Below are 72,089 nucleotides of genomic sequence, written 5' to 3'. Positions count from 1 at the left end.
TTTAATTGCAGCTTAGAATACTTGCAACTTCCTACTGGCCCAGGATCTGGGTGATCTGATGGCTGTCTAAAATTTAAAACGTGGTATTTTTTTTTTCCCGAATTTCATTTTTGCCTTTTAATAGGCAAAAATTTGCTGCTGCCTTAAAGAAAGAGACAGCTCTAGAATCAAAATTGTTTGTAAAAATGCAATCAGATACTCTGTTTTTACCTACAGTTAGGTAGAATATGTGGTCTCTGCTGGTATCAGTCCTTTGCTAGAGGACGGGAGATTCCTCATGCGTGGTACGCCCTTTATCCCAGAGGAAGGCAACTACACATCAACATGTCACATCTTTATCCCTCCATTTCAGAGAATTGCAAAGTACACTTATGACACATCAGATACACACTTCTCTTTTGGGTTCATTCTTTTGGAATCAGCTTTTCCTTTTCCCTTGAGTTTTATAGTTTCTACTGTTTGCCTGCACTGCCTCTCTTAAGTGTAATTAAAATTATTTTCTCTTGAGCTGTTCCTTTCATATATCAGCCAATTCATCCACACTGGATGAATTTCCTATTCCCTGGAAAAGGAATGAGTTTATTGACATAAAATAATCCTTGGCTGAAGTGACTGAGAGTGGACAGGCAAGCTGGGAATCTGGACAGAGATCCTGCTCTGAGATGTTGGATCACACTGTAGTTCTGAGTCCAGTATTTTCTCATGTCTCCTCTGCCAAACTATATTCCTTTGTGCTGGAAAAATCCCCTGCTATCAGCAAGGGTTCACATCTTCCTTACTTGGAGCAGGCCTCACTGACGTATTGCCTTATTTATGCTTATAACGTAAACTCTGTAGAGAGTTCTGTACAAAGGTGATAGGAGACCTTTAGAGTTATGGACGCATTTTGTCTCTCATCTGCCAGCAGTGTTTTTACTGATGTCCTGTTCTCAGCCAGTCTCTTTCCATAATTTTCAAGTTTTTCTGTCATTCTTACTAGTATTCTTGCATGTTATTATTTATTACGTATCTTTTTTTGGTAGTTTATTATTGCTTTTTTCTTTTTGTACTGCTGATCAGCTTCTGTGAAGATAGTCACAAACACAATTTTTTAGGTATTTTCTTGTTTTTCAAATGCTTATCTCAATAATGCTGGCCAAATTAAGTTGTATTCCCCTGAGTTTATTACTCCGTTTAAATTTGAATCTGAAAGTGCTGGAGTTTGAAACCTCACATAGACTGAAAGTTGTACTGAAATGCCTTTAAGAGCACTGAGTCTTACATGGAGTAGACCTATGGCAATGCAGTGACTCCATTACCTTGAATAGACATGACAGTAGGCTCTACTCCTTGATTCTCATTTAAGTTGCCCAAGCTCTTTCCATCCACCAGCTGGCCCTTGCACTACACTGAAGCACTGTTCTCACCTACAGCCCTTGCCTTAGGACAGACGGCCTGGGTCCAAACAGTCACCACGATAGCTTTCTAGCCATCTGGTAGCTACAAGCTTGAAGGCTGCAAAAGAAAAGTGGTATTTTTGATCTCTTTCTCTTGTGGCCCTACAGCTTGTCTGGCTCACAGAAGGAGACTGATCAGTGAGTTATTTCAAAACACACACGTAAGTGGAGAGGAACTGGGGATGGGAAATGAGGGGAAAAGGATGGCAGGGAGGTAAAAGTCAAGAAGCATTTAGGTTTGATGTGGAAAGATCTAGTGTGCTGTGGCCTGCCTTACAAGGAAAGGAGTGTGCCTGGAAGGCTGGTGAGCGACAGGCTAACAGGAAACCACTGCAATAACCGTGCCTCTCCCCTGCACTCGGTCTACCTGCAGGCACCAAAATTCCTCTCTCTGGGGAAGTGCTTGGTGATCCATTTGCTTCAGTGACTGCCAGGGAGAGCAAGGAGCTGCTGAGACAGGAGGAGCTAGGTTACCAAAGGCCTCTCCTACACAAACTGCTCCTGACTGTGCACATGAGGGAGGAAGGGAGAGAGACAGGTGTGTGTTTTCTTGCGTGGGGATCAATCACACAAAAAAACAAACAAACCTACAACCAGGAGGGAATTTTATTCCTGGCTTGAGTACATCAGCCATAGGCTTTGCAAGGAAGTTCACTAGATTTACAGTTCTCAGTGAGCAGCAGCTGCTGCTGAAAACAACTCACTCGTGCACTTCTGTCCTTTGAGCCTGTGTTTTCAAAGCTTCCTCTGTTTTCCTGTCTCTTACTCATATCATCATGGGCTGGGACTGGAAAAATGCATGCAGGTCAGTGCCTGCTTCTAAGTCTTCCAGGTACTGCCGAGCTTGAGCAATAAGGTATAGCATTAATTTGGCTGCTTCCATTTTTTTTTTTTTCCCAATGATAGTAAGAAGTTGAATTTGTTTTTAAGTACCTTACATTTCAGACCAGATTTTTAATTTTCTTTAAACTCCATCCCCATCACCTCTTGCTTTTAGTGGGAGTTTCTAACCATTTCAAAAGCAGGCAGCTAGGAAAACAGATATCCATGTGCTATCTCAGAGTGATGGGTTTGGCCGAACAAATTGGCATCTCCTGACTGTTCTGATATCAAAAGAGTTCCTTTGTCTGTTTCTGTGTTTTCTGGCAGCTTTGAGAGGTTCTTCACTTGATGATTCATCAAATCATAAGGATTTTGCTTTGCAAGAGCTTCCACTGCTTCCAGCATATCCTTTTGCCTTATAGTCATGGATCTGACCACAGAATGCCCTCCTGATGTGGCTGTGGTCTCTGCTGAGCACACATAAGAGCTGGGCTTGGCCAGCTGCAGGGTTGGGTGAGCAGTATGTCACAGGGTGACATGTGGGCCCAAATTCTGGGCCTTTTCTTTTTAAAGCCAGGGAGTGAGAGTGTCTTCCCGGACATGACGAGCCCTTCAGTCCATACAGGAGCTGTACAGCACAGAGCCACTGGCAGAGCCCTGCTGCAGGTGGGTCCCAGGACACAGCTGTGCCACAGGCAAAGGTCTACCTGTGGATCATTGCCTGCTCTGGCTCCCCCAGGCAAGGGGGCTTACTTGTCCCTGGAAGGTGAGGAGGACAGGATACCGGTGTAAACCTTGGCATGCTGTGAGATGGCAATATGTACACATGCTGAGAGCAGTGGGGGCACAAATGTCTCAACGCAGGAGGACTTGAACACCTAACAACTAGGAGAAACCAAGGAAACCAAGCACTCAAGAGTTTTCAAGTGGCAGCTGAGGTGAGGTTGACATTTTTCCTTCAACCCATGAGCAGCGTCAGACAGACGTGAGTCAGCCTCAAATATTGTCCTTTCTCTGGTTTACAACAGACACATACTTTAAAGCTCTGCCACATCATCTTCGTCATGAAATCTCTTGATTCAGAGACTTCTCTAAACCACTCAAGATTTTTGTGCGAGCTCTCCCTCCCCAATTACTTGGAGCCCTGAAAACCACAGCCTTTGCTGGCAGACAATAAAGATACGACCTAAAGTATTCAACCAGAAAAAAAAAAAAAAAAGAAAAGGAGAAAAAAAAGAAAGGCTGCTGGGGAGGCTTAGAACATGTCCCAACATTTTCTGCAGGTTTTTTCCTTTCTTGAGGCAATCAGAGCAATGCCTAAGTTTTGCACCTGCCATGGGCAAGTGCCTCTGTCTTTTAGTGAAATAACTTTATGCATTTTTAGTGCAAGCCCTGGCCTGCTTCGTATCCTGCTTTACCTGAATGATTATATCTTCTTTACTTCGTTAACTTTTCAATAGGCTATGAAAACAAAAAGCTGTCACTCTGATACCTATTTGATATTCAGCAGTGCCTTCAGTACAAAAAGAGCCCCTCCATCTCCCAGCCCCCACCTCTAAGCACCACTTGGCATGATCCTGCTTGTATCAATCCTATACAATATGTAAAACCTTCCCTTGTCAGTGTTTCTTTCAGCAACAACCCTATCCTACATCTTCAAGTGGAAGCTTTGCCATGGTGATAAAAGTGAGTTTGATAGAGAAATCAAAATTACTTTCCAGTGAAATATCAGTTGACTATGGTTGTTAGGGCATCTTAGGGAAGTACTCATCTGGGCAGACATAAGGCCCAAGACAACTTCTCTGTGAACACACACAAACTAAAATGTTAAAATTTGGTATGGTTGGGCTTAGGAACTCTGGGAATTCCCAGAACAATGTTACAGATTCGCAGAGATCATAAAAATTAGTTCTGCGGTTAGCTCATGTTCTGTGGCAAGAAAAGAAACCTTCTAAAGTCTGTTTTTCTAAGATATCTAGGCTTTATTTGCCTATATATCTTAATTATTACTTTGAAAGCCTGTACATCTATTCATATTAATAAAGGAATCCCTCTGGACTTTTGTAGTCCAAAGAAAAGCTCTTGGCTCTTCATAAGGCCACCTCTCAGAAGACAAATTGGGGGCTTAGGGTGGGTGGGCTATATCATCCTCATTTATTCAAATAACCTTCACTTGAGAGATCCCTTAGATGAGGAATATCTGCCTGGAAAACACAGAGACCACATAATAGAGCAGTGTACAGCTCAACAGGCAGGAGGGTAGGTAAAAGTAAACAAAAGGATGTGTGTTTTGGGGAGGAATATTTTTTTGGATGGATTCAAGCTGGAGGTGTAAGGGTACACAGAAAAGCCACAAATTGCTGAGGACAGAGCAGTTTGCAGATCAAACGAATATAATACTGCTTTGGGATGTGAAGGCCCTGATGATGTGATTTTCCAGCAACTTCTCTTGAGAAGAGATGGCAGAAAAACTCTGGAAGTGTTTCTGGTGGCTTCAGCTCTGATGATTCAGGGAGCAGCTTTTTCAGCCGCTGACTTGTTTTTACTTAATATTCATACCTGGGTGCAGAGACTAGGGAAATTAAAGTCTGGGTTTTCAAATGAAATGTATATTTCTGGGTGTCCCAGTTTAGAGTGAGCAGCTCTAATTCTAGACATTAGGAGGGCTAGGGTTTGGGGCAGTGTTGAGCCTATGTCAGAGGATATGAGTCTTTTTATGTCCTCTCAGACTGGGCTTTACAACAGAAGGTTTTGGTAACCTGTCTTCTGGTGCCAAGGTAAGACAGTTAAGGAAATGTAAATCAAATTTTTTAATGTATCAAATTTCCAGTGATATGAATGGGAACTAAGAGGACCTTGGGTTCTCAACACTTACCAAAATCAGAATATTTCTACTTACCACTTCAACCATGTGTCTTATCTTTCAACATTCCTGCTTCTCTGTTTCACATCCTTTCTAAAATCCATTTTTCTTCCATCTGTCAAAGAAGGTTGCAGACATACTAACAGCAAACTTTGCCTTAAAACAGAGTATGGCCAAACTCATTATTTTAATGAAAGAAATACTTATATATTGCTTCCTTTCTCAGGGAGTTGAAGAGTGTTTCTGGAGAAATTTGACTTTTCTCATGATATTCAGTACTACCAGAAGCCCATGAGAATCTTAAGGATAAGTGTCAGTACACCTCTGTACAAATCAAGCACTACTGTAAGATTGGGAATAGTGATTTCATGTGATTTTAGGAAGCAGCTTTTACAACTGCAAGCTCTAGGAGAGATGAACTCTGAAACTGGACTTCACAAAGCTTATGTTTGTTTCTTGCAAAAATATCTCTTAAAATACTAAAATTCTTGTCCATCTTATTTCACTGGTGTTAGCACATTGTAAATTGTTCCAATATGAATCAAACATCTCCCTTTCCTTTGGCTTTGAAAATCTTTTCCTGAGATTTGACTGGGTCTGTATAACAAGTGCCATTTATTCCCAGTATAGGTTTATGTAGTGCATTTTGTGTAAAGAACCTGACAGTTTGACAGTAAATAATATTTCAGGTGAAGAAATATGCTCTCAATTATTTCATGATCTCAGTGTCTTTAGGGAAGGCATTGAGCAGGCTCTACAGCAAGGAAATAAAATGTTTCTTAAATCCCCCCCCCCCCAAACATCACTCTGAATTAATTTCTGTGGTCTAGATAGATAACAGCTACTCTATTCTTTAAGGTGTCAAACCTGTGCTCCTTTGGCCAGCTCTGAAACTTAAGCCCACAAAGTAATCCAAAGAAATCCTTAATTTTCTAGAATAGAAATATTTCTTGTTAAAATGGGGAAAATAAAGCATATTTCAGGGGCTTCCACTTTGGAAGACCAGCTTGTGGCACTTTTTTAAAAGTATGACTCTAACATTTCAGGGAATGTAATTCCAGTTTTCAAGATCCACTGTTAGAACCTGTTGCAAGCTGGTGGTAAAACTCCTCTTTTGGCCTCCCAAATAGTGGCCCTACCTACAGTACAAAACATTCCTAGTTCTATCATCTTGGCATTAATTATCCTAATCTCTTTTCTAATGTTCAAGCTGTTAATTTAGCCACGTTGTCTAAACTTGCATTGGAAATAGGGCTGGATTTGTTGCCTTGCGTGTGCAGACAGAAAAGCTGAAGGTAGCTTATCAAAGTAAGTATAAGATAACAGAATTCTGGGTTGGTGGAAAAAAAAATTGAAAGGAAAATTAAATTAGATATTTTTTAGCTTTTTTTTCCCCCCCTCAAATTGCAGAATTCTGGTTTATCTGAAACTGGTTTCAAAAACAGGAAGAGCTGCAAGAAATCCACCTTCCTGAATATTTTCTCTAATAAAGGCAAGGGTAAGTTCCTAGCTCCATCTGTGGGGAATTAAGCACTGAGCTGTGAGCAGGAGTTATGAATGTCAGATTTGCACATTTTATTGTACCTTTCAGGGATCATGCAAATTGCTCCTGTTCATATTGAATTTTCATACAAATCTCAGTTTGCTCACAGAAGTTTTGTAAACGTCAGTGAGTTATCTCCCAACTGACCAGGTACGATCTCCACAGCAATGCAGACAGAGTTTGTTAATCTACAAGAAACTAGTAAAACTCCACAAAAATCCTGGTGGTTGTCAAAAGATTCATTACAAGAAATCTTGTGGGCCAGGCCACCTCAGCAGAGATAGCAGTGACTGTGTGGGGTGTCGAGTGACCTGTCCCATCCTTTCAGAAGGTAACGTTACCTCAGATACAACTGTCTTCCAAGTACATAAGTGACTTCAGTTTTTAATGCTTACGATTCAACTCCTTGCCCAAACATTAATCTAGAAGCCTGTTGGCTTCTGGGGACTTGGACTTCTGAGTTATAACTGGCACAGCTGAGGAAATCAGTGTGTGAGAGTGCAAGAGATCAAGCTGGATGGGTTTGAGGGTCTGTTCTGGACTCAGAAGGTGTAACCTGGATGGAGAATGTGGCCTCGCCTCTACTTGTTTAACAATAAAACAGTATGTACCTTATAGTACCATATAAATAATAGCTGGTTCTAAGAACTGTACACAAAATATATGAAATGTGCACCTATACTACTATGTAAATAATGGCTTGTATCAGTAGCTATATTTAAATATCAGTTCCCATGGAACTGCCTTTTATTGTATGTTATACAGAATATATTTTCTGCCAGAAACATTGAGCAAAAATACATGAGGATAGGAAGGAGCTTTTAATCTTAAAAAACCCCTGTGTCATTCCATTCTTTACCCTTCCTCTGCCTGAGAAAAGGGTTCAGGATCTGCTGTAACAGTCCATGTCCAAGCCGGGCTTTTTGAATATGAGTTTTTTGCTCCTTCTTTGCACTCTTCACTTGGCTGCCTTTCCATCTGACTCCAAAAGAAGCGAGTACAAATTAAAGAAAGAATGCAGCCCTAACGCCTACACCCAGAAGCTTTCAAAACAGAAGGCTGCTACACCTGTGGGGATAGAACAAGTGTATCAGTGTCCTGGGCTCTGCCCTGGCTCGTCTGCCTTTGTTAGCTGGAATGTGCCGATGAAACAATCAGGTGCAGTAGGCGCGTGGCAGCCTGCTTAAAAAACGATTCTTTGGAGACAGGGAGTGGGCTGTGAATCATGCATCCACATAATCTGATGATAACAATTTTAAATGTGGTGATTAGTGTATAATGGAAAGTATTGTGCTCTTTGGTATGATTTGTCTGCCACTGCACTACCCAGTATTTGAAAGTTCCCATCTTCTATGCAAGACCTGATTCATTCTAGTAGCAAAAGCATAAGGTAACTTTGAGAGTGTTTAGTTACTTATATCTTTCCCACTAACACAGCACGTATACACTCGATTGCCTTTTGGCTCACTGTAACAGCCTGAAATCATGGATGCAGTCCTGGACAGCACAGAAAGCAGGATAGCTCACTGTGGAGCTTACAGGCTCAATTATGAACTTTAAGTGTGGGCAAACCCAGACTCCTAGAGTTATGTGAGCATCTAGCAGAACAGAAGTGCTGTTAAAAATACCAGCCCAGAAATTAAGATGCATTTAGCTGTTCAACTTAAAAAACGTGGCCAGCAAGATTCAACTTTCTGACTGGTCCTTCATTCCAGATACCTCTGCAAGGCTACACCTTCAAGTATACATCTGCCCCCTTTGAATGCCAGGATAGCATGAATAATTATCTGTGCAACTGAGGGACATTGGTGTTAAAAACACTAAGTAGAGTGGGAATCTCTGGGGTTTGGTAGGAAAAGGGTGAGGAAGCAAGGCTGTGTTTCAGTTGTGCTAGTGATTGAAATCTACAATGAAATTTTCTCACTTTGAGACTAGATATGTGTCATGTTTGCTTTTGGCAAGATTCATTTTGGTGGTGTCTTGTAGCATTGACTTTCCATTTCAGGTCTTAACTCACTGGGCATTTATAGTCCAAATAGATATTCAGGGCAAATATCAGTTGACAGGGAAGAAAAACAAAGAAAGCAAACAAGAATAGAGAAGAAAAGGCATGGCAAAGCCAGGTGCCCTCGTGAAGTCCTCTGACAAGATGGATCATGATTTGGGAGACTTAATAACTGTAGACAGCATTGGTAAGTTTTTCCTTTTCTTAATCACTGAACCTGCATGTGTCCTTCCCCACGAATACATAACAGATACAAGGAGGAAGTGAATTAATAGAACACTTGCTTCTATTTACTCACATAAAGGAGTTCAAAAAGAAGGGCTATTTTTTCACAAAGCTTTAGTGCCAGAAATAGTTCTTGCCTTGTCCAAATTATCTGTTGTGTATGAATGATATGCATAGAAAACCTGAAAGTGAAATTATTTTTGTTATAATGAAAAGATGCATAAAATACATGAATGTACTTTTTGCTTATAAGTTTCATCTCAGTTTTAACCCTGAACAGTGCCTGCTCGGGTGGAAGATCCCCATCCAGAATTGGCATCCTGCTTCTATTTGACTGATGTGGCTAGAAAGATGTCTCTCTAGTGAAGCTTTAGATAGCCCACTGAACTGGCTGACTGAGTACTCATATGAATTTGATTAAAACTGTAATCAGGTTTGAAATGCCAATGGCCAACTCTTATACAAGTCACTTGGATTGTTGACAGAAGTGTTATTTGGAAGCATTTGCAATGAAGCAAATCTTCAGTGGATACACACACACCACATACAAAAAAAAAAAAAAAAAGAAGGGGGGAAGTGAGAGGCTGTACAAAAAGGGTAGCTGCTGTTGAAAATGTAAAAGCCTCCTAGGCTCCACCTGCCTTGCTCGTGCCAGTATCTCTAAGTACCACCTCTCCTGACATGCTGAATTCACATTACTGTCAAACCTGAGTATTAGGTGGATAGATGTGCAAGCCCACACTAGCAGCCAGAACATTTAGGGGAAGTGTCAACAATTTTCTGCAAACATTGTATGTGGTATCTTGCTGGGAGTTTGCTCAGGAGCACATGCACAGTGTGAAGTAATGTGCTTGTATTTTACAAGCTGCACGTTGTGCACCAGTCAGCTGCCCTGCCCAGCAATGGAAAAAGTGATACAGATGGGGGATCTCTGACAGCTAAGGATCAGACTGCAGAGCCTGATGCCAAACAATAATAAATGTACATGTTGGGAAATCTCCCTGGGTAACTGAGGTTACACTCTGGCCTAAATGATAGAAAATTAAGAGAATAAATTCTTCTGCACACTAATCTCTAAATCCCCAAGCCTCACTGCACTATAATAAACCTGACCTGGTATTACCAACATTGCTTGAGATCCTGTTACCTACTGAACATGAGGCTGCAGTTGCACAAGCATTTCAAGAAGTGGAAATCAGCTCTGCTGCTGGAAGAAGTAAAACCTGCAACACCTGGGCAGCATCCTAGAGCAGGGTCTAGGGCATGACATCCCTGTTTTGGAGGAGCCCTGCAGCCAATAGCCAGAACTGTTAAACAGAGCTCAGTCCTGCTTTGTTCATTGGGCTGTGAGCTGCAGGCCTGGGGGAGTGAAGGTGGAGTGTCAGGAGGTGCATTTGATTCGAAACTTTGCTGGTGAGGGCTTGTGAGTGGGACAGAGCACAAAGGAGAGTGTTGTGAAGTGAGGTGGGAGTTAACCTCTATTTGGGACCCAGCAGGAGAGGTAAGGTGGGGCAAAATTGTGGTGGGCTTTGAAGATAAGGCCAAAAATTTTTTGCTGCATATGGTGAAAAAGGGGAAGGGCTTACACTAAGGTAGCACATAGCCATGAGTAGGAAAGAAAAGTTTAGCAGCAGCATTTTGGATTATCTCGAGAGGGACCCTTTTATGGCTGTTGATAGCAGAGCAGAGCAGATTACAAAAATCTGACGTAAGTTGTCCAAGGCTTGGACAAGAGCTCTGCCCTTAGAGTTGGGTCTGGAAATCCTTGTCAGTTATGCTTAGCAGGCATTGTAAACATGCAAGGATAGACTTGTTTCTTAGCCTGGGGAGCTTAAACAGATACACAAAAACCCTAACAGCTTTTAAGTGTGGCTCTCCTGTTTGTACTAATCACTGCAGCCCACTCTCACTGTTTCAAACCTAATAAAATGAGGAAATGAAAATGAAAACTAACTCTGGTCTATGACTATCTTATCTCCTTGTCGACTACAAGGGTAATCTGGCATTTTAAAACAATGGTTACTTGCTTACAAAGCCCCTTTTAATTAATGGAATTGGAGAATCTTTCTCAGAACACAGATGTTAACCCCTTCAAAGTAACATGAGTAAATTCAGCCGCTTGTGATGATGCACAGCACTCCCAGTTGTACAGAACCATACATGCTGAATTCCAGTGTTCAGTTAAACTCATAGTATGGAAATAAATCTACATATGTTTGAAACTCCTCTCCCACTCTTCTTCTTTGTTGCACTCCAGGGTAGAAATTTGCCCACAGAATAGTGGCAATTTTTTTTCACTTATTAACAGTTGCAATACTACTCCTACTGTGCTGCTGCTGCTGCTACTTCCCTTCTGCTCTATAAAATTGCTATTACAAGGGAAATCAAGATGATACGGGTTTTCCATTTGGAAGCAATGGATTTTAATTCCATTAAAAGAACTAAGAAAATCACAGTGTTCTCCCTACAGATATTCCAGTGAAAACAAGGTAGGATACATTATACTGCAGTCTTAATGCATTCTTTTGAAGAAGCCACAGAAATGCCACTAGCAACCTATGTAAAAAGCTTGCATACACCTTTTGCATGAAATTTTCTCAGAGATAGGAATTATCTAACATTTGTAGCAGTATATGGGGAAAAAATTAATAAATTAACAATGTCTACTATGATTTAGAAAAGCATATTGATATTGACTCATCTTTTTTTTTATGGTAAAATCTCCACTAAATTTTGTACTGCTACCAAACCCTGCCAACTACCACCAACCGGTATGTAAACTAAGATGCGAGAATGAATTCTTTGTTTGTGGACCATCACAGTTTGTGCTGGAGTAACTGGAATGGAGAGATCATGTTGAGAAATACTGTAATAAACGAGCTTGAATTAGAGGCATTGCAGTTGAGTACAGCAAGAAAATTCTCAATAAAGCCAGACCTTAGGGAAATTTTGAATAAGCCAAACTCTGCTAGCTCTGTGGTGATGGGATGAGAATGACGAAAGTGTCTGCACATTATAGAATATATTGCCTATTTTGTACAAGACTGGCCCCTAATAAAACATGCCCCCCCCCAAGTTAGTTGCTGAGGCTTCAGAAGTAACGCAGATACTTGGTAGGCAGATCAGTATTGTCCATGTCAGGATCAAAGAAACCACCTGGGTGAACAGGGCTCCTGATTATATCCCCTGTTTTCTAGATTTACTTACAGATCTACCTACTGCGAGAGATCAACCTTTCTGAAGATGGCTGCAGTACAGAGATGATCCTCTTTCCCTGATCTCTCTCTTAGCCACGGCATCAGGTCCATGGTGCGGTGGTGGCTGAGGTACACACAGAGGCAGCTGCAGACCCACAGCCCTGCCCTCTCTGGGGTAGGCAGAGGAAAAGTGGCAGCTCAAATTTGAGGGACCTAGGGCTGGGGGACCTCAGGGCGCCTCTTGAACCACCTGCTGGCAAACATGGTTCCTCACATCAGAAATAAAATAAATTGAATGTCTTTACTGTCTTTTGATTACAAGCTTTTTTTTTTTTTTTTTTTTTTTTTTTTTTTTTTTTTTTTTTTTTTTTTTTTTTTTTTTTTTTTTTTTTTTTTTTTTTTTTTTTTTTTTTTTTTTTTTTTTTTTTTTTACCCATAAAATATAAGAAAATTACTGGTGTTGTTTTTTTAAAAATAGTTTAGTTGCCTCTACAGAAATATTATTTACAGGTGTCTGTGCAACCCAAGGCCCCACGGAGGAACTACAGTATTGCACATGTGTAACTGAAGACAGACTTATGGCCCACTGAAAAGGAATAGAAAACTGAAATTCTCCTCTTCACTCATGCCAGTCCATTGTTACAGCAGTGTGACAGTAACAGTCAGGAGGGGCACTCTTGAATCACTTAATGCTGGTATATGACTACACTGTATGGTATTTCTTTTGTTGGGCATGCTGTGTTTGAGTGCCATATTTTCCCCTCCAAATGCTTTTATGATTTTTTTTTTCTCTTTTTGTTTTGATTATTTTCCTCTGGTTTTTTTGTGCCCATCCTTTCCACCCAAAAAGCAGGAAATAAAGAAAAATACAAATCCCAGCAGGCTGCAAATACTGCAAACACTAAATGTAAAATTTCATCACAAGCAGAGCCCTTTGCTTTGCTTATCTTTACTTTCATTTCATATATGTATTGTCTGGAGTTGTGATCTCCTTCACACAAAGCCATTTGATCAAAGAAATAAGTAGTTCAGTGTATTGTGTTCTAGCTAGAGCTGTTTAATTTTGGGTTTGCCACTTTGCTGATTTAGTGCCCTTAGGAAGTATGATACATATCCATTCATGCATCATCTGTAAAAACTTGTGGATGTACATCCTAGCCTTTCATTAATGTTAATGGTGCCCAACCCCTGAATGTACACTATGTCTCAGCACTACACAAGTTAACTGAGTTCATGCCATAAACATCTCGTTCTCATTTCTGTAGCACAGGCTGGCTTTCTTAGTGGACAGAAGTGGAGCACAGAAGTTGAGATCTGCAATCTGACTGTGCACCTGAAAAGTTGTTTACAGCTCTTCAAGCTGAACAGTTTTCAGTGGAAGCAGGCAGGCATCTGCTGTTCTGTGAAGAAAAATGCAATATTGTTTGCTCCCATTCCAATTATCTCCTTGCAATCATGGTTATTTAGCTGGTAGTAATTGTATTAGGTGTGTTATTTTATTTCCATTATTGAAGTAATGAGATGAACATTTAGTATCTTCTGCAGAATGATGCTTGTACAAGGGCAGGGTTACATTTCCAACTGAAATAGTATATTTAAATTATATGTGGAGAATGCACTATGAAATATTTGGAGCTGATGAAACCTTGAGAAGTTTTGAGCTGAACGATATGTTTAGAGAGTTGAATGTGAAGATATCTTGGGCCTTTTTTCCCCCTTAAATCCCCTCTAACCTATCAAACTGTTATCAAGCTTATAGAATATTCCCTGGAATTCAGCCAAAAAGTGACTATAGAGGCAGATTAGTGCAGATGTAACCAGCTGCAGTATCCCGTACTATAGTAGGGAAGAATCTGATGTGACTGTGCCACTGAAAGCTTATTTGGCACAGTGCTTGGTTGCATAATTCAGAACTTTAGCACAGGGTTTCTTTAATAAAATATTAATTCTACAGGGGCAAGATAACTTCCCTCAGCTTGGTTAACATTGGCCTGATGAGAAACTGGAATACATTTTTCCTAATCCTTCCTCATCTCTGCAGAACTCACTTTTTGACTGAGGTCAAACTTTAGCTTTGGCAAGTCACAGAGGCCCTCACTAGGCTCTGATTGCATGCATATGATTGTCCAAAATGCACAGTAGGCAAAGGGTCAAGGATACAAAAGCTGCTGCTGTTTTTTCTTCTTTTCCCCAATGCACCCAGCATATTGAAAATATTTATCAACCTTTGGTCTGTGTCACTGAAGTTTCACTCTTGGTGAACTTTTTTAGTGTTCCCCAAGGAATCCAGTTAAACTTGGACCCACTCATCCATGTGACTACTATTATTTTTGAAATGAAATGAGTGGCAAGATGACAGTGACTCAGAAAAGTTAAATCTCTTCATAGTCCAGTGTGTTTATGTTACGGGGTAACCACAGCACACTTAAATATCTGAAATACATTTAATTGTGGCAAATAGAGATGCTCTTTAGATGAGGAATCTTGATACTGAGAAGTGGTGTTGACAGTCCCAGCAGGTGTTTTGGGATTGAAGCCTGCGTACATGAGGGTAAGGAAAGAAAACAAAACTCTGTGTTAGTACGTGGGTCTATGGCATCCACTTTGTTACAAGAACAACAATTGTTGTAACTCACTAAATATGTGACAAAGGCGCAGATGAAACTGTAAAAGCCACCTAGGTGTGTTTGGCTTGGCCTGGCCTGGTCCCATGAGCTACTGGGAGGAGAAGGAGCTTCCATATGGGAAGAAACAATTGAGATATTCCTCTGAGAAATTTAAAACTCTACAGCTACACATACATGCTGTGCAAGTTGTTCACGTCAATAGGTTAAGAAATACAATCCTCACCTGTCGCTACCTAGGGCTGAGCAAAGAGCTACATTTTAACTTTTTCAAACAAGCCTATTTGTTACCAGATAAGCTTCAACTGTTTAAATGAGCTCTGTTCATTTTCGACATGGTACCGCTTCTCTTCACACTATTTTTAGCTTCTATCTTTTTGAGGAAAGGAAAACCAGTGCTCTGGAGAACTGACAAACTCAATACAGTGGATAGCTGGTGGGGAAAAAAAGCCCTGCTAGGAACCAGTGATAAAACAAATAAATTACAGCAACCTTGCTTTGCTTTTGGGGAACTTTTTTGGGCATTGTATCAAAAGGAGAGGCAAACTTTTTATGAACATAAATATAAGTATTTCACACTGAACAGAACTTTCAAAGCACTTTTTTTTGGTCTGTGTTCTCCTTACAGTTTGTGAAAATTGTGTTTTAAGAAGATGTCTCCAAAGGGAAATCTAAACCACAGTTTTTCCATAAAGGAAATAACTATCCCATCTGGCTATCCTGTCACAGCTGCCATTTTTCTTTTTCTTTCCTCTGTCTTTTCTTTCTTTTTCCTTTCTTTTCCTTCTTTTAAAAAATATTCTAAATAGAATAGGTTTTTATTTTATCTTTAAAACTCAATATATTGTCAACAAAAATATGTATACTTTCCTGACTTAGAAGGAAATGTTAGCTTCTATTTTTTGTATGAATTCGTGTCGCACTCTTATACCTGTGTGCTCAAACTGTTTTTGAAACTTTTGCAGCTTCTCTGTTCCTTTATTCAAGTTGAAGACTCCAGTAGCAACTCATTGATAGTGTAATCCATGTGTTGTTGTACTATACATTGTATACTTTCTATAATTACACATTCTATAATTTCAAGGGAAAATACAACCCTGTAGATTTTTTCAACATTTCTTTCCATAAAGTCATTTTGAAATAAATTATAGTAATAAAAAAAATACATAATGTTAGTGAGTTAGTCCTAACATAACACATGGAATGCAAGTTATGATACGTGTGTGGTGTGAAGAAAGCATGAGATTTATGGGAGTACAGTTCTGCAGCTTGTAATTATTCAGTCAGTGTTGCTTTAATATGCAGACCTGCATCAAATAAATAAATAAACAGGTTCCAAATTTTTTTCACTACTCAAGCTAACTTTAGAGACAAAATAACACGATCTGAAGCCCAAATTTTACTCCCAGAAATAAAATGTGTGCTGCTTCAATGCAGTTCTGTTTGTTAAGCATTACTTTGATTTGCAGCTAGGAGTACTTGAGTGCCTTTAACCTTGACAGCTACTGACAAGAGTGGTGAACACTCGAGGTGTCCACCTCTTTTAGAGACTGACATGAAGGCTTTGAATGCAGCTATAAAGCATAAGGTGCCATAAAACTAGAATCAAAGCCTTTAGCTGACTGTTTTAAAAATCTCATAACCTCTGTGAATCAGGCTCTTGAGACTGGGAGGGTTTGTAGCGCATACTAACTAGAGGGTTACACACTCCGGGGCAATGCGTCCAAGTATGTGGGACCGCAGCAGCCCGAGTCTGGGACTAGTCCCAGTTTATGTGTCAGCTGCCCTCTTAGTTGACATATCAGGTCAGGGACCCAAAGTGCACAGCAAAAGTTTTAGCACCTTAGTTAAGAGCCAAGGCTCTGCAGCTAGTTGTTTTAGCAGCATATTGGACTGACAAAAGCTGAGGATTTTTAATGTATGTTTGCTTGTGGCTACCTGAGAACCTTGCATAAGTCCACATTTAGAAAAATATCCACGTAGAGAATTTTTAAGTGATTAACATTTTCAAATAAAGCAGTTTCTTAATAACATAATCTCTTCCCCCCCCCCCAAAGTTTAGTTATGCTGACATTTAGCACTAATTATAATGCTACTTGATGGACAAAGTGAATCAGCCTGAATATGTCCTTTTGTCACCATTAAAGGATTTCTTTTAATCAGAGACTTTAACTGAGTGAGATTATTAAAATGTGTTAAGTTGGACATCTTTCTATTGCACAATCTATGAGGGTTTCCGTGCTGTAATTTCACTTGATAGTGACTATGCTTTTGAATGCTATAGGAAAAATGTGTCTAAAAAAATCACGAGTATCTGACACAAACAGCTAAATCCATGGTCATATATGGTTGACCCCTACTTTTCCAAAAATAATGAACAAGAGCCTTTATTACTGAAATTGATAAACTATGTGCTGTCTTTCTATGTGATAAACTAGAAAATAAAATAATCACCATGGTGTGTTTAACTAGTATACAGAGTAATGTGGGTTTTTTCCATAGAATACCTGCTTTCTAAATTTATTTCCTCAATCTACATATATGAAAATGAAAATTGGCAGGTACTTTAGCTGTGATTCATTTTTACAGACCTGCCTTTTGAATTAAATCTCAATAGCTGGTCCTTAAAGTAATTTGTTTATTTCCACTGGGTGTTATATTATGATTTATGAGATTAGGTCTACTCAAATGGGATTTTACACCTTCTTTTGAGAGAGACGAAAATTCCAGAGAAATCTTAATAACTCAAACCAAATATCCATTGCTTAGGATGCATTTATTTTATATTCTCTTCGGTCACCTGAAGCAATCTTGGACTAAAGAAGGCATGTTCCTAAAAACACAGGCCATCAAATGACTTCTCTTGGGGAAACATTTATGAAATTGTCTGAACTGTGTTAATGTCATGTCTTGGTTTTGTGAAGACATTACCAAGGACAGTGAAATGCTATCCCCTTACACTTTCTGAAATACAAGCCCAGAAGCAGGAAGGCAGCCTCAGCTTTTCTATGTATGACCAGTTTATTGCACTTTAATGCTCTACTTGTTTTGCTATTTACTGTGTATCTAATTCATCTATAACAAGAAAGTGGAACCAGAGCAAATATATTTCTGGGCATTTTGTCATCAGCTGCTTCTGAGAGTGCTCTCTCCTGTTCCCTTTTGAGATACTGTGGTGACAATTTTGAGAAAGGTAGCTTTCTAGATGGATATTTCTCTTTGGTTTATCCTCATTTCTTGGGGATCCTTCAATACAGACTTGTTTTAGACCTGAATTTCAGTGCTAGGTACCTTTTCTTGTCCTTCAAATAATGATTAAGCCATCTAACTGAAATCAGACCTATGGCACTATTCATAGTAAATTATTCTTTCTTGAGGTTAATGAAAGATCACAGAATCATAGAATCACAGAATATGCTGAGTTGGAAAAGACCCACAAGGATCATCAAGTCCAACCCCTAGCCCTGAGCAGGGTCATCCCCAAGAGTCAGACCATGTGCCTGAGAGTATCATCCAAACACTTGAACTCTGTCAGGCTTGGTGCTGTGACCACTTCCCTGAGGAGCCTGTTCCAGTGCCCAACCACCCTCAAGGTAAAGAATCTTTTTCTAATATCCAACCTAAATCTCCCCTAACACATCTTCAGGCCATTCCTTCAGATCCTGTCACTAGTCACCACAAAGAAGAGATCAGTGCCTCCCCTTCTTTCCCCAAAAAGGAAGTTGTACGTATTACTTTCCATGCTGCAGCTCTTTTTCTCTGTGTGCATCCCTTCCTTTCTGGGTTATATTTGAGTGGCTTTGTTGAAACACTGCCACTGCCACAATTCTGGTAGCTCTGGATTACTCCATCTCCAACTAGATGCAACTTTGTTTCAAGCTTAACATAAAATGTAAATGTAGTCTGTACCTACATCATGATGCAAGTCTCAAGCAACCGATCTGGTCTCATGTGAATAACACCTTCAAAAGCTGACAGAAACACTTGAAGAGACCAGAGGAAGCAGAAGAAAACTGAGCTTCTGCTCTATATAGTTGTCTAACTTAAAAAATAGTTCAATAACTGTCCTAAGAGACAATGGCATTGTCAAATGCAGTAAGTAAGTTTTATTGAGTTGTCTTCTACTGTTCCTTTGTTCAGAGTCAACAAAATCTGTTTTATGCATAATTAGAGAATCATCAGTAGTTTTGGCACTACAAATATTTCAGGTTCTTATAGAATGTAAATAGATTTCCTTAGAATATTGATGTTTTCTAACAGTCATCATAGACAATGCAGACTTCTAAGTCTGCTAAGCTGAATCTGCTGAAGTCACTTCCACAAGATCCAAGGACAGAGATGCTGAGCTAAGGATTGCATTTTTTCAGGAGAGAATGATAAGAACTTTATTTTTTCTCAAAATGAATTTATTCTCTATGCCAACCTCTGTGGCTTCTTCTTCTCCAGACCAGACTGCATTTGGGTTATGCTATTAATTTGTTGCTGTTTAATCCCTACTTTTTGGGTTAAATAAAAAGGTTTGTTTCCATGCACCCCAGATACTATATGCTTTTAGTGCACAATATGCATATTTGCCCGTGTGCATGCACACGTGTCAGAGTGTTTGAGGACACACATTTACACACACACACTTGCCTATACATGTATACTTTGTAACCTGAATATCCTGGTTTGAGATTCAGTCCTGCTCACTGTTAAAAGATTTTTTTTTTTTTGGTTCTACTTTCTTGGCAAAATCACAGCATTTAGCTCTGCCATGACTGAAGCAGAGTTTAAACCAGAAGAAATGAGTCACTCTGTCAGAATACACAGGAAATGTGTCGCCTATAGTCACCTAGGAATCAGGTAGCTGCCATACCTATACACAGACCAACTCTCACCTCTGTGGGGATCCTCTGACCCTTTCTGTGGTAGTGCTAAAAATAATTCTTCAGGGTTTTTTCAAACTATGTGTTGAAGAAACCTCAGGCTTGATTTAAAGTGTGAGTTTGAAAATTCTGAGCAGCGAACGTAGTGTGACAGAAAAATTATGTCCCGAATATAAAGGTATCCAGACTTCTCCAGCAGACAGCAGACCACCTATGTGGCAGACCTGAGATTCCTCCAGAGCTGTGTATGTGCCAAGAGAAAAACACTGAAAAGGTATTTTCTCCAACTGCACTTTAGGGTCTTCTGCCCACTGCCCAAAGTGGAGGAATGATGCCTAGCAAACATTAATTGCATATCTTAGTGATGCTCAGGAAAATGCTATTTAGCAGCAGTTTGCCACCAGGAACGCTGCTCTGAATGGTTATGAAGTCATGCACAATTTAACACTAAATGATATTCTCCCAGCAGCTGTGCTTGTAAGGTACTTCAACCAGGTCTCTAAAATGGCAAGTGATGTTTTTTTCCACTTTTCTGTTTGTGTTTTTCTATTTGTGATCCAACTGCATTATTGGCAAATGCAAAAGAGATCTAAAAAGGCAGACCAAAACAGTAGGCTGTGATCTCCAAGTACCTTGTACACTTGCAGAATTTGAAACACATGCTTTGAGCTTTGGCATTAACAGAAATGAAAGCATAACTTTTCACGTATGTTAAACATTCCCCCAGACTCTAAAATGTCTTATAGTCTGAGCCAACTCACCTGAGGGCAAAGGGTTCCATAGGTCTTTGGAACTTGTCTAGTTTTGATAAAAAGTTGTGTGTACCCCTTTCACTGTTCAGTGTGTGGAGGTTGCAGTAATATCTTAACCATCGTGATGTAATTTATATTAGGATAAAACATCTGTAATATTTTGTAATTATATTAATCAACAAAGGAAGGACAATTCTATGCATACATCTGAAATACAGACTAAACGCAAAAGCCAATAAACTTGGCTGATATTATTAAAATGAAAAAAGTATGCTAGATTTCATCTGATATTTATAAATCATGTACCATCAAAATATTGTAGTTATAAACACGTGAATCGATCCAATTAAATACAAACCAACTTGGAAACTAAGTCTTTTCCTTGAACCAAAATTAATATTTATCAGATTCAAAACCAGTTTGATACACATAGTCTGTTTCCTCAAGTCTTTTACTTGACTTTCCTGACCCCAGGCATTCACTTTTCTACTGCCTTTTCAGCAGCGCACTGGCTTGCCCCTCCTTTTTGTGATATCAGATAGGTTTTCCTCAGTTTCCTACTCACTGAAAACTTCTGTAGTTTGTTTTTTTTTTTTTAGATGACTGGAAAGTTTCTGCAGTTCTCCTCTCACTGCTCTCTTCAGTGACATCCATGCCTCCGGAGAACCTCATGGCTCAAAGACCCATCAGGATCTACTGAATGCATGCTCTTCCCTTACCCGCGTTTACAGCTAATGGGCTCTTTGCATTCTCAGATCAGCCACATACTACAGTACCCTGTTGTGCTGGTTTTGGCTGGGCTAGAGTTAATTTTCCTCACAGTGGCTAGTATGGGGCTATGTTTTGGATTTGTGCTGAACACAGTGATGATATCATAGAGAAGTTTTTGTTATTGCTGAGCAGCGCTCACACAGAGCCAAGGCCTTTTCTACTTTTCACACTGCCACACTGGTGAGGAAGTTTGGGCGCATGGGAAACTGGGAGGAGACACAGCCAGAACACATGACCCAAACTGACCAAAGGGTTATTCCAGACCGTATGACATCATGCCCAGGATATAAAACTTGAGGGGGAAGAAGGAAGAAAAGGGTATGTTTGAAGTGATGGTGTTTGTCTTCCTGAGTAACTGTTACATATGATAGGGCCCTGGTCTCCTGGAGAGGGCTGAACACCTGCCTGTCCGAGGGAAGCAGTGAATTAATTCTTTGTTTTGCTTTTCTTGTGTGTGCGTGGATTTTGCTTTCCCTGTGGATCTGTCTTTATCTCAACCCATGAGTTTTCCAGCTTATATTCTTACAATTGTCTCCCCAGTCCTGATGGTGGGGAAGTGAATGAGCGGCTGGTGGCTAGGGTTAAACCATGACACCTGTCTACATCAACTGGGAAATCCTTGATAATCCACAAACGCAACTTTGAGGGAAAGACTGAGACAGGGGAGTGGTAGGCAGGAGAAAGCAAGTTGTATTTTTAAAAGCCCACTAAAAATCTCAGGTGGATGTCAGTGTATTGGGTTTGTGTGGAAAGCTTTTGTAAGCAGGACAGCTACAGGGGTGGCTCCTGTGAGAAGCTGCTAAAAGCTTTTCCCATGTTTGATAGGGACAATGCCAGCCAGCTCCAAGATGAACCCATCAATGACCAAGGGCAAGCCTACCAGTGATGGTGGTAGTGCCTCTGGAATAACACATTTAAGAAGGGGGAAAAAACCTACACACATGGTGGCAGGACCTGGGACTCCTTGGGTGATCCCTGATGGAGAAGTTTGTTATTGAAGGACTGCATGCCTTGGAAGGGACCCACACTGGAGCAGGGAAAATGTGAGGAGTCTTCTTCCTGAGGAGACAACACGTGCTGAACTGACTGCAGCCCACTTTTCTTGTTCCCCTGCACTGCTGGGGGAAGGAGGTAGAGAAAAATTGGAAGTAGAGTTAAGTCTGGAAATAAAGGAGAGGTGGTGGGAAGGAGTGTTTAAGATTTGGCTTTATTTCTTATTGTGCTTCTTTGATTTGATTGTAACAAATGCAGCTAATTTCCTCAAGCGAGTCAGTTTTGTCCATGATGTTCATTGCTGAGTCATCTCTCCCTGTCCTTATCTTGTCCCACAAGTATTTTGTTGTATTCTCTCTTCCCTGTCCAGATGAGGAGGTGAATGCTAGAGGGGCTTTGGTGGGCATCTGGCTTCCAGACAGGACCAACTCACCACAGTACTTTAAGGCACCCAATATGGATAATGAGGAATTTGAGATAAGTATAGTAATAACAAAAATAGTAATATAGTAATATAGTAATAATAAGTAATGGGAGAGGTAGTGAGCAAGAGTAAAATGAGTTGAAGAATACCACAGTAACACTTCTTAGGAGCTAAGAGTTCTGATATTTACAAAGTTAAATCTTTCTAGTATGGGGGATACAGCTCTATGTTGTGCAGTTATTTACATTACCATGGCGGAAATACATAGTGTTCCCAGTCCTTGTGGAACAAGAAGAATGGTAAGATACCTGTAAGCTAAGCAAAGTGCATCTCCAATGCAACACTCTTCATAGGATTGTAGGATTTCTGTCTCCTGTCAGCATATATTTTCTTTGACTAGCATCTAGTCACAGACTTTTAAAATGTACTGTACAGGATTTCAGATGAGTTCATTTTTCTTTTTTTTTGAGCAAATGGAGTTAAATAGATGGAGTTAAATCAGGACAGAGTAAAGATGAAACCATCATCCTATGCACAATATACAGAGTGCCTCTGTGTGTGCATATACATGCACCACAGTGCTGCCGTGGTTCTCAGAAACGAACTTTTACTGTTAACCCCTGGGCAATGTATTCCATGTACCCTATGGACCACAGCTGAGGTTCTCACCAAAAAGCTCCTGCCTTGGTCTAGGAGGTGATATAAAGCTGACTTTGTTTCCTGTGGTGACTATTTTCTAGGCCAGTTCCCCAGTTTAAGTTAGAAGACCACGAGTAAACAGTGGCATAGTGTATTTGACAGAAAGCTGGTGCTAGGGGTGGAATAAGAATATCTTCCCAGTGTCCTCATCAGAGCTTTCTCCAGCCATCTTCCATTTTCACAGCCTGTATGCTGGGCTTCTCCAGCCCATGGGCCTTGGGATGTTGCATGGCCTCCCCATCCAGATGTACATCCTTGTACTGGACGGTGTTTTGCTGCCGATTAGAGTTGCAGTCTTGACTCATTGGAAAATAACATTAGGATATTCACATCTGAAAATACAACATCTAAGCTCTCTTTATGTGCCTTTTGAATAGAAAAACAACTCACGATCTCTAATGAATGTTTTCTCATATGACCCTTCTGAGATAGGGAAGTATGGACTAGGAAGAGACAGATCAGTTAACATTAGCCACCTAAAAGTTAGCTATCAAATCCAAAGTATCCACTTGGGCTCACTCTTTAGGCAGAACAAAGTAAGAATTATATGGACTAACTCTGAAGACAGATGGAGTAAGTGAAGGTAGGGTGAATCACCACCTGATTACATTTATAGGAAGTCTGGGTGTCTATTGTGACATCTACTTTTTGGATGGCTAGAAAAAGAGCAATTCCTTTCCAAACAGTTTAGTAAGATACCTTAGGAAGCACATGAAATTATCTTAGGCTTTCCAGTGCAAAGGCTAGTCTTAACTTTCTCTCTTACCTATATTCACATGGCCCTGCTCAGGCTTTTTTAGGAGCTGGCCTGTGCTAGTGATGCAGCACAAAGCAGCCGCACAACAGCACTCTCTGGTATCAGTGTCTACCTTGGATTTTACACCTCAAAATTATGTACACACAGAAACACTGATGCATATATGCCTTGAGGACACAAAGGGAAAAGGTTTTTAACTCTTCACAGTTTCCTAGAAGTGATGAAATCACAGAAAAGATACTACGGAGCAGGAAGGATTAAAAAAAACCAAACAACTCTCTCTGCTAGATGGGATTGGTGGGCATTTCGTTTGACAGTAACTCATTTTGAATTACTGATCTCTTCAGACCTTGCTCTGGTGCCCTGCTCTCTCTACAGCAAGCAGGATTAATAACCTCACTCTTATGCATTTGGCAATGTGCTCTTGCCCAATTTTTACTGCCCCCCAAAGGAAATAAGAGCACTGTGTATTCTAGGAAAAAACACACTTTTAAAATATTCATATTTCCATGGTTGTATGTGTCTGTTGTGTAAGTTTTCCTTGGTGGCAGTGAACAAAGTGCTCTTCTGTGGAGCAGGCTCTCCTGTCTCCTCCAGCAGACTCAGTGTCTGTACAGGGAATTCCTGTTCCTGGCCCAAACCCACAGGCCCTCGGCACTGCAGGACAAGGTCGGCCATTTCACACTCTCTCTTTCTCCCAGCCTGATAGCTGATCTGCGTGCTGGAGAAACAGGGACTGAAAGAGAAGAAGAGGGGGGCCGAGGTGAAGGGAAGAGAGAGCACGTGTATGTACTTCTAACTTGTCCTGGGAACTTTAGCAAACATTTCCTCTCTAAAGAAAGTTTATTCAACTTTTGCAGAAGTCCTGATAGTCTCTGATTTACTTGGCTCTTCATTTAAATGAATTAATGGTACCTGGATGTGTTGTTTTACAAGCACGGTGACAGGCGTCATCCAAGCCTCATTTCACACCTTCCATCTTCCATCCTGCCCGTGAGGGCTTTTTTTCCCCCAGTAGTAGCAGTGACTGAGCAACAGCATCCACTGCTAGGTGAAAATCTGTCTACAGAGAGCTTCCTCTGTTTAGACTTCAGTCAAAGGACCCACGAAGCATACTTTGTGGCTACTTATGGTCAGGGTGGTATGCATATTTTTTAAAAGTTGCTCACTGTCAAGACAGGTAATTGTGTAACCTTAGCTGCACTCTTTTTTTTTTTTTTTTTTTTTTTTCCTGCTTCCCCTGAGGCTGGAGTGGCACCTTGCATTCCAGCTGGTGCCGAGAGCATGGCTTGCTGCGCTGCTCCACAATCAGCTGCAGTCTAGCTTGTGTTCTCCTGCCCTTCACTGAGGAGGATGGTATCAGCTCTTTCAGGCTGATCCTGATGCATCTCCCGAGCTGACTGCTCTCATGCACAGTACAGGAAACTACAGGGCACAGTGTATGGGGCACCTTTTTTATCCTCTGCAGCTATGCTTTCCATTGAAAGAAAGGGTAATTATCCTATTTCTGTTTCAGTGTCAGGTACCACATGGTTTATACATTTGTCTCTTCGAAAACATGTTTTGCTTTGATGTTTGCTTTTCTAATGGGGCTAGTTTGCATAATACCTTCTGCTGCAAAAGAATGCTGAATCTACAGATGAGCTATCACTTCTCAAAATACTGATTGCTATCAGCTGGCTTGCCGAGGGCCTTGGCTGTGGCTCTGCATGCGTGTGTCTGTGCGTGTGTGCACAGTCGGGGGAGGGAGGGAGAAGGTTGATTTCCTGTCTTAGACCAATTTTGACATAATGCCTGAGCTGAAAGAGCTGGATCCATCAGAACATTAACATTTACCTGCTTTCCCATAGCAGCATTGCAAGCTCTCTACCTGCAAGTGTGCGGTAACATGTTTCTAAAGTACATCTGTCACAGTCTCTTTAGAGGACTTTTACACCTGTGGATTTTCTCCAGTGTTCACCTTTAGTAGTGAGGATAGGAGAAGTCACATACAAAGCTGTGTAGAGGCAAAAGTCAGGTCTGGGGCTGTGAAGCAGAACAGCTGTAGGGAGTGTTACGGGATACATATATACGTGTACACGCATACATGTGAGTATGGGAGATTTGCAGTGTGTTTCTTCCTTTTCCCAAATGATACATTATTACTCCCCCTTGCAGACCTCTTTCCAGTGAAATCCCCTGTCTGCTGCCTGCTGACCTGACCATATTTCTTTTCTCTACCGAGGCCTGGTGCCTTACATACTCGTAGCAGGTGACAGGGGTGTGAGCAGAGTCCTTTCCTTCTCTTGACGAGGAACCTAAGCCAGAGCCCACCTTTCCTCAGAAAACACTCTGACATGGTAGGGAGCAGAACTTAAGGAATTCCCACAGGCAGCTAGCCCTAAGAGTCAAATTTGAACATTTTGGTCTCGGCATGTTGCTTGCTAGACTGCTGCTCTAGGTGCCTTTTATAAAATTCGGGGACTGTCCTTTCTATAGCATTGCACGCTACTCTACTGTCAGGATTCATTCAAAACCCCCAAAGATTCAGAACCTTATTTCAATATTCATACATTCCAGTGCCATCTGAATGTATCTGTTTCCACACATCTTTGGGCCAGAAATAGGGTACAATTTTCAGAGAAGAAACTTTCTTACAAGATTTTTGGAACCTCTTGGCTTTAGTGAGACAAATGGAAATACCATGAGAATGCTAATTAAGAATAATTTGTGCTGACATAATGCCTTCCATCTGTAGGTCTGAAAAACTTTTATGAACATTAGTAAATTCGTCCCCTTACTACCCTGTGAGACAAGGATATTGTTGTCCCAGCCTTGTGTGTGTGGGGAGGGGTGTGATGAAGGGACTGTTAGGAATTTAAGGGCCTGATCCAGCAGTCACTGGGGCCTATGGGAAAATTCCCAGTGACTTTACTCGGAGCTGGATCGGCCTGTTAGCAGCTCAAGGCCACACAGTGAGTGAGCAATAGCTTTGGGAATGGGACACCCAGAGCCACAGGACTGCTTTGTTCCTTTCCAGCCTTTGACTTTCTTCAGGTCTTTCATTACTTTTCTGTCTGGATGAAGTGCCTGAAGTTGAAAGCATAAGGCAACAATATAGAAGGTTCATTTATAGCATTTCAAACCTCAGCAGAAAGCTTGGCACTGGTCTGGTCTGAGGGAGGAATTTTAGCAAGACACGATTTTTAAAGAGGTATCTAAGTGCTCAGTTCCCACTTTTACGAGCAGGAGAGGCCTAAAGATCTTTTAAAAAAATCAAATAACGACATTACTCCAACCAGGTAAACTGTCCCTTGTGTGAGCTCCTGGAGAAGCTTAGGAGGACTGACACCTAGCTGAACCAAACCTTGCCTGGTGTTCCCACCCTGTGGCATGCCCACAGATCAAAGCCACATCTGCTGCTACCAGGAGACACCTGCTTCACCTCAATACAGCAGCCTACTGGCTCCCCCCACTCTAGGGTGGCCCAGGCAGCCTCCCCCCTTAGGCTCATACCCTCCTCTCCTGGCCTGCCTGCCGGTCTTGTTTCCTTTCAGACTGGTTTCTCCTACCACCTTTTCAATCTTTTTGCAGCTGGGTTGCTTTCCACCTGCTCCCTGGATTAACCCCTTCTTTGTCACAATAAAAGTCATTGCAGATTCATGTAGATACATGCAGATGAAATGCAGATGTTGGGGAGCTGAAGTCAGCAATGAGCAACGCAATGCAACCATACTAAGCACCCCAGAAGAGCAAGTGAGATTTCTGATTTGTGGGAAGCAACTTGTTTTTTTGATAGTCAGGGACAGTTTTTAGCTTCTGGGTTCACCAGGAGGGACCCCGCAAGGCAGAGAAAGGGCTGGTTCTTCTGGGGCTGGTGCTCACATAACAACCCAGGGCCAGCAATCTGGCATCAACACAGACCCACTCCAATGCGAGTCCCGTCAGGAACTGACCTTCTGCTCTTCACTGTCTACGACCCTGAGCATCCAGCACAGATCTGAGTAGGGCTGTGGGAAATCTATTCTGCCCTTAGCAAAAGCTTGTATAGTTTGAGACTTTCCTGCAACGCTTTTCAGTTGACACTAACTGTAGAAGAGTTTTTGAGTCATTTCCATGTTGAAAGTTCATATAAATTTATTTTTTTAATGAATGAAATCAAAAGAGAATAGCTTAAGTTTTGATTTGAGACTGTGAGCTAAAGGCAGAGGTAATGGAATAACCCTGGAGACTCCTTATAATTGAATTCAGTAACAGTCTGTGTAGTTGTTTTTTGAAGGATTGTAACAAAATCGCACTACCCATAGGGCAAGTACTTACACAGACTCCACAGTAGTCCCTTTCTGAAGCACTTCATACAGGGGAAAGTTGTTTAAGAGTGAGCTATGTTGCTCAGCAACACTATGTATTTAATTTTTTTCTCTTTTAACATTTCATAGCTCATGGGATTTTAGGCACTACAGCTAACTTATATGAAGGCTCCACTGTAGTTTTCTGAAGTTTATTTAACTGTATAAAAACATTTCCAAATAAATTATGTAATCTATAAGATATGTATGTTATTTGTGTGCTGCTTTGCTGGTATTTCTACTGAAGTACCATTGGAAAGGGCTTGAGGGTGTACTGAGATGTCATCTATTCATTCACTGATTGAAATTTTTATTTGGGTCGTTTTCTCTCTCCCCATGATGCCCACTATGACATAAGGAGAACCCTTTTACAATTCAACCCAGCAGGGGAAGGAGCTCTTTGTGGCTCTGTGAGAAGATTACAGTTACAAGTATTCAACCTGATTATGAGGACACAGTTTCCCCCTTCCCTTCTCCCCACTACCCCCTCCCCCCTGCCTTAAAATAAATAAGGTAGATCAATCCCAAATCATTTCCCACTCCTAGATACCATGTTTATGGAATTGCAGAGTTATATGAAAATGCATGTGCCTGTGTTCACTCTGGCAAATGCTTTTTCTTGAGAGTGACCATTTAGGAATACAAATAAAGTCTGAGAAAGGTTCGTGGCTATATATTGGTAAGGCAAGTTTTTCTCCACCCAGCTCCCTCTGCTCCTGGAAAGGCTCCACACCTTCTGGCCTCGTCACCCATGTTCCTAGTTTCCTCATTACTTGTTCTCATCTACTGCCGGGCAAATACTGCAAAACAGTATTCATAACATCTGTTCAAAGGCAGCCCACACTAACTGACATGCCTCTTTAATGCACTTTCTGTGAACAGGGGAACAAGCAAATATTTGTTCACATAAATACTGCTGAAAGAGAAACTTCCATAGGTAACCACTGATGTCTGTAATTGTAGAAAGGTTGGGACTTGGGGGGGAGAGGTGTGGGAGGGAAGATGGGTTGGTACGGTCATTACTTTGAAAGCACCTTGTGGGTTGATAGTCAGGAAGTAAGTTAGGTGATAACTTATTGTTAAGAGATAACTTCTGCTAATCATGCTGCTCAGTCAGATCCCCAGATCCTCACTTTAGGAAGCAAATCCCACCCCAGACAAAAGTGTGAGCAGGATCTGTGGGTGAAGCTAAATAGCAATAAACTATCTGATACATCATCAAGAATAACAAATGGTTCTGTGTCAGCCCAGGTTTTTACAACAGTAAGTCACAAGTGGAGTTGGAGACTTAATGAGAGAGACAGTGTTTAACACAGAAGATAGATCTGCTTCTATTCCTATCATTTAGAGGAGTGCCAGCATAATGTCAGGTGTAAGCTGGCAGGTACCTCAGGAAAAGTATCGTGTAGCCTTCATCAGGGGCAATGACTGGCAATAAACTAAAGGAGGCTGTGACAGTGGCAGAGAGGATAGTTTGATTCAGGAGACAGCCATTGCAATGTGAGGAGAGCTTAAAATGTTCTGTTTCCAGGCAGCTTAGGATATGGTTAATATTTATAAAAAAGGAGTGTTAGCTGCCTGAAAATGAGAAGGGTTATCCTAAGTAACTGTGTATTTGCATTTCAAAGTGGTAATTATAGGTATGTGTATACACAATTAAATAGACTGCACAGAGTGAAAATAAACAAATAATCAGTGCTATTAAGCAAGCCTTAATGAACATTTTTGTTACAACATAAATTAATATGTGTTCTTTGAAAGAACAGCAAAATGAAATAATCCTGTTTAAGATTCTCAAGGATTATACAAACAACAAATAAGCTAAAAAAATAAAAGCTGCTAAACTCTTTGACACCAACACGTACTTTCAAGCATCCAGAAATTGGACCTGGCCAGCTACCCCGATGCAAGCTTTTTCATTCCCCTTGGTAATACATTCAGCAAGTTCCTCTGAACTCTAGGCAATCAGACACATAGATGGCATACCTAAAGCTTGCTCCAGCAGGCTCCATTGACGTTTGCACTGTTGGAAGCCATTCTAACACAGCTTTTTATGAATATGTAACATGCAAACTGGATCTTGCCCAAGAGTTGCTCCGGTTTTAATGACTCTGCTCCTGTTTGCACACATGGACTGTGAACTATTTATCCATAGGTGAGCTAAGCAGATCCAGGAAATGTTAGCCATTTTGACTTTGGGGTTTGGTGACAGGAATTGTACGCAAGCTGCTCTTTCTTGCAAACATTCCTCACATTTCTGACACACAGTAGGGTGGATACATGTTGTGTAACAGCGTTTTAACCTTAGCATTTAACTGGTCAAGTGACAAAACGCTGAAAGAAAACTAGTGTGTTCAAATGACATTGGCCAATACTTATCTCACATACCAAATAACCACTCTATTTACTGTGGCTAGTCCTGGAAAAAAAAAAAAAAGCTTCTTGAAAAAAAGGGCTTTGTAAAATCCTGTCTTCACTGTGTCATACTGCCTGAGGACAACAGCAATAGCAGAGTGACCTGCTCCAGCCACATGCCTTAAAGGATTGTCTCAAGAAAATTAGAGTGTAGCTGAGTCTCTCTGTCCATTCATCCTGAGAAGAGTCTTCTGTGCAGAATGTGCTCTCTCAGTTAGCTCTGAACTGATGTTAAGTTAGAACTAGACAATTTCACCTGCTCTCATAAAATAATTTTTCAAGGCAATTCTCTACCGCCTGATTCCTATTCTAATATCCCCATAGCTTGGACTGGGGTTTGATGTTGAGTTCAAATATGTTCGAAGCTTGTTTGCTAAACCTCATCATCCTCTTGCATTCTCAGCATGCTATTGTACTGCCTAATCCTTGGTGGTAATCTGTCTTTTCAGATCAGTGCTTTCCTGGTATTATCAGAGAGATCAAAAAGAGTTTTCAGCTGGCTGAAGGCATCACTTAAAGCATAGGGATATCTGGACCTGCATCTACCTATGTGTCTGCAGTTTTAAAAATGTGAAAATCCTTTTGAAACAAACCAATCAAATCAGAATTGTAGCTTAGTTCTTAACAAATGTAAAGCAAAATAGAAGATATAGAAAATAGTTACTCTGTCATTATATCACTTTCTGGACAGCACTGTATTTCAGTCTACCAATTAATATTTCCATTTAGAATTCCTGGTCCCCATAGAATCTAAGTTCACCAGACAGTTTAATGAGCAAGGTATGATTTTTTTCTGTTGCCTTAAAAAAACCCCAAAAACAAAACAACAAAAAATTGTCAGTCCTGGTCAAAATGCTAATTGCTCCCATAGCCCTTAATATATTTAAGTTGGAAATATTGCCCTATAAACTTCTTGGGTTTTCATTTCCTTTGAGAAAAAAACCAAACAAAATACAAAGCAGTTTTTACAAAACTTGCAGTATTTTACTCTTTTCAAAGGCAGTTTCTGGAAAAAAAATTTTCTCCCCAACTTTTTTGACAAATGCTACCTATTGTGAAGAAGATTTTTCTTTGTTTTGGTGTTCTTATAATTTTCTGTTCTTAACATAGTCCTTAATAGATAAACTATTAGAAACCAATAGTAGCTGCTCAGTATATGAAATCAAGTGGTTTAACCAGCTATGGGAGCTTACAAATGGGTTTTGTCATACAGGACACCTTCCAAAATGATGTTTTCATATCCTTAAACTTAAGTCTGACTGTGCAGATGCTCTGATTTTCATACAATTATGTCAAGTGGCGTCAACCCTACTACAAGGCAAAGGCTGAAGCTCCGTTGTGCAGGGAATGTTCATGTGCATGTGAGAAATAAATGACTTACATCTTATGGATTGCAAGTAGCTCAGCTGCAGTTTCCATAGTGATAGCAAGGCAAGGACCTACGCAAGCTGTCAGGTAGGCAAAGCAGTGGGTACATCTCACACCAGAGAGACTGGCTGGCGTCCTTGATGTCCTTTAGCATATTTGACCTAACTGGTGCAATAGTGAGCAGGGAAATGCCTGTGAAAGCACTGCCAGGTCACCCCTGCTACTGTTCCTCGAGCCACTCTTCACTTTGGTGCTTTGAGCAAGCTGTCGTTTCTTCTTTGCACTCATAAGCTGTGTAATGGGCTTGCCAGGTTACTCGTACAGTTGAGAAGTGTTGCCATGACTAATACAGAAGGACAGCCTTGCCTTAGAGGTTTTATACCCCCAAATTCCTAGGAAAGTGTTGGTGTATAAAAATGGGATGTAACGGGAGATAAAAACTGTTCACTGAATCTTCCCAGACCAAAATGAGTTTGGCACCAGCCACTTATGCTGTGGCCCAAGCTCCTGCAATTGGATGACTGGAGCAGAAATTCAGCCTGGTCTAACAGAAAGAAGATTTATGTTCAAATAGCTCAGAAAATCTAGATAAGAAAGGGTGAGCAAAATATAGCCCAGGGCTGATGTTAGCGCCTGATTATCACTAAGACCACCACACTATCTCTTAACCTTGACAGCTGTTCTGGAAGGACCAAGAGAACAAAACCCAGAAAAACCAGCACAGAGTAGAGGGATGAGTGCAAGATGTGGCCTGTCCATGAGTGAGGTCCTGCTGTCTTCAGGGATCTGACAGGATGATATACTTTGCAGTCAGCACTTGCTGCTCCTTCTGGTGTGGTACAACCTGTTTGTGAGTTACATGTATATTCTTGTACAAAGTGTGTGAACGTGCACTGAACTCCTCTGCCTTTTTATCTCCTGTGCAGTGTACTTGCAATGTTGTTCTCATTTTCTAATCAATTGAACTTGTTGCTTGGGGGCTTTTACCTTCTTGTTGCTACACTACACTGGCTGTCATGTTTGTTTCTAGACACCCAGCATTACTTTGCTTCATAGAAGACACATTTCAGAAGTCCTTTCCCTCTCCTTCCAATCTCAGAAGCTGTTGTGTTGGGTGACAATGAACTTTTCTAGCATCCCTTCTTACTGCAATAATGATCAATTGCTAGAATGCTGCATTATAAGTATACACACAAATATTCCTGAATTTCTTATGTACATTAAAAACACCTAATTACTATAATTTGGATTAAAATATCACTCTGTTTTAAAATTCTTTTCAATGTCTCATTTTGGTGTAACATGTTCAGGTTCAAAACATAACAAACCAAAAAATAAATCCTCCTATAATGGTGATATCTGAGCAGCAGAGAAAAAAACTTAAATTGATCACTACTGTTGAGATTGTTAGAATGAGGGAGAGAGGATTCCTTGTCTGAATAGGCTAATTATGAGATATCTTTCACAGTAAAGTAGCTCTAGCAAAAAATTGACCATGACCCTGTAGAATGAAGCATCAGAGTCCATTTCTTCCTCATCAGAGCTACCTTGATTTTCTTTTTTTTTCATGTATGGAGTAAAACGTCTCTGTTCTGGACAAAGACATGAAAGTGACAGTTAAGGAATTTGTTTCTGTCAATCATTGTATTTGCTGTGTTAAGTGAATTTCTCTATTTTAATATGTGTTTTTTTTGGTGGTAAGAGATTTACATCACAGTTACAGGATACAGCTACCACAGCATTTTCTCAGCACCTCTGAGAGGAGCAAAACCATTATTTGTTTTGGCCACTGGCTGGTTCTAAACTTTATTCTGAGGCCTTTAATAGACCTGCCCTTCCACACTTCTAAGATCCTTACAAAGAGACGGACAAGGAACATTTATTTCTGTAGTTTGTAGAACAAAAAGGAGACAGAAGTACAGTGCAATCAGAGGAAAAAGTGCCCAAGCAATGTGCCTTTGTGTGGAAATTAGGTGTAATTTAGACGAGAAACAGACACTTTTCTAAGTTGCTTCTACTGCCATAGTTGTTACCCCAGAGAAAGCTGGACTGAATCTCTCTTGCATGTCCTATTTCAGCAATATTTTGCATATAATGCAAAGGTATACCAAAAATGATGCTGAATGCAACCAGGGAGCAAATCGCAAAGAGTTGTGTTCAAAAGTCTTCTGCAACCAAGCTACTATCTTACCTGAACTATCTTGCATCTATCTATTAGATCTTACACTCCTGAAGTGGAACTAGATGGTTGGTTGTTCTATAATTGCTGTAAAAATGTCTACAACACATCTGTTTCACCATTTTGTAATAAGAACATGAAACATCCATGACCGTAAAACCCAGTTCTTAAAATTTTTGTTTGCTGCAGAATACTCCTCCAGGATAGTTAAGAGTTATTAGAAAAGACATCGACATAGCAAATGTCAGCTCCAAGCATCTATTCCAATGAAAGCTAATTTTATACAAAGAACAAATTAGTTATTAACAGTCCAGAGAGTGCTCGTGTGCCACAGTTCCCTTAATGGACATAACACTTATCTGACACGTAAAAAACCTAAGTCCAAGACTCTATTCTGAAGCAAGTAGAACTGAAATATGAACTCAAGTTTTCCCACACTCTGGTAGGTGACCGAACCAAAAGGGCAGCCTGGGACAGAGTTTCCACAGTTATTTCCATTTATTTGTTTGTCTCTCTCGCCTCTTTGCCAGTCCCACCCTTATATTTTGACCAAAAAATGATCATCACCCTGAGAAACTTTTCCTAAAACAAGTTTAGTGAAAACTCATACAAATAGTTTTGGTTTCAAGGAATCTTTTTTTTTTTTTTTAATTAAAAAAGCTCAACAAATCCCCAAACATCAAACTGAAAGATTTCCAGCAGGCTCTGCATTGGTATTCCATCTTGGGTCTATTCCGAGGCAATATGAAACTGGAAAAATGGTCTGTGTGACTGCCATACACACATGACTTTCAGTGAACTAGGAAATGCACTATATGCCTGGAGATACACTAGAATTCACCAAACTACTATGAAATCTATTGTAATAAAGAAGCAGAATTCTGCCCTCATTTACTTCTGTAGCAGTGAACTAAATAGTTTATTTGCCTTTTATTTTAGAAAGCTGGGGGAGAAAGAGAAGCTGACAAAATGACCAGAAAGTTTTCAAAGGTTTATGTACTTTTAGGCAGAATACATAGGTATGAAAACCAAATCACAATGTCTTTGCAAACTATTTCAGTATTGTCATTGTGCTCCCAGAATGAGGTGTTTTAACATTTATGGAGATGGTGGTCTTTAAGGCATGAAATTTTCTAAGAAATACTGTTGAGTTTCTAAGGTACAAACTCAGAGAGATAAAGAAGCTGTGGAAAATGAACTGAACAAAATGAACTCTGATGTCTTTTAATAATGTTGCATATGATCACTATTAAATTATGCCTTTGACGTTATTAAGGCGTGTTAACGGACTCTGACAGAGTCATGAAACAGTCCATTTTCCACTTTTTGTGGTGCCAAGGATTTGCTTCTCTGAAAACCTGAAGAAAAAAAATCAGATGAATGCCCTTGAAGAGGATGTTTTGAAAGCCCTCATGTTTTGGGAGCCATGCAAGGCTGCATGCGGTGTTCTTGCAGCTCTGCAGAGTGGGCTTCACCAATCACTACTCCTGGAAAAGCTGTTGAGCTGAAATCTCAAGACATACTCTCACTGCCTTGTGTACTGCTAATGCTAGCACTCCTGAGAACCAGAAGTCAGTTATGGGATTTCTGGTAGGCTTAGAGGAGAGAGGAAGAAAAGGTATCCCATCATTCACCATTCATCGCTGCCAGATGTGCTGCTCCCAGTTAGAAGTGATTTCAGTGCATGACTCATGAGGTGCCATTTCATTCTTTACTTGGTGCAAGGTTCCCTGAGCTTGCCAGCTTTCCCTGTGACCAAAGTACAAGTGTGATTCCCACCTAAATTTTTCCATAATTAGCAGTTTTAATAGAGTGTCAGCAGTTCCACCCATTTGTGAATGTCAGAGCAAATATCTTGACCCTCAGTCATTGTTAACATTTAAGCTAAATATAGAATATTTCACTTTGCTCAGTTCTTGTAGGAGATATTCAACTTTACATCCACTCTACACAAGAAAAATAAATGAAACATGTTAATAGAATCTGGCTGTACCACTAAGCTCATCATATGCCTCCAGTAATGGTGATAATATAAGACAGAACAAATATCGTCACGTTAAAGAAGGAGTGTTTGCATAAAAGGAAATGAAAAGAAATTTGTTATTCAACTATTCCTGCTAATTTCAAGCTCAGAGATCAATAAAGAAATCAAACACAGGTATAAAAATCAAGGCCCTAAATATATATTTATTAAGGATGAGTGGCCACTGTTCAGACATATTGAACTTTGAAGATATCAGTCTGTTTCTAGATGGGTGTAAAAGCTACAGCTAATTTTATTTCCTATTATTGATTTTTCCCCAGAGGAAATTTCAAAATTTAATGACAGTCTAAGCAGATGGAAATTTTAGACTGAGAAATAGGGGATTAATTTTAAGTGATGCGTGACAATATGTGTGGTTAAAATGTTTTATGCCTGAGTTTCTTGCTATATACCAGATTTCTTCACTAGTATGCCCCTGAGGAGTATAATCATCATTATCTCTTCCTTCCTGCCACATATAGGATGTTGTATGAGTCTCTGGCTAGGAGGCCTTGTAGTTAAAAATTGAAAATTATTCTAGCTTAATTTTATTCCTGAACAATTCTTCTGTCTGGTCACCTGAAAGATGAGGTTTTCTGAAGATAGAATAAACTTCAAATGTAAAAATCTTGCTTAATCAAGAACTCTAGTTATCTACCAGAATGTATTCTATATGGAAAATTTTCAACTAGCTTCAGCGAAATAATATTTCTGTGCTGGCAAATCTCCCCATAAGAATGACGAGAGTGTACATAAAGCAGCAGGCTCAACCATTAGATAAAATGATCTTGTAATGGGTTAAATTAACTTTAAAGTTTGCTTGCCAGTTGGAAGGTATAATAAAACATATCCCCAAACCAAGAGACAGCCAGCGGGTCTAATTTTAGGGTTACCAGCTGTTTATATTTGGTGATGCTTGTCATTACAGAACAATTTCTATGTCTGTGGCTAGAGATTCTAGTGCCAAACTGAAGAGTAATAGAGACAGAGGAGCAGTGTAGATTGGTTAACCTTTTCTTTGTGGCAAGTAGATTATCTGCTCATTGGTGTTGCACTGCTAATGTGTACTGGCCATCGTCATAGCTACTTGGCTAAAACTGATCCCTAAAACAAGTTTTTTGTCTGTGTGAGCAAGACTGGCACTTCTTGATGAAATTTCACTAGGGTTCCATGCACTAGGGTTCCATGATCAAATGGGAGACAGACAGACAGGAAAGGGGGGGGGGGAAAGGAAATTTTGAGGAACCAGATATATAATTGAGTAACTCAGTATGTTAGCTGCTTTATGACTTTTATTGGCCTTTTTAATGCCTAAGTGAGCTATACATGTTGCCAGATATCATGTCATCTGGTACTTTTGTGGTATCCCCACAAGCTGGGAAACAAAGTCTCATGAGAAAGCCAAATGTCATACTTTGTTAGTGCTATAAAACACCAGAATTCTGCAAAACTATGAGGAAAACATAAAATCATAAGCTCTTCTGTGTTTTCATGGTTACTGTCCTCTTTGAAAGGGCACATTTCTTAGAGGCTTTTGGTATAAGCCTTTCATTAGACATTTAAAAGAGCCCTCATATCAGTTTCCTCTGCCACAGTTTATACTAGGACTTTGCTAAGAAAGCATGTTGCTTCAGCCTCCCAATGATTTTTCAGAGATACTAAGATTTCACAAAGTCCTTATCCCCCGAGAAAATCCTTGTGAGATGCCTGCTGCCTGTGCAAATAGCCAGTTCATCCTAAACTTGAGTGAGTGAGAAGACTGACTTGGAGTTAGGAGGGCAGTTCCAGGGACACTTTTTCTCTTTTTTTAGAGAGCAAAAAAAAAAAGGAGCCTCTGCTTTACCTAAAAGTGTATCTTTAAGGCTCTCTAAGAGCACCTGAGGTCTAATCATTGCTGTTACAGGAGCATGTGCGTCTGTCACCCAGTGTGTATTCTAACATGCTAACGAGTATAGAGTTTCTTTGAGAGAAACTGAAATTTAAACAGAAGAACCACGTGCAAAATGGAGGAGCGACGAGGAGGTCCTTATTTCACAGCCAGGGACCTGTATAGAAAGACACTGAATGAATTTCCTCAAACCTTTCAGAATAAGTCACCACTGTTCTAAGAAACATGTTGATGTGGATTATAAGAAGTATCAGAACGAGTATCAAAAATAGGATTGGCAGCAGGACCAAGGAAGTGATTGTCCCCCATACTCAGCACTGGTGAGGCTGCACCTCAAGTGCTGTATTCAGTTTTGGGACCCTCTCTACAAGAAAGACATTGAGGTGCTGGAGCATGTCCAGAGAAGGGCAACAAAGTTGCTAAAGGGTCTAGAGGGTAAGTCATATGAGGAGTGGCTGATAGAGTTGAGCCTGGAGAAAAGGAGGCTCTGGGGAGACCTTATCTTTCTACAACTACCTGAAAGGAGGCTGTAGCAAGGTGGGGATCAGCCTTTACTTCCAGGCAAGAAGTGATTGGACGAGAGGACATAATCGCTTGTTGGGCCAGGGGAGAGTCAGTTTGGACATTAAGAAGAACTTTGTGGAAAGAGTTGTTAAGCACTGGAATACACTTCCCAGGGAGGTGGTGGAGTCACAATCCCTGGAGGTGCTCAAGAAGCAATTGGACATGGCACTTTGTGCTATGGCTTATTTGCCAAGGGGATGATCAGTCAAAGTTGGATTCGATGATCCTGGAGCACAATCCTGTAATGATTCTGCGAAGCAGCTTTGTGGAGATTTATGAGAATTTTGAAAGGAGGATTTATCCTTAATTAACATTTTTATTATTCTTTTACCTATCCCAGCATCTGTATTAATCCTTGATGAGTATGTATTGAAAGCCTTGATGCTGTAAGCAAACACTGATTCATCCAAGTCAGTGAAGCAAAACTCACTGTCCATGCAAAGAATATGGTTATAATGAATTTTCTTTTGTAGTGAGCAGAAGGGGAACAGGAAACTCCCAAGTGTAGTTTTTGCTGTTAGTTTTCTAAGATATTTGAGGGGGGAATTTTCAGGCTTCTTTCAATGCAACAAAATGTCAATGTTTCATTAAGTCCCCACAAACATGAAAAGGTAAATGTTGTTACCCTATTGTTGGAAAACATTGCTGAAGTCCATATTCTGTATGTGCAGAGCATTAGATAATCAAAGAGTACTACTCAGCAACCAGCAACTTCTCCTGACCTGCAGTTGTGCATTAACAGAAGACTAACTTAGCCCTTTTAGGGGTCTCTCTCGCATGAGTGGATTGATAGAGATGCTCACTTGTTATATGCTAACTTAACATTGATTTCTGCTCATTCCCGCAATTAACAAGCTAGAAGGTTTCTTTTAAAAACCAAGAAAGGAAGGCACTTTATGTGAGTTGATGTAGAAAGTCTACAGCATAAGGAATAGACTTATGTCTCAATTATAAAATTTTTGTTTTATGTTGAAGGATTAGAGTTTAACAGGAGTTAACAGGAGTCTATACTCTGACTCCTGTCATTACCAGCACCTTTAAGAAATGTTTCTAGCAGAGGATTCATTACTATTCTATTTAGTGACAATTATGAATGTAGAAAAGTAAATAATTCACACTAGGAATACTTCCCCCCCACGCCTTTTCTACTAACTTTTATGTGCATTTTATGTTTGTTTCTTACACCTCTCTTACTCACATAATACCTTAGGTGTCTCCAGTGACAGTGAATTGGACCATTGTGGCAGCAAGACTTTGGGAGCTGTCAGCAGACAAATAGGAAGCTTCTTGCCTCTGTAGTGGTTTATACCTGAAGTGTGCTTGGCATGTCTGTCTAATTTCCAAGGGAAACACAAAGTATGGTATGGCAGGCAGGCATGGTCACAACAGGTTACAGTGAGGTTTGTCATTTCAGAGCATGCAATTTCCTCTTTGAGTAATTTTTCAAGAAAGGATGAATCACTACATCCTCTTTTCTAACTGTGGTTTTGCCTCTGCATATCAATGCCATGACTAGATCTGAGGTGGATGTACCTTTTTAATGTTAACAAGAGGTGAATTCCACACACTACAGCAGAATGCTGGTCCCCTTGCAAAGTTTGTGGAAGAAACAAAAAGAAAACATGTAAAGTACATTTGCAGCTTTCACAATTGCTAGGTAAATAGTACGGGATCTTAGTCATGAAAAAGAAATGAGAATGAAATTACTAACATGTTTTGCTTTGCTTTAAATTTGACATCTGAAGAGCTGAAGAATTCTGTCTCACACAATTGTTCAGGGAACCAGCGTCAAACTGTGCTAACCTGTTCTATCAAAGGACAAATTGGCAGCATGATTTGCTGTTTTCAAATATTCTATATTTCCCAGTGAAAACCCAAATAGCTATCTCTTTCACTTGGTGAAGTCCTTTTTGTTTAGATTTTTAAGAGTTTTCTTTGTCACTAAAACTCTATGTGGAGCTGCAAGCTTTGACATCTGACATCAGTTTTGGTTTTTATTTTTTTTTTCCCCAGCATTTCCACAGAAAGGTAACAACAATTCCCAGTGGCATCTTCCCAGAGCAGAGGGACAACCTCAGTGGATAGTTCATTTGCTATGCAGCATCTGGGATTCTTTTCAGCCTCTCCAATTACTGGACTGCTCCAATTTCCATTAACATCAAGAGTAAGATTCCCATGACTTCAGTGGGGACCAGAACTAGATTCTAAACTTCTGTTGACACCAAACATTGGAACAGAAAGTGGAATATGTTGCTGAGTTTTCTGTAGAATAAAACAGAACAGAAAACTCTATGTTCACATGATACAAAGGATAGACAGAATGCAAATACATGATGTTGCTGAGGTGGTATTTTTTTGTTTGGTTGGGTTTTTTTGTTTATTTTTTCAGTGTTTGATGTTTAATATACTAAATAAAATTACTTAGGATCATGAACTCTACTTTGTCATACCGTCTTCCTACACATGTGAAAGGACTGTATCTCTTAATATTGTGATTTCTGTGTGGTAAATGAATGCCAACAGGAAAAGACACCTCCATTAGAAACAAATGATTGTAACACAGTATCTAGTGACAGGTATCTGCAGTACTTTGGAGGCACCATTTCAATACAAACTGTGATTATTCATGATATTTAGGAATCGTGACTTGTCACTTGTAAACAGAGATACTGTTATTGAGCAAAAATTGGCATAGAAGACACTTCATTTAGGGGCAAGCTCAAAGCTGAGGCTGGCTTTTATTAAGTAGTCTTCTTAATGTATGCAGCTATAGCCCTGCTGCTTATTGGCAATGTATAGAATCATAAGCAGTGGCAGAATTACCCCCTTTATAATGGCCTTGGGACACAAGCAATGTGGCCATTGTAAAATGGTGCACTTATAAGCTTAACACATGCAGTATAATTTTGGTTTGATGTACACTGTGTAGGAAAAGATTATGTGCATAATGAGAGTGAAGTCATCTACTACTTGAACAGAGAATGCCTTGCCAAGTGAGCTTCCCTCCCACAGGGATACTTCAGAGTACAGCTGGGTGAAATTGTTTGCCCAGAGCCTGTTTTTGAGAAAGGCAGAGGATTTTTGCTCGTGTTGATATTCAGGTTAATTTCAATGCATTATTTTTCCCTAGGAAAAGAAAATAAATCAACAAACAAAACACCCAAACCCAACCAACCCAAAGGAAAAAAACCAAACCCAAACTCAAACCCAAAAAGCTTTTTCATCTTTTTTAAAAACATCAGTGGTTTTGAGCTTTGAGAAATGCAATAATCATAACAAAAATGTGGACTTCAAAGTACTAGCTCCTACTCTGGAAACAGAGGAGTGCAAGTGGGAGTTGGTCTTGCCTGCTTATAAGGTAAGTCATGAGTTGGATTGTCCCAAAATATTCTGGTCTTCTCTTTAGCTAGTAGGGTTTACTCACTCACCTGTGAAAACAACTTTGTGGCCCATTTCAGACCAGGGAACTTTTTATTTCAGCTAGACTCTAAAAGCCTCCTGCTTTACGCTATTCTCTGAACTCTAGCTTTGCTCCACAAGCAAGGACAGAGAATAAATCTCTATCTGAGCCCCTCAGGGCACTCCAGGAGCATCCTCATTGCAAGTGTCCCTCTTCTGGGCATGCACTGTGTACATATATGGGTCCTTTTGCAGGCTATGAAGTGTGGGAGTAGGTTAGTGTGCATTTGCTTCCACATTATGTACTGAAGGCTTATACTATCGTATGAATATCTGTCAGGAAGATTATAAAGATAGAGGCCATCTACAAAATTCAGGTCCAGTCCTTGCTTCATATTTCAAATGTGCTAAGTCCAATGCTGTTCAGAGCAAAAATTTTTTCTCTGGTTTCTCAATGGTCTTTGCCTCTCACTGTAGGTGTGTGCGTATGTGTCCTGGTTTGGGCTGGAATAGAGTTTATTTTCCTCTTAGAAGCTGGTACAGTGATGTGTTTTGGATTTAGTATGAGAATAATGTGGATAACACACTGATGTTTTGGTTGTTGCTAAGTAGTGCTTACTCTAAATCAAGGACTTTTCAGGTTCCCATGCTCTGCCAGCAAGCAGGTGTTCAAGAAGCCAGGAGGGAGCATGGCCAAGGCAGCTTACCAGAACTGGCCAAAGGGATATTTCATTCCACAGAAAATAATGCTCAGTATATTAACTGGAGGGTGCTGACTGGGAGCAGCTGGTTGTGGCTCAGGGACAGCCTGGGCTTCAGTCCGTGGGGGGGGGTGAGTGATTGTATTGTGCATCACTTGTTTCTCTTGGGTTTTATTATTTTCTCTCTCACCTTTTCATTATTATTATTATTATTATTATTATTATTATTATTATTATTATTATTATTATTATCTTTATTTCAATTATTAAACTGTTCTTATCTCAAGCCACAAGTTTTACCTTTTTAATCTCGATTTTTCTCCCTGTCCCATGTGGTGCTGGAGGGAGTGAGCGAGTGGCTGCCTGGGGCTTAGTAGCTGACTGGACTTAAAATGTGTTAGTATGAATACAACAGACAGTCCATACAGTGTGTGAGTATATGTATGCTTATTTATGTCACATCCACGAATAAGCCTATCAGTGTGGGTGTAGTGAACACCTTAAATGCAGAGATGCAGCAGCATTTATTTTTCCTATCCAAGCAATTGAATCATCTTTGCTCTCTATGCTGCTTAGTGGAACACAGGAGATCTATGGGCTGTCGTGTGATGGCTGCACCTATCCTCACGCCTCCTTTTAGGCAAATTGCTCTTGCAGCAGAACCAACAGATAGAAAGTTTGTTCAAACAAAAAAAGGGCACTTTAGAGGAGTGTCTGTGAAACAGAGGAGGTGGCAACATGGTGGGGGGGCCAAAGCTATCCCCTCATGGGCTCTTTCTCCCCAGAGGACCACGCCAGGTAGCACAGCCCAGCCAGGCAGTGTTTGTTGAAAGGGCAGCGTGGCTGCTGTTTGGCCCTTTGCTGTCTCTGGCTTGCCTCAGTGGCCGAGGTGAAAGAAGGAGGGGATGTGGCACAGCTGCCTCACCAAGTATCACCACTTTCAAATTCCACTTCTTATCTCAGCCCTTCTTCCTTGTTGCTAATTACCACCTACTCCAAGATGTCAAGAACATACTCCCAGGAATAAACTGCTAGATAAACAAACCCCAGACAAACATCAAAGCTTAAAACAAACTGATAAGTCCCTTTGATTGATTTTAAGGGTCGGTGGGGAGAGGTGTGTTTGGATTGGAAGGTGCAAATGTTGATCGGAGCAGCACCTGCTGCCTTGTGATCTGGCCAAACCATTTGGCTTGAAAAGGCCAGGAGATAGGGAATCAGAAATCCATTTGGAGTTACAAAAGCAGCAGGGGAGGCTTAGATGAACAAAGGGGCTCTCCAGGCAGGGCTGTGTGCTGCTTTTTGTCAGCTTGGTATCACATTCCCTGCCCCAGCGTGACAGACAAATGCCAGGCCAGATGATGTGATACGATCGGCCTTGCTGGGATGAGGTCTGTACCTGTATTATATGATGGGAACAGATGCTGATTCAATATGGGGGCAAGTGCAGAGTAAATCAAAACTCAGAAGGCTCATCAAGAATTATTTCTAGGTACCTGTGTCAGCAGGCGGTATAGGAGTTGTTCAGAGACAAGGACAGGCTTGGGATGTGTTTGTGTGGTGGACTGAGCGCTTGTGAATGATGCTCATTTGGAGACTAAAATATGTATGTGACTGAAGAATTCCTGCACCCCTTCCTGGGGTCATACAGTCTCTCAGATCTGCTCTGCAGAGACTGTGCTTACCTTGGCTGACGTCGGAATAGAAATCCAGCTCATGCCTATTAAACCAGAGATTAGTAGAGAAAGCTTACAAAGGCCTAAATATGCCTAAGATCAAAGTGATACAATTTGCTGTGATAAAGCAGGATATCTTTCCCTCTCTTAAGTCCCAATGCAGAAAAAATACTTCCAGGCTCTTAACTACACACATGCAAGTAATGCCACTGTTTCTGATGGTCTTTCCATTTGCTCAGTTAAGCAAGTAGGATCCAAGGACTCAGACCCTATCAGCTAATTTTAAATGCTTATATCTGTGCCTGAAGGTGTCTAGGAGTGTTTCAAATGCTGCGGTGATGAGCTGAGGTGGCTCTGTTGTGCCATTTGTTGCTTCAGCATTTCCTCTGAAGGTGACTCTCAGTCAAGGAGAGCAATTGTAGTGGAAAAGAACATAGCATGGCTGGGAATTCTGCTTTGATTGCACTGTGCAGTGTTAAAAAGGAAAAAAATGCAGTCTATAGTTATCTTACTTGCTTGCATGAGTAAAATAACTTTCTGATTTCTTATTAGAAATTGTTAGTTTCATCCTAAAGTTTTTTTGGGGTTTGCATTTTTTTTTCCTCTTTTTTTTCCCCCTTCCCTTCAGTGAGGAAAAAAGAAGAGGGAGGAGAGAAGGCTGCCTCCTTTTGGTTATGAATTTGCTGTAGCTGATAGAAATTCTAATGTAGAGCTCATGTTTACCATGCTCAGAAGCTCTGAAAAACCTTTCAGTTTTTCTCTCTATTTCTTGAAGTGAAAGCAAAGGAAACCATCACTAAGAAGTGATTGTTGGGTAAAAAAAAGACAGGTCATGCTACTGAAAAATGAAAGTGGGTGAATGAAATACTCCATCAGTGTTTTCAAAAAAAAACAGAACCAATTTCTAAGAAAGAAGTTTACCCTCAGGAATAGTAGCAGAAAAATAATTTAAAGTAAAGTACTGAAATTCTCAACTTGAATTTCATCATAGAAATCCAGTTCTTGGATCATCACTTATCCAGTTTTAGATTGGGTGACTGTGCTCAGTGAAAAACAAGCAACAGAGGTTGAATTTCTGCAACTGCGTTTTCAAAACTGTACTCATTTCAGGACACAGTGACTGATTCAGTCCAATTATGGACATTGCCTACAGTGTTTAAATGGTGTTTCAAGATGCGCCTCTCTACATAAGACAATGATAGTTAAAATTCCCAGGCATGCTTCCATTTCCTAGTGATTTTCATTGAAACCACTTGGAGTGTGTGCAATGTCTTTAATATGACTGAAGAAATATTGTTGTACATTGAAGAGATCAAGGAGGGACATGTTTTTTTGACTCTCTATTTAAAAAAAAAATAAAGCAACATCACCTCTCTGTACATTAGACTTTCTGTCTACTGAAATGGCACAGAAGGAAGATCTCTGAGGGCTTTCCAGTGCCAATAGGGAAGATTTATAGCTTCAACACTATTTGTTTTAATCTCGAAGGCAGGGGAGGAGGGAGGGAAAGAGTATGATGATGCATAAAGAAACATTATTTCCCAAAGGCAGATTTTATTTCTTTAACAATTTATAAAGCTCCAGAAGTGAAATATCACTATTTTGGGACTGGTGTTATATATCAATGAGTTTAGCAGCTGCCAGGCTTATGCATGAATTTCGTACAGTGCAAAGCCCATTGATTCAACAGTGGTAACAGGGTCTTTATTGTCATTGTTGCAGTAGATCACCAAATTTTGATCCTAAAAGACAGACTGTGCACTGAGAAATGTCAAAGGCAAACTTGTATAATAAGCAAACCCAACTCTACCTCCACTAGTCACCTTGCTAACTGCCTCAGCTACTTCATTTGACATATTCTGCTGTTTCATAGTAGCAGATCTGACTCCCACAGTTCTCTTCATTCTGCTGCCATTAACCATGTAGGAGTATAAATGTGACCAAATAAGAAATATATTGATAAAGACTTTTTTGAAGTCTAGCAAAGGGAGGTGGATGTATACTTAGGGAAAGGTAGAAAAAACAATATTGTGACTCTTACTGTAATTTTCCTAGCTCTATAGCCCCTTATGGAATACTTATCCAGAGTACCCAGATTTACAGGAAAGATGCAAAAAGGCTTCTTTAAGGTGGGAAATTTAGAGACCAGAAGAGCTAGCTGTTCTAGTAAAAGATGGGTTCTTGAAGCTAAAGCTCAATTATTGAGAGGTCTCAAAATGGTTAAAGTGATTGTAAGCAATTCACAGGTCACTCTACAACCTCTTTCTGCCTGAATGCTACTAAATACGAAAACAGAAATCTTTCCTCCCTTGAGGGTTGAGGGAACTTGAGGTAGATAAGACTTTACTTCTCTTCTGGAAAGTAGAGATATATATGTCATTTTGGGGCTTTACATATGAAGCAGGAAATAAGTTTTCAGAGGGTCTTTGCAGCCCCCCTTTTAAAAGGGGCTCTGTGGTAATTGCCTGTGTTAACTATGTTGTCATCTCAGAGCACAGTTGAGGTGAGAAAGGATATAGCTCTACTGAGATACACACACTATTCCCCTGTGTGTTTTCTCTTCCTTTTAACTTAGTTTTGTTTGCATTGGAGAAAAATCTAGTTTTCAGCTCTGCAGCTACACTGCCTTTACTGTCAGCAGAATCAGCACTGTATTTTCCTTAGGCAAAGACAAAAGAGACAATAGAAGGGCAGTATATACAGTATGCATTGTTACAGCCTCAATGGGGACTTCTAGTATGGGAATGATTACAGGAATACAGAGTGAGGCAGGGCCATATTATTCTCCGAGAATGTGCTGGGACTCCAGAATGCTCTTACGGACACTAATGCCTTTTTCATTGCTTTTATTGGGTGCTAGCTTTCTTGATTTAGCTTGTTATTATAGGATGTTTGTGTATTTATCTGCTTAGAAATAATTTAGTCCAGAGTTTGCTGAAGACTCCACATATTCACTTGAGATGCAACACGACTCAAAGGATGAGAATCAAAAGTTTGCTTGATATTAATATTACTGTTGCTCCAGGGCTTTGAAAATTGCTGTTGTGGCAATGAAATGGGGAACAGCTTTACTCATTTCAGATGGAGCTTGCAAAGCAGCAGTCTGCTGATTTTTCAGTTCCTAAGAATGTCTGCATAGTTTGCTAATCCCTGGAAGTGGGGAGCCAGCTTTTAACAACAGCAGGAGGGACTGGACCTTTGGTGTTTGCTAGCTCTGAAACTGGGATTTAGCCAGATTATTCTTCATTTCTCACAAAAGGGGAGTCATAGTGCTAGCTGAAGCCAAATGACAGTTGTGGGAGCTGAGACTTCCATTTACTTCATACAACAGCATGGCTAAGAGGAAGCCATGGCTGCCAGATTTTTTTTTTACATAATCCAGAGGATGCAGATGTCTTTCTTCAGCAATGGATGTTCTGTCGTATTCTTTTGAGGCTGGTACCTAAGGAACTGTCTCTAGCTTGTGACTTGAACTGTGTCTGAGAGGAGTGGACCAAGGATTGGTTTCCTCTTTGCAGGTTACCTGAGGCAGGTTGGATCCTAGGGTGAAAGAATAGTAGGACTTTGTGCCTGCTTACTCCTACCCCAGAGAAAGTGGGTGGGAGAATATCTTAAGTGGTGGCTTCCTTTCTGCAGCAACCTACACTGAACCTGAAGGAAAGGAACAGAACAAAATAGAATAGAATAGAATAGAATAGAATAGAATAGAATAGAATAGAATAGAATAATTTCAGTTGGAAGGGACTTACAATGATTATCCAGTCCAGCTGCCTGACCATTTCATGGCTGGCCAAAACTTAAAGTATTTTATTAGGGACATTGTCCAAATGTCTTTTAAGCAGTGACAGGCTTGAGGCATCAACTGGCTCTCTAGGAAGCCTGTTACGGTGTTTGACCACTCTCTCTCTATAAAGAAATTCTCTGTAATATCTAGTCTGAATAGTATAGGCTGTGAGGAAGAAGAGCTTGAAAGGAGGTCAGTCTTTGCATGGCTGTTGGGCTGCAAGTGGTGCATCTCTGAAATCAGCTATGTGCATAAAGAGACACCTAAAGAACATGGCGTTTTTTGTATTATAGCCTACTGTTGTGTCCTGGGTTGGTAAGAAAGTAGACACTGGATCTCGAAAGTCCAACAAAGCACTGTCTACTTAGAGTAAAAAATAAAAGAGGGAGAGATGTTGGGACTGATGGGTTTCCAAATAAAATTGTCCTTTACATCAAAGAAGAGTTTGTATTCTCTGTAAAGAATCAAGAAGAGGAGTTAGAAATGAAAGACTGGAATAAAACAAGTCACACATGCCATAAAGGATACCCAGAATTCAGATCATTAAGGTGACAGCTGTCAAGCACTGTGTCCTCAAACAAAGAAGTGAAGAGAAACCTAGCTGCAACCTGAAGAAAAAGAGAAAGGAATATGAACGCCATAAAAGACAATTGTTTATTCTGCTGGAACAGAACTACATGTATGACAAAGTGAACAGATTCCTCTGAGTTCTGTAGGCTTCATTTATATCAGTCACACACAAACACACAAGGAAGGTCAATCCTTGAGCAGTGGCTGATGATTATTCAGGCAGTTCAGTTGTTTGCATGGTCTCTTGCTATTGCTCTAGCAACATCAACAAACATTTTCCACATAATTTCTGCATGTGAGTTAGGTAATAGCACAGAGCAAGGATCTTTCTGAATAAGCAGAGTGGATGCATCCAACCTGCTTTGTTGGAAAAATGAATCTTGCAATCAGGCCTTTTGACTAATAACTCAGACCATAGTCAGGATCCCTTGATACTGCTGACAATTTTGCATGATCCTGCTTATAATTTCATTGGTGCTTGCTGTAAAACTGTTTAGGTTCTCCTTTCTTTCCTTTGATGGATAGAAATGTTTTTTTATTTCAGCTATATTATTTAGCAAGGGCCAATATAATCCCAATGGTTACAGTAAATTGCAATATTAGACTGGGAAAATCTGGCCAAGTGCAAGCAGTTTACAGTAAAAATATCCTGTGTCTATAGGCAGGCATAGGCCATCAAGAAACTCATGAAACAAGACATTGGAGCTGTTAGGGGCACTGAGCTGGAAGGGGGACCTTGAGCTAGGAGAAATAATAGCACTGTGTATGTGTGAATGCTTGTGGCTTGATTTAAAGCAATAGTCATAATTAGAAAGATAGTTCAATTAGCTGTCACACAAGAATGACATGTGGGACTTACTGTGTAGAAAGCTGGGGAACTCCAAATGTTTGTAGACTTTATCAGACTGTGCGTCCGTTTAACACCAGAATATCCTCAGTGTGAAAAAGAAGGGACAACAGTCACCCATCATGCAAAGCCAAAGAGAGCATGCACTGAAGGAGGAGGAAGAGGATGCTTCATGGTGAGCTGAAGATAGAAATATATTAGACATGCAGACGGTGAGAATACAGAGACTTTCTTTAACTGCAAGGAAGACTGGGCAGAAGGAACTGTCAGTCCTGCCATGAAGAGATAACAATACACCTGTTGAAACAAGCACTGAACTGGTCAGAAAACTCGTGCTTCTGATGCTAGACATCTGTTGACTTTTGAGAGACTCCAGCTGCACTCCAAAAAATGTAGAGTGTTTAGGAACTAAAGGGTGGGAAGAAGTTCAGTGATTTATAGGGATGCCTACCTTATCTTTCTAGATTCTGCACATGCTTATCAGAAGCCTGTGAACTCTTGAGACAGTTAGCACATAGTGGGCGTATGGTGAGATACCAACAAACAGGCATTTGAAGGAGTAAAGAAAAATGTAAATGATATATCAGCCTTTAAGTACTATCAAGCAAAGCAGTCTTGGAACTATGGTGGCTATGTCTACATAGACACACTTCTAAGCAACTGAGATTGTTCCTTCGGACCAAGTACCACAAATTTAAGCCCGAAGCAAAACCCATCCAAGGAATAGAGTCAACAGTCTACATCCCTCTCCCTTAAATGTCTGCAATAAATTACTAAAAGTTTACTTCTTTTGAAATTTAGGGAAGAACAAATACATATCATGTTTATAAAAGTAACAAATCTTTGGCGGGGGGGAAGAGTCAACAAGATTGTTTCAGCTAATGTAAAGCTGTTTGATTTTTTTACTGTGCTAACCCATATTGGGGGTAGGATGGACTGGGCAGGTGTAAGTGTAAAGCAGATGTGTCTGTCTGACTGGCTTGCACATGAACAAAGCATGATGATGCCCTCGTACAGGTTTTGTATCTTGATTAATTTTTAAGTGCACCTGGTACTAGAAGGAGGGAAGGCTTGGACTCTGGTGCTGAAGGCTGACCAGTATTCCTGGAGGGCTAGACTTTCAAATGTTTATCTCTGGTATTGCAGAAACAAAGGTCTTTGTGCATGTGGGCACGAGATGAATTTAGGCACCTTTTAGAAGTGAAGAGCAAGTTAAGTCTTGTGGACATACCTCATGTGGGGTTTTAAAAGGTGGGCAACAAGTAAAGGAAGTAGGCCACAGCAATTGTCACCAGAGCTCTGACATGGAGAAAGAGGAATGTTAGTACTGGAAAGGATGAAATGGCTGAGATTTTTGAATATAGAAATCCAATTACTTCATTTTTGGGTAAACATGAACATCATCACAATCCATTAGAAAGCAATATGAATAAGCTGATACTAAATACATCAAAACTCCTATCCTGTGTAGTTAAAACTACATTAATCATGAAGGAAAGGGTAAAGCTTAAGAACATTTTGAGGGCTTACATACAGATATGCAGTATATCCTGTTGTGAGTATAAAGCAGCTGGGACCCTGGAACTAGAGACAGAATCCCTGAGTATGCTACAGTACCTTTCCATCCCTCATGAGACACTTCAGGCAGCTGAAACAAGTGTGCCAGAAGCAGTGAAATGACTCATACTACAGCATTAATCACTTAATAATAAAAGACCACAGGATGTTACTTATCATTTGGTGAGTAGTAACTTTGGTGTGCAACACATGATCCTGAATCCAGGGGGCCAAGCAATCACACTGTTGGATTTAGGGTAGGCACGAAAGCTTAAATGAAAATGAAGGTCTTCCAGAAATGAGCCAGGAAACATGCTCAGTAGTTAAACATGAAAGGCATATACAGAACAGTATGCATAGTGCAAAGTGCTGGTAGCAGCAGGAGACTACTGTCTGATGACATCCAAGGCAAACACAGTGAAGTGCTCTGTTGCTACTGAAAGCAGGAATTGCATTGTAAGAATAAATTATAATCCAATTTCTAAAAGCTGGATTCTCTTTTTAGATGAAATCTCTGTCTTAAAGGGCTATTTTTCTCCACTAGTTATAATGCAGTGCTTTAAACAGCCAGGAGCCAATGACTGCTGGAAAGAGCATAAGACAGATGACTACCAACTTTCGGCACAGGGAGAGCTGGGCAGAAATGTTGACTCACAGGTGTGTCACTAAATCACTCTGCCAGCTTGAATTGTTCCTCGGGTGATGCAGTCTGAGCACCACACCTGTCTAAGGGCTGTGCCTGCACAAATGAAGAAATATGAATCCAATTAGTTCATAAAGAGAAAAAGAAGGGAGAGAAATGATTTTTTTCTCAGTATACACGCACATGAAAGAAGGAAGCCCCAGTAAGTCAGAAGAGCTGGTTAAGGTAAAGGGCAGTACTGTCACAGGAGTAACTCTTCAAAAACTGAATATGAATACATTCAGATTGGAAAATTAGGATGAGTTTCTTATCAAAGAGGAATAGTGGGGTGAAAAAAGAGGTCTAGTGTAGCCCAGTAAGAAGCTCAATCAACTCAGGAAGGGACTTCGTTGTTTAGGTTTGCAGGAGATATATTCACAGTTCCAGGATTTCCCTTTTCATTCTACCTTCCTATATTTTCAAAAAGGGAATATTAAGGTTTGCATTCAAATATGCTAAGTGCAACTGTCTACACTGATAGGTATTCCTGCCAAGGCTGGTCTGTAACTGGGATATTTATTTGTACAAATGACCACTTGCACAGCTATCTTCTGTTTTGTGCAACTGTGTGGCTTGCATGTACAGAAGTGATTGTTCACTCAAATAGACTTGCACAGTGCTGTGTGCATGGAATCTATGCAAGCTGTGAGCTACTTAAAAATATCACGGAGTGAATAGATTAAAAAAACTATGTTTGCCATAGCTGTTTGTTTCATTGCTGAATCCAGCATCTCTAAACATTAGCATAAGAGATATGGGCATTAATGAACCTATCTTTAACATATGGTCACCAAAGGAATAAATCTTTTAGTGTCCGTGTTTTTTTTCCAAATTTTTCTTCTAAGAGGCTGTGGGGAAGTTCTCTTATAAGACTGATTGGTTGACTTTCTAAAAGAAAACATTTTCTAAGATACCATTATTTTTTTACCAAAACAGAAGAATAAAATCTTGGTGCTATCCTTTGGGGAAATGCAGACTTAACATGTTACTTCAGCTGACCCCAAAGTCCTTGGGAGTGAAGATCTCTGAAATCTCATGGGCTCCAGTGTAGCAAAAGACTTTAGCATATCCTTAACATTAAACATGTGGGCTGTTCCTTTGAAGTCAGTAAGTGTACTCACATGCTTTCGTCTGCTGCTGGATTGGACTCTGACCACCTGTTTTTTATCTCAGCAGGACAGAGCATCCAGTAATTCCTGATATCTCCTTACTCATGCAAGTGGTTCCTGAGCAGTCAATAGGACCACTGTGCATGTAAGCAATGTTAAGCCCACCAGTAGCACTGGAAGTTGTGTACTGTTTGGCATTCTACTGGGTTTTTTGCTTGGTTTTTGTTTTAATTTTGACTGATAATTTTGTTTGAGCTGCACTGCTCCAGGGATTCCTGCACTCTTCCCCTTTAAAAGCCAAACTAGTTAATAAACATTCATAATTGCAGGCAGTCCAGTACACAGATAAGCTTATACCTTGCAAATTCATTTATTCACTTGTTTGAGTAAAGCTTCCATTACTTTGTTTCTCTTATACTTACGGGAGGGAATAGAAATCAACTCTCTGAGTCCCTCTAGGCTCTACTACTTTTTCTTTTAGAGGGCCGAAATACTAAATTTGTATTTTCTTCCTCAGTCTGCAAGAAAAATAAGGCAATGGAAAATTAACTCCAGTGAAAAATCAAGTGCATATAAGTGCAATCTAATGAAGAAGATTTATTTTGAGTGTCCAGAGATATGACTGCTAATTTCCTCTTCTGGGGCCCAGACTCTGAAAGTACTTCTCTTTTGGAGAATGGCTGTGTGCCACTGGCTGGTATCACTGGCTGGTTGTGCCCATTTGCTGCTTATGACTTGCCAGCTCCAACGTTTTCCTGTATCGACAAAAAGAGTCCTTGACCTACTTTTGGAGACTAAGGTCTGGTTCTCATCTCAGGCTGATTTTGAGACCCGTATTGTTTTATTGCATTTGTTGGTGTAACTGCTATGTGTAAAGCAGAGAAAAGATAAGACAAGAAAACTACTGGAGACAACAAACAGGATTTTACTAATAGTGTTTTTGGGTTTGGAGACAGTTCCTGGCTCTCTGATGTGCCACTGCTATCAAGTTGCACACTCTTTTCTGATGACTATTCTGGATATTCACATTGCCCTATAATGCCATTGACAGATGCAACAATACATCCTGACATTGGCAGAGCAAGGTCTAATTTTACTACCTCGAAAACATCAGTGAGAAGGAGTGAATTTTCACAGAACAGATTCAGGATATTTCCATTTCTTCTGTGTTTATGAGAGGAAATGACCATTTTGCCCTGAATCAAATTTGCAGATGCTCCCTGGAACATTGTTCTTGATAAATTTGTAATGACAGTATCTCATTTTCCAAACCTACATTTTCTTGGAAGAAGTAATGCCATACTGGGCTACGGAAAGTAATCTGCCTGGGTGGGAAAAGTAAAAATTATACGAAGAAAAAAAAGAGAGTAAGCATGTTTACAGTGGGAATCCCGTTATGAAAAAGGAGCATGACCTGTGGGTTTTCTCATTTCAAAGTTCTACTCTATGAAATTCTGTTTTTTCTTGTGGCTCAAATGTCAGTGATCAGACATCATCTTCTCATCAACAAATCGTAATATAAAGATTAGACCTTAGCCTATTTTTAGAATTACTGGGTTAAGAAAAACAACCATAATGGAAAAACAGTAGTGAAAAAAAATCAGACCCTTGGAGCTCATCTGGCTCTTCTTTCATTTTACAATTTAAAACTCTTGTTAGGGAAATGTATCTCAGGAGAAGTTCAAAACTCAGTAGGTCCAGGATTTTATGAATTTAACTCTGAGCATAAATTTTTACTTTCAGAAACTAAATGCCAGCACATTACACTGATTTAAACAACACACTCACCCATAATCCACTGGCTGACAGTGTAAACAGAATTAGAATCATATCTCCGAACTAGCTCTAAACTAGCAACCATTTCATCTCTTCATGACTCTGTCAATTGCCATCCTCCTGATGTACATCACCAATACATAAAATACTCCCATCTCATGGCAGTCGTCTTAATTGAGAAAGCAGAAGCACAGGGAAGATATTGGCTCAAGAAAATGGAGACAGACAAGTATGAACTTTCCATCATTCTGGATGCTGGTTATAAATGTTTTTCCTCTTCTGAACTTTGACTTATTATGGTTGGAAAATCATTATAGCAAGTAGCTGTAGATGCCATTCAGTGGATATTACATGACTGCTGGGCTCTTCTTCTAGATCCTTCATTAGAGTTTCAGCCAGTCTGTGTAATCATGTCTAATCAGTCTCATACCTTTTGTCTGCAAAAGATGGACTCCAGTGTCCATCCACTACACTTCCTACAGTGTAATAGTGATGTGTCAGATCAAAATATAGTGTCAGATTCCTTCCAATTTTCCTGAAACTTTATAGAAAGGATGTTTACTCTCAAAGTAGTTTACTATTTTTGAAAAGTGCTGGAGTGAAAGACCTCCTGATTCAAGCCATCAACCGCATAAGAGAAAGAGCACAAGTAGCAGTGACACAGCTACATCTGGCCCTGTCAAGAGCAAACTTCTAGGGATGAGAGGAAATTCAGTTTAATTTCCATGTCTGTTTAATTTCCACCTTCTTTGTTAGAATAGACAAGAAGGATGCTAGTTTTGGACTTTCCAGCCTCATTTTAAGCCTGAGCTGTGAAGTCTCATGACCCAGAGCTTATTGAATGAGCCTGACAATGAATGATAGAGAAAGGCTTAGGGCAGAATTACAGTATATTTAGGTCAAAAGAGACTGCAGGCTTGTAATAAGAAAAAATATAGTACTTTTTATTTTGCACATGAACATCCTTCATTTGATGAGGCGCATCCACAGATTTGTGGACAGTTTGGCAGGGCTGGAAGAGACCTATAAACCTGGACATTTGCTCTGACACTTCTTAGTTTCTCTAAAACATTCCTCTTTCAATCGCTATAATTCTTCTACATACTACTTCTTTTCATGGCTGGTCATTTGACTGGAGTTACAAATATTGGAAAAAAAGGTCTCCAAAGGATAGCATCTTTTTTGTTGTAATTTATTTTAATCTCCCTGAGTCACACGGGCAAGGCAGAAAGCAAAGGCAGTGATAAGAGGGAAAGAAATGGTTCTCTGATTGGAGATGCCCTTCTAGCCACACAGTTTCAGTGGGGAGAGAGGACAGCAGAAACTGACAAACGATTGCAGAACCAATAACAGGCAGCTGGTTTGCCAGCATAAGCAGCCGTACAATGGAAGGAAGTTATATCCTTGTTTGATATCAGATTGAGATCTGTGAAAAAGGGTGTCATGCTGCATGTATCCAGTTTTCCTCTAGGAAATTGGCAGCCTTTACTAAGAGCGAGAATTACATGACTTGAAGGACACAAAATACTGTGTGATGGCTCTATTTATTCTTTTTTAGTCTGCTTTCACTGATTGGCCAAATTAGGTCTTTTGTGCAATGGAGAGTAAGAGACTGATAAAGAGGTTGCTCTTCTTGCAAAACATGATAAATCAGAAGGAACACCTCGATGACCTTAGAGCTAACAGAGACCATGCAGATTTTCCATGCAGAGAGAGGTAGTGGCAAACTGGAAGCTATGGGAGAAGCTTACACACAAGGGCAACAGCTTGGACAACCAAGAAAGTGGCAGCTAACATATTAGTTAATTTGCTTCATGACTGGGACATCATGTGAACTTCAGCCCAAGTTTAATGATATTTCCCATGAGACCAAAGGTGACACTTTTTTATTATTCTTGAAAATGAACCTTTTCCCCAGTGCTCTCTTATGCTGGTAGATGTTGGTAAAGCTAAAAGCACAAAACTGAAATCATGGTACTGATATGGAAATGGCTGAAGATGGAATAAATATATATTTTTTTTTTAAGTCACATGATTTGATTGTGTAATATTTCAGTTATTTCAGTTACAAAAGTTCATCAGGAGAAAGGGATTACTTCCTGGGTGACCTAAGGACAAAAAAAATGACATCTTAGAAGTGTCAGTTGATAATGATAAAAAACTTTGAATCAAAGAAATATTTAACTTTATTATTTAAAATATTTTCTAATAACAACAGATCTTACTGTCTACATTTTCTAACTAAAGTTTTGATAAAAAAAAATCACCCTAAAATTCCTTTTTTTTTTTTTTAAATAGCTTCACTGTCAAGATATTTTCATTTACCTTGTCACAATTCTTTCCATAGTTGAATTGTAGTGATTCTTTACTCTTTACCATTGTGTTTTTCTGTATCATCAATGCTTTTATATCACAAGTCTCCCCTAGAACTGACAATAGAGGTTAGTGAAATATTCTTCTCCTGGGGGATAATTCTTGTTTTTGTAAGCTGTCATATCTTATAGAAAGTCTATTCTTAAATTTCTAGAATTTCTGATTACTTTCTCTGTTTTATAAATAGATCGAAATGCTTATGCCAAGTCTGCACATAACATTTCAAAAGGGTCATTCAATATCTGTTCGAATAAATGGAAGTTAAATTGTGTTTAAACTCCTAAAAGGAAAAGATGTCAAATGAGCAGGATATTTTTATTTGGGGAACAGAAACTATGCAGATTGCAAAAATCAGTGCAGTGAGAGCCAAAATATATCCAGAAACAGTATCCTGAAGAATCTGAAATAATCTGTTTGGAAAATTACATACAATCTTGTGTTAGGATTTAGTTGGACAAAGTTGCCTGGTTGCTTCCTGGATATTATTGACTACAAATCTCCAGTGTCTCACAGTGACAAGATTGCCACTTCTCTGTTTAGTTAATTGAAGATTTGAGTAACTCATGGTAAAGAGAGGCCAACAGAAAGAGCAATTGTATTTTGGTTGTTTTGCGGTGCGAGCTTGAAGGGCCATACCCTTAGAATGAGTTAACACCTTGTCCCCAGAGTAAAGGAGGATAAAAATAGAGATCTAAACAGTATTGTTCCAGTGGGGTAAAATTAGAAGCCGTTTTTAACAGCCCTTGCTCTGCCGTGCTATTGTTAGAACTTGTTCACTCGCTCAAGTGTGCTGCATGACGCTACAGTATGTGCTCCCTCCTCAGAGTAAGAACTCTTTTCTGATCACTTTCTGGAGCCAAGAATGTGCCATATAAAATGAAACAGCTATTAAAATGTGCATGAAAAAACAATTTGCTTTGTGCCTAGTTATACCTTCAAGGGTGATCGTTATCGATGTATTTAATCTGAGGCTCTGTGTCTAATCAAGCACTAGAACACAAAATGGTAGTAAGCATAATAAAACCATGGCAGTAGGAAAGCCAGTGGAGACAATTCAGTAATTTGCTGAAAAGTGTGTCGGGATTCAAAGAGGGGAGGAGAGAGAGAGAAGGAGGAGTAGAAGAAAAAAAAAAAAGTGAAACAGAGGCTTATCCTATCATTCATTCAGTTTGAGTGTGGCTTTTGCACAATTTATGTTAGCTGATTGGGTGATTATCCCAAACTTTTTCCAAAGAGGAATGATTTTCGTACAAAATTTGTATGAACTGTAACACGGGCACTGTATTGATAACAAACAGGATCCTGAAACAAGAGTGCAACAAAGACCCTAGCTCCTGCAAATTGTTGGTGGAACAGATTCCTTTTTCCACCTATTTTTATTGAATCATCATTTTTATATCTTCTTAAACTACTCATGGTGGAATGACCCCAAAAGCAGAAATTTCATCTTCTGGTCTTCAGTTCGACTGTTACTAGCATATTTATGTCTTTAGCAGATATTAGTTTTTTGTTAATAGTAGTATTGCATATACTTTGTTTCCCTCTTCCTTGCAAAATGGTATACTGTGCCATGTGTTAGTGAGCTACAAAGTGTAAGGGAAAGGGTTAGGAAGGTAAAAGAGAACATGTACTCTTGGAAACACAGGCAAAAATTCTAGGTATGGAAAAAATGCACAACCTTGCAGGAATTTATTCTCATTTCAGCATGAGTGGGATTTTCATGTCAGTAATTCTATATTGCTGCATGTACTGAGAGAAACTTGTGGATTTAAATAGGCCTCTAGAATTCTGAGACAAGAAAGAGCAAATATTTGGTGGGCTCCTAGAGAGATAGTGACATCTGAAAGTAGAAGGAAAACATTCAAACAACACCAACTCTTCCTTTCTCTGATCCTTTTCCTTTCTATGAACACTCCAAGTGATAGTCTGTGGCAGTATGAGGAGCTACCAGCAACACAAACTACCTGCAAATTCATAGATAGAGACTGAAAACTGCAGACTTCTAAGATGTATCTGGATCTACTAACATACCTAAATGGACTTAAATGTCCATTCTAGAACCTGGCTTCAAGACTGTAATCAGTCTCGCAGAAAGCTAATTACTGAGTCCCTATGAAAAAGTGGGTTAGACGGGGCACCGACAAAATTATGTTCCTCTGCAACATAGCCAAAACGTAATCTTGACTTCAAGGATTGTGCAAGATCAAGGATCTGGAAGCCCTGGTACTTGGCCTAAATCACTATGCCTTATGACATCCAGGTGCAGGAGTTTGCTGAAGGGTGCACTGTGTCATGGTGTTGCCTCAGAACTCAAGCCAGGCCTTGATTCTCTGGACCGCTGAAAAGCTGGTAGAGAAGATGCAGGTAGACAGTCATTCCCACATAGTGCATTGCTTCTCACAGTGCTCATTGAAGAACCAGGATCTAATCATATGTGTTTCTTACGTGAATAATATATCTCCTTCTGTCCTGTAAGACCCTTTATTTCACTTTGAACTTTCATTATATCAGATTTTTTCACAAGTGATAATTAAAACAGTAAGTACCTTTGTCTGGATTTAACTTGAGTAAAATTCTTTTCAGAGTGATACAAATTACATTCCCATTTTCTAAAAATAACACCAGTGGAGGGAGACCTGATGTAGTCTCTGTCTAGTATTATAAGGTCTATACAACAAGCTTTGATTTCCTCTACATAGAAGAATAACCTGGCAAAATTCAAAGGAACTACAGCCGTTGACTGGAGGAATTTCTAAGGCATTTGCCTCTCACTTACTGAAATGTGTTAGTCCTTGGACATGGTTCCTTCTTTGAATGTGGTAATACTTAGAGCCTTGTGTTGCCTTTGATCACATATTTTAATCATAGAAATTAGAGATGGAGCAGACATATTCATTCATCTAGTCAATTTCCTGCCTCTGCAGGATTGGTCTGCAGTTTATTTTTGAGGACTTTCTAGTGCTCACATTCCTCCCTGAAATCAATGGGAAGTTCCTCACCCAGATCAAGGATAGTGAATGTCTCATAACTTGTGAAACTCACACTGAATTGTATTTTGTATGATGTTGGCTGGTACAAGTTGTGGAAATAATAGAGTATTTTTCTCATACCGTTCAAAGCAAAGCATCTGCTGGAGAACTAGGCATGGTTCATTTGTTCAGGTATTAGCTGAGTAGAAAGGAAAGTATCACTATTATTTTTCTGTGCATTCAGCTTTCTAAACACAAGTGTCTTCCTGTGTGTATTATCTGTCTTCTCTGTACAATGTTTTCAGTCAGCTTTTCATTCTTCCTCTATGTTTTTCTCTACAAAGAGCTGTTCAAGTTTTTCCTCACTGTTTTTAAAAATGCAAGACTAGTGTTTGGGTAAGTGAAAAAACTATAAATTTTTAACTAGACAGGCTAGTTGTGGTGTATTCCTGACATGTTAGCATTTAAGAAAGGATGGTCATAAAGTTTTGCATCTTTTATTGTGAATTTTTCAGTTTTGGTCTGTGAAGAAATTACTAATAATTTTCCTATCATACATATATGGAAATTAAGATGGAAGTTTTGCCTTTGGGTTTGTGGTAAAACAATATTGTCTCAGGCAACGATCATACAGTAGGGACTGTTTACACTTTTTTTATTACCGAATTTATTGTAATCCCTGAATCTTTCTTCCACCCCACATTCTCCGCATTAATTGTTGTTTCACCTCAGAAGGTTCTGATGATTTGCAATATTCCCCTGGCTACCATGATACAGTCTATCTGGCATTTCCTTTCTAGTACAGTACTCTTCAAAGTAATTAAAATATAAGCCACAACATGAAAAAGCCTGAATTCAGCTGTCAGGCACGTCTGCATATCATGGCACTGGTCCGACAGTAAGCTTCTTAAACGACGCCCTGCCACAGAGTTCCACAAAATGGAAGATTGCCAAGGAGTTTTTAATTCATATAATTTAAACTTGGTGGCATGAATGACTAACTGCGAAACGCAGAAACCTGCAGAAAGAAGTCCAAACACTTGCAGAACTACAGAATCAAATGTGAGTTTTCAGCTTCCGCTGTGGTTTGTCGTTAGCGTTCATCATCGTCTAACAAAACGTAGCATTGCTAGTACCTGCTGCTTATTTAATACAGGTAAAAATTCAGCCCTTGCCCTGATCCGTACCAGTGGGAACACTGCATTTTCTCTAGCAGCCGAAGAAAAAAACATAATACATAGTAGCAAACATGGAACTGCCCTTGCCCTAAATATATTTTAAGTGGGCATCTAATGAGCAGGACCAAAGGAATTCTATGGAGGAGGAAGTCTTAAAATAGTATGGTTGAGAGCTGAGCTGTGCGAGGTATTTGGCTGGCTCTCAACCCTCAGAAGGCAAAGTGTCACACAACAGCCTAGTGTTGCTGGGCTCAGGTCATTGTTAGTCCCCGCAGGAAGGGGATTAACTAGACAATTGCCTTTCTGCAGAGCAGAAACAAACTTCCCCATTAATTGCTACCAGCCTCTTCCTGTTCCAGTAGGTTACTCTGGCTTCTTTCACGGCAAAGCCTTTGCTATCAGAGCAGACAGTATCTATGGGCACAGGAGGTGCTTCCCAATTAACTCTTTCTGCGTTTGCTCATCTGAATTGCAACTTCATGTGACAACACTTACCTTTTAAAGATAACAAAAGTATCTTAAGATTTACCAAGGAAAATAAATCATTACTATTTTCCACAGCACATAACTGCTCAGTTTCTGTGTAAGGAAAAGTCTATGTTTTATTATGCCTTTTTCAAAAGAAAAAACAATTTGCATGGTATTTGATTTATATTTTTCCACCTTAGCTAGAATTGCAATTGCATGAATTGCCATCCTGGAGTACACCAACAAAGTAATTGAAGTGTATTGTGTTCCACCCTCCAGCTATAGTCCAGGCTAGATGCCTCTCAGGACAGTTAGGCTGCATGCCTGCAGAAATGCATATTTCCTACCTCTCAGGTCATTGACTACTTACAGACAGGAGTCTGTGTTTTACATATGTGCCAAGGCACAAGAATCTTGCAGTTTGAGTTAATACTGCATTACTACTTTCTGAAGAGCTGGCATAAAAAAAAAGCAGCACTGCACTTTTATCTCCAACTGAGGTTTGAAGAGGGGGTCTGATCTTGTTTCATTTTTTGGTTTTATTCTGTGTTCACTTTAGTATGGCTGAGTATGTCTGAAACCAATCATATAATTGACTTCTTTTCTCTTGCTATCACCTCTAGAAAAAACTCCTAGTTACTCATAATGGTACGTAGACTATTTAAATATTTACGTTTTCTATCTACTCTCCTGCCTCCTTCATATACATTTGCAGATTTTTTTTGCAAATATTAAGACTTCTTCTTGTGTAGATGTGTAAAAATATCAGATTTCCCTACCATCCTGCTACTAAAATTTGCCCCTTTGTGGATCCGGAGATTTCCTGCATTTTCTGGGTTCTCGCGGTCACTCAGAGCAGGTTTTTTCTGACAATGTTACTCTCCTCTCCCTGCTTGCTACACTTCTTGAATCTCTCCCATCCTACCTTCACAGATTCTAGTAGCCTTTTTCATCCTTCAGTCTTTTTCACTAGTGCTTATGGGCTTTACTAATGTTTATGGTCCTTCCTCAATCTGCATCAGACCTCACTCTTTAATTTCTTACTGCTCCATATGTTTTCTGTGCTTGTTCAGAGCCTGAGGGAATATTTTTCCTTATTTGTAGGGGTTTAAATGTTGTGATCACAATTACACATTTGGGGAAACTCTTCTTGGTTTATGTGTCAAGCATCTTTCCTCCTTTCTCTAAGAAACACGCGACCCACCTAGGCTCTCAATTGCAGTTCTCTTCCTACTGGGAAGGGCAACAAAAAGCAGTCAAAAATAAAAACTTGTAGAAAGTTCCTCACTGGAACTCACTGTACACTACACTCAGGCACTGTAAAGTATGAACTTTTTACCTAAGATGCTATTATTAGGTTCAGTAAAGAACACAAAACCTTAATTGTTTCCCAAAAGTGTTTGCATGCGTTGCCTGAAATGTGTACACTGAACCTGACACTTCAGAGGAGGAAAAATATCCCATTTTGGGCACATGATCAACTATACAGTGCTGAAAACATTAGGATATATTTCTTATTACGTTATTATTGATTATTATTTTGCAGTTCTCACTGGTAGCACTGTATATCCTATTTTTCCACCAGTTAGCTTGAAAGTACATGTTAATCACTGTTTAGGAAATGGAATTAATGACTGAAATCTAAATGTCTAGATTTCTGATAAAGCTTTGACTCTGCTGTGATTTTTTTTTTTTGGTCTTAATTGGAAGCCTGCAGAAATTGCTAATTTTTTTCTTTTCCTACAGAAGCATCCAGCTTTTTTAGCTCTTTGCTTACTTGTGACCACATGATCTTTTGAAAGCTCTATTTTCAAAGCACAAAATTGATTTTCTACATGCATGCTACCATGAAGCATGAGATCCTATGCAAGCGGGGTCTAAACCAGTGACTTAAGAGATAATTAATGAGTTCAGTTCATGTGTCATGATAGCTTTGTCAGTTTTGTAAACATTAGTAGTGGATGACAGGCCCATGGACAATTAGGAAACTGGTTTTATTAGCATTATGACTGCTTTACAGACTTATATACAAAGTAATTTGGGAACCTCAATATTTTTTTTTTCAGTGATATTATTTCTTGAAAGATGGAAGTGTTTCCACTTCTGTCAGCAATGATATGGCTCTTAATTAAAGTAGATCTTTGGCTCCTGTGATTTCTCCCCAAGCAACGAATTCATTGATTCTATGATCTTTAATATTATATTTACAAAGAACATGAATACAGCATTGCAGTTTCTCATAGGATCTCACTGGGAAGAGAAAAACACCTTGTACAGTTGAAGAAGAGCAGAAAAAAAGTACTTTGCAAAAGTGAATGTAGTAGGCTCTTTCCCCCTGAGTAATAGCTGTCATCAATGGGACGGTGGAAGAGAGAAAGACTGTGTTTAAGTGGGTAATTTTTAGGATAGAACTAGTCTTCAAACATACATACAACTGCAGAGAAGCCACCATCTGCTACTCACTTTGTCCTTCCCATTCCAGATGCTATAGAGCATGAGAGGGATTTTTTTGTTTGGTTTTTTTTTTTTTTTTTTCTTTTTCCCTTGGATCTCAATAAATCCCTGTGGTCAGGTCTCTGTAACCTTTAACTTGACCATGGCCACCAAATGAATGCTTTCCACTGAAGGGAAGTCTGAAGCAGAAACCAATTGCCTGGACCTTTCTTCTGAAGAAGAGTTCTCACAAGAGAAAACCATTCTGTCTGCCAGCAAGGAAAAGACCATAGGATTTATAAGTGAACTTTTGTTAAAGCATTTGATTCACTAGGTCATGAGGCTTTTCTGTAAGGATTGATTCATATTAGCTTGTATAAGAAAATTGTCACATGGATAAAAAACCAATAGAAAGTAAAATGTGGCAAAGTTTCTAATTCTGGTTCGGAACAGTTTAAAGCCTGGTTTTCATTTGCAACTTTATTAACATATCAGTAGAGAGGCCAAAGAGAAATCTGTTAAAATGAATGCATTAGAGAATGTTACTGAGGACAAAGGTAGAAAAAACCCCATAAACAAACATGTTAAAAAGCTTCCTTGAAAGGGAATTGACTATTGGGTTGCTTAAATTCACTGCTAAAATGAAGTCAGGAAGGGTTTTGCTTTTTATTGTTGTTAGGGATCAGTTTAAGGAAAAGCTATGGGGGTAAGGTCCTGGTTTTCCTTTTGCTTTCCTTTGCACTGTGGCTATGGTCCAATGGCTCATAAGAGCTTTCTTTACCAAATTCAGTGCTCTTGCAGGGGCTCTGGGCAGTACAAAAACATGTGAGAAAGTGTTTTTCATCTTTACAACTGGTTTTAAATTGTTAGAGGGCAACGGAGTTATTTTATGACTGCAGAGTAAGGGGAAAGGGATGTAGCATCAGCACTCTGTGGAGTTTTCTAAAGGAAACACCTCAGACTACAGGGGCAGAATTCAGTGTCCCTTGTGACCCTAATGCATGCTACATTCCCATTGCCAACCAAGGGTTATGAGAAAGAAGGTCTATTTGCACTGGGTTAAAATGAAAGTGAGACATCTTTACTGAAGGGAGTTGTTCCAGCACTAATTTATATAACAAATTGATTCTTTGTTTTGTCAAACTTTGAAGCATGTCACAATCTCCTGGTGATCTAAGACATGAGTCTCAGAATGAAATAATAGACTTTTGTTCTAGTCAAGTATTACCCAGAACAGTGCATGAGCAGCAGGCAGACATGATGTGTCTTGTTGCAGATCTGAGAGAGTTCAGAAAACCCCAGAACTGAAATATGCCACATGTTACCTCTGATGCTGCAGGGCTGAATGGGAGAGGAAGAGGCAAGGAGCTAGCAGAAAGAGTGTGTAGGCAGCAGCCACTCAGTGCACAGCTCTGTTGTTGTCTCAAAATGTGTAAGGGAGAAATTACCATCTGAATCTGTCTTTTGTCCCAGATGTATGGCACGAGGAAATCACTAATGTGATAGAAGATGCTGTCAGCTTCTACTTATAGCTCTTATTTGGCCCAGAAGGCTGCTAAGAAAAGTACTTTCCTGGACTCTCTGAGATGCAGTGGATGGCATGAGACACAGTAGATACCTGGTACTTATTGCTGATCGTCATTTTTACAGCTGTAGTGATCTATTACCTCTGAATATCTCGTGCTTTTCGATGCTTTGATTTCTTAGAGCTTATAGCACCAGTAATAATTGGGATAAAAAATTCCACTTATGAAGGCCTTCAGTTAAATTGAACGTTGTTGCAGTCTGTTACATCTCTGTAAATAGTACAAACATTTAACAGAGTGAAAATTTTCTTTTTTTATACCAATGTCTCAGTTTAAACTAACCTACTCCAGATTATTTCTCTAGAAATCTCTCTGTTTAGGTTGCATATATTACTACTTAATAATCTTATGCCTAGGCGTTGGATGTTGGAACAAGATGACTACTTTTGCTGTGGTCCTGACTGTTACAGAGTCTATAGTGGGCACAGTATCAACCCAATTTCTGCTAAGGTATTGAATTTAAGTACTCGACATCAGAATTTTATCTTTAAGCACACTTCAGCATTACCTTCAAGGCTAACTATAGTTAATTGCTCAGTATAGGTCCTTTACATGGTTGGGAAAGGAGAAAAGCTTTGGGATCATGTAAGACACAATTTAAAATACCTAGGAGAATTTAAAATTATAATGCTCAAAGCATATCAGATATATGTTAGCATTTTAACACGACTGATCTTGTATAGAAAAAAAATAAAAGGATTTGATAGAATAATTTGAAATCATTATTCCTGCTGAAAAGGGCTGCCTTTTCTAAAATGCCCTGATTTTTTTAAATCCTATTTTTTTCCAGGTAATAGTAAAAATCTATCTAGATTTTTCTCCTAGTAGAGTTTCCTAAAATTCACCCTTCATTATTCATTGCTAGGACCCTCAGAAGTCCTAGCATCTTTTAAAGCCTATGTGAAGGGCCAGATTATGACTCATAATGACTGAATTAAAATTTGTTATTTCCCAATTCTAGCCTGAATCTGCCTCCTGTATGTGTGCATAGAAGGGGCTATTAAGTACAATTTAGTAGTTTCCTAAGTGAATGGGGTTTTACAGTAAATATGCCAGTTTGGTTTATTGAAATTCTTCAGCTTGGAACACTTACAATTCCAACTGTAGTAAGGAATACTAACAATAAATAGCAAGACACAGCAACATGCAAATTACTATTCAATACTTCTAAGGTAGCAAGCTTTGAGGCACTGTGCCAAAAGATCAAGGAAGAGTGGGTTTTCAGACTGTGAATTATTGCACTGTAATTCATGCCCTGATATAGAATGCAGAACTTGCAAGATCATTAGGTGAATGAGCTTTAAATATTGCCAAATCAAATACTAAGTTGATAATGTAGTATGGTAGGTTGGGGTTCCTCCTCCTTTTGAATTTATAGCAAAACCAGAGGACAAATTATCTTTACCAACAGTATACCATGAACCTTTTGTGTCTAAACTTGTATGTTTTAACAGGAGATGATTTTAGGTGAAACCCTCTGGCTGCAAACATTGCTGGAAGGCAGAAACTTTGGAGGTTGAATATGAGTTCAATAATTTAACACACAAATCCTATAGTCTTTCAGCGTTATGTGTGAAGAAAAAGTGTAGACAGTAGACAACTGTCACAGAAACATTTAAATTTAGTCAAACGTAATGGTATCTGAGCTATCTTTAAATGTTCCTTTTGGGTTTTGGCTCAAAAATTTTGAAGTCTTCTTGATGTCTGAGTTTTGTGACTTTTATGAATGGAAACATAAGCAAGTCATACCAAACCCATGACTGCAGTCACATCTTTTTACACTGATGAAGCAGATTCAAGCTATTGTCCTGCATGCTTTTAGCTGAAAAGGAGAAAGTCAGTAAAGATGTTCCACCTAAAAGGCCTAGATCCTTAAAGGTGTTCAGGAACCAAATTTCTTGACAAGAATATAATTTCTTATAAAATTAGGCACTAGTGCTTATGGTGTTCATCATCAAAGTGCTAAAAAGTGCTGAACCAGTAGCAAAGTAAAGCTTTGCCTGAGCATTTTGCTCCTCTTGAAACTTTTTAACTGCAATCTTTCTACTGTGGATATCATTTTTGAGGTATGTTAAAGAAGAACTTTGAAAGCATGGTTCTTAGAGAGGCTGGTATCTAAAAAATTAATTTTTGACTGAAAAGATCCTTGTCCTCTAGCTGATCAGACTGATAAGATTTTGTCCACCCTTTTTTATGCTAATTTCTTTTCATGGTGCCATTCTGCAAGGGACCTCTCTCTCTTCCCAATGCAATTGTCAGCAAGTAGACCACTGTGTTTGAAAAGCAATATGTGGGATCACTGATAAAGAGTGGTGTTTCTCAGGTCTCATATGTCCCTGCCCAACTGAATATCTTTGACCAGAATTTTGCATGCTCACAGAGCAAGGGGACTGGTCTCAGAGCTGAGGTGCCTCTGATTAGTTGAATTTAAACTTCTGCATGTGGAGAATAAATAGATAAATGAAGAAACCCTTTTTATTGTCTTATTCACCTTCTAATTATCTTCTTGCAGAGTTTAAGAGACTGGCAGAAGCATTCCTCTTTCCCTCCTTTTCAGAGGGTTTGTGTTTGCCAGAAAAAACAGAATTTGACATTTTACCAATATAACTGAGGGAGAAAATGGCAAAATTAAAACAAGACTAGGTTCATTCAGAGGCTACATTCATACTCGAGGGCAAAGAAAAGAGATATTCAACAGGAACTTGAAGTACATAAAACAATAAGCCTGAGGTCCTTAGCAAAGGCTTCTGGCACTCAGAGTCTAAGCAGTAAAGATTAATAAATGTGATTAATTAAATCAGACTAGATTTTGCTATAGGACACTGAAGTGTTCAGAAACTTTCCCCTACAAACTTTAATTGTAGAAACTAAAGCAGCTGTATTATTTCATTAACTATAATAAGAATACAATTAATAGTCCACTAATTAAGGCACTTTTAGGGAAGCCTAAGGAGGCTGGATGCTTAGACCTCATAGTCTAACTGTGTTAGTGAGGAGAAAGTGATAACAAAATTGTAGGAGTGATTTGGATAAAAAAATCCTAGTTTTCTTATGAAAATTGCTGCCTATAAAGACTTTTTCATACAGTTCTGAGGTGAGGTCTGTTTTCACATCTCAAAGAGACATTTTTTCCTTGTGATTCTTGGTATTATTGTTCATAAAAGGAACAAAAGCAGTATACCTACATCTTGTTGGTTGAAAGAATAGTTTAAAACACCTTCATGTAATATCTCTATTCCTTTATTCCTCACTAATAAGGAATGGGTAACTGAAAAAGCAAAGCAGATACTATAACATTACTATCTTTTTGGAGATACTAATAAATAAATGATGCCCTGGAGGAGCAGAGGAGAAAGAAATACAGTGTCTGTCTTTTAAACAGAGAGAGAAAGAAGACTTGAAAAATTAAGTCCAGCTGGCCTCATATCAATACTGGGGAAGATACTGAAACAATTTACTAAGCAGTCAATTTATAATTACATAGGGATGATAAGAAAAAGTCAATATGGATTTATCAGGAAAAAGAATGTCAGGTCATTCTAATTACTTTCTTTGACAAGGTAACTCTCCTTGTAAATAAAAGGCTGAAGCAGATATGATATATATTAATCTTGTATTTTGACCCATCCTCATACAGCTTTCTCACAAGCAAAGCACAGGAAAGTGGCCTAAATGAAAGTACTGCAAAGTGGCTGAAAGTCAGTGCTTGGGAGCAGCTGTGAGTAGCTCACAATTAAAATAGGTAGTTGGTCAATCCATTCTGGTCAGTGTTTTGGATGACTGTATAGACTCATTACAAAATCTTGAATGTCCCAAGAACGAGGGAGATTGTAGGTGCTTTCTAAGTCATAACTGATATTAAAATATATTGCGAAAAATGGGAAGAATTATCTGAATTATCTGAAACCACTGAAATGAGATTCAATAAATATTAATGTGAAACACTGTTTCCAGGGAGGGACAATCACACATGAACACAGAGCAAGGAGGAAATGGCCAGACAGCAGAGCTGCAGAGAAGGAGTCAAGGGTGATAGTGGAGTACAGATCAAGCATGACTCAAGAACATAATGTCTTTTTTGAACAACGATATCATGCTGTGGTGAATTGAAAGAAATACTGTGTGTCAGGCAGAGATAGGAGTTTCATCCTACCTGGCACTTTGTGAGTTCTCAGCTAGAGAGCTTTGGGCACCACTTTTTCAGAGAGTTGCAGACAAATTGGCAAGTGTCCAGAAGAGAGCAACAGGAATGATAAGCGGTTTAGAAAACATGACCTGTGAGGAAAGATTGAAGGAACTGGGTTTGTTTAGTCTACAACAGAAGAGCCTGAGAGGGACATGATAACAGTCTTCAAGTATGTAGAAGGTTGTTGCAAAGTAGACAGTGATCAATTATACTCCAAGTCCACTGACAGAGCAGAGAAAATACGATTGCTTCAATTTGAAATGAAGAAGGTTTAGGCTAAATATTGGAAATATCCCACCAAAATAAAAATCCTTTTATCATGCTTAGGATAACTAAGCATTTGGGCAAGGTACCTAGGAATTTTCAAGAGATTTTAGAGAACTAATGAATAAAATAAATAAAGGCCAGAGAAAATGCAGGTATTTTCAAAGCACAGGGATGAACTAGGTAAAGTTCTGGGGTTCCTTTTATATGCTCTGATTTCTACAAAATAATCTACTCTGCAAGAGTTATCTGACCCTGAGCTTCAGCAGTGTAAGAATTAATGACTTTCCTAATTTATGCTAAGGTAGTTTACTTTATATCTGCATTTGTCTTCTGGTTTTGTTTCCAAAAAAGGGAGTACAGTGATTCAAAAGAATTGCAAGTACTAATTAAAAAAAAAAAACAAAGACCACAAAAAACCAACTGTGTGTGTTAGTAAGTCATTACTACTATTTTTATTACAAGTTTTTGTAAAGTTAAGCAAATGAGGCATTTAAACTTTTAAGTTTATCTCTTAAAGCACAAAGGCCACCATTGACCTAGTGAGTGTATTTATTTCTTAGACAGCATTAACTTACATTTCTGTTTCTGATGTAAGTATGAAATTTTCCCCATGGAACAGCAAATATGAAAACATTATTATCACTATCTGACATTCTCAGCAAGGAAGATACCAGTAAAAGTGAGCTAAACCTAGACTGTGTGTTGTGGAGACTGATAGACAGATATTCCCTTCTGCTGAACCTCCTTTGAGAGTGCTAAGTTCCAGCAAAGGGATGGTAGGACAAGTGAGAAAAGATAGCATTTGAAACCATGACAGGAAGATCTGCCAGGGCTAAGCTGCCAAAAGCCTATGGCTGAGCTCTTGCCATGCATTCAGGCAGCATAAAAACAAGGTGTCCAACTCTCTTTTGTTGCTATTTTTTCACCATCCAGTACAGTTATTTGTGATTTATAGTTCTGAGCCTTATTTCAACACAGGTTAGCTAAGGGAAAGGAGATACTTATTTGTTACAGGTTAATACCTACAGGTAGGACTCAAAGGGACCTCCTAGGTCACAGAACCCAGTCCCTGTTACTGCAAATTGTCAGGTGTATAGTTCATCTGTTTAATGAGAGCTGTTCTAAAGCTCACTATGAACAACAGTAAGAAGCTCAGCCAAGTGCACATCTAGCATTTCCCAGCTGGGACTGCTGGTCAAAAGCAAGGAGGGAAGTGATAGATGAATGTTTCTCATTTCTAGGTTTGTATTATACTGATTAAACTATTGGAGGGAGCCAAGTTAAAGGGGTTAGGAAAGCATCTAAATAAACAACTAATAAGGACCGTGAGAAGGAAAGTTTTGTTTATAGCTAATAGATAACTGACATCACTTGGTATCAGTCCATCTATATTTTTAATTGCACATATGCGCATGAAATTACAGTTAAAAGTGGGTAAAATTTTGGTTAAAAATGCTTTTCACATACATTTGCGTAAACTTTCCATCTGGTCTGGATAGACTCCTTAAAATGTTGTATCACCACTTACTCTCCCTCCAAGGATTACGAAAGCCCCAGTAAATATAGCATCTCTATAGTGTATCACTGACAAAAGAGTCAGTAATGAAAGGGGGTTTCCAAGCCTGAGCTAGTGTAGGACTTTGCTCCTTTCATAGAATCATAGAATAGATTGGGTTGGAAAAGACCTCCAAGATCATCGAGTCCAACCCCTGATCAACTCCAATTACTATATCATGGCACTAAGGGCCACGTCCAATTTCTTTTTAAAAACCTCCAGGGATGGT

Source organism: Empidonax traillii, unplaced genomic scaffold, assembly GCF_003031625.1.
Source record: "Empidonax traillii isolate 1590-97213 ecotype Southwest subspecies unplaced genomic scaffold, ASM303162v1 scaffold281:size1424471, whole genome shotgun sequence".
Lineage (NCBI taxonomy): Eukaryota > Metazoa > Chordata > Aves > Passeriformes > Tyrannidae > Empidonax > Empidonax traillii.
The sequence above is the reverse complement of the archived record's forward strand: the minus strand, read 5'-3'. Positions refer to the sequence as shown.